The sequence below is a fragment of the Myripristis murdjan genome, chromosome 8 (genome assembly GCF_902150065.1).
Source record: "Myripristis murdjan chromosome 8, fMyrMur1.1, whole genome shotgun sequence".
Lineage (NCBI taxonomy): Eukaryota > Metazoa > Chordata > Actinopteri > Holocentriformes > Holocentridae > Myripristis > Myripristis murdjan.
This window is the reverse complement of record NC_043987.1, coordinates 21,184,503-21,255,326: the sequence shown is the minus strand read 5'-3', so window position 1 is coordinate 21,255,326 and position 70,824 is coordinate 21,184,503. Positions and strand designations below refer to the sequence as shown.

The following is a 70,824-nucleotide window of genomic DNA, read 5'->3' as shown; positions in this document are numbered from 1 at the left end:
GCAAGTGACAGGTGAAATGTGCAACAGGACCGATTCTTTCACTGGAGAATTGAAGGTTCCCAGTGTTTAGGACCCCCATTAGGACTGTAAAAGAGCGTGTGTGTGGGAGGAGGGAAAGAGAGACAACTTATGGTTGCAATTTGAAGATGCTTTTTTTAGTCACTCTTAAATGTGGGAAGTCAAAGTCATTGAGCCCGAGGCGTCTGTGGGAAGGCAAGCTGGGGATCTGGGAGAGAGGGAAGTTTAGATCTCCTGGTGGAATTCACTCACTATCGGCCGAGAGAGGGGGGGTGGGCTTCTTGGTTTTATGGGGGCCATAGGTTTGTTGAAAGTCGAGAATGCTTATTTACATTAGATTGATTCATTCTGTCACAGTAAAGAGCATGAGGCATACAAAGTTAATCTCCAGGAAACGGAACATGCAGCCCACACCACATGCAGCTCTCTGTAATGTGGGAATCCAGAACCGCATGACGCTGTAAAAGCTGGAGAAAGGCCTGGAACAGAACCACAGATTATAGTTTAACCAGGGGGTAAAAGTTAAAAATTGGGAGATATTCGGTGTGATCTTGGTGCGTTTGTGTGTGAAAGAGACAGCGACAGAGAGAGAGAGAGAGACACAGAGAGAGAGAGAGAGACACAGAGAGACAGAGAGAGAGGGAGAAAGAAAAAGAGAGACGGAGAGAGGGCGAGAGAGCAAGCCCATGCATAAGCTTGTGATGGTGTAAAGTGCATCTCAGCCTCTCTCCCTGGTTCCCAGAGTCTGTGCCAGCTGGATGGTAACTGTGGAGTCTTTGCTACACAGCTGCCCTCCAAACTGATTAGAGAAGGCTGGCTCACTTCACCAGCAACCATTGTGTCCTTCTAGCCAATATGAAGCAGTAGAAAATGCGAAGGCCCAGGAAAAATAACTTTGCAGCTATTTGTCATTCGCTCTTGTACTTTGAGAATATCAAGCGCGGCCCGACAAACCGCCCTTGACATACTTGAGTGATTGCCATCTGCAAAGTTAGAATACCATGAGTTTGTAAATAGAGGGGATTAGTGTGAAAAATGATGCAGGGAGAATGAGTTTTGAACTGACAATTTCTTAAAAGCCAACATGAAAAGAATATAGCTGGCAGATGTGACAGTTGACCAATGACATTGCTGAAATATATCCGGCGCGCGCATGGCTCTTTGAAAAGTGTCTGAAATGCAATCTGACCATCTGCACAGAGGCCAGGGAAGCCTGTTTTGGCCAGAACACAGGCCAGTGAAAAATTGCATCAAATCGGCGTGCTAATTCACAGTAAATCCTCTTAAAAGACTTTGTTCCTTCCTGTCACTCACACACATACAGGGGTCGCGACCTCTGAAGTCTACGAATGCAGAAGTTATAAACACCAGAACGAAAATGTCACAGCTCAGCCACAAGCATCAAGCCACAGCTTTAGAAACAGGATACCCACAAAATGGACCTGCTGCAGGGGGAAAAAAAGCATAAGCCTGCGAGGTTTCATATTGTGCGGGGACCCTGAGTTGGACTGATGTACAGGTCAAGCAGGCTTTGTTGTAGGGAGCAAACCTGCGCACAACTGGGCGGCAGCAGGTGGCTAGCGGCTTGGGTTACCTAGAGCATGATTTCAAAGTGCAGTTGGGTGAAACTGTCATTTTCACCGCCAGACAATATTCAGGGATTGAACCGGGTGGAGCCATTGCAATGTAATCATATGTACTGCATAATAATGAATCACTGAGTGTGCCCATATTTAAGCTTTTTAGTACATTTAGTATTAATTTGAATTTTTCCCTATAAACTTTTACTGGTAACACTTTTTACCCCCTATCCCCAGTGAAGCATTTAAACAGTTAAAGGTGCACTATGTGAAACTGTGGGTAAGCTGAGATGAGGATTGCTTAGATTCACCTGACAAAAAACAGACGACTCAAATTTTCCGCTTATTCTATGTTGAATTGAGCTTAAACAGTCCTCTTTTTAATGCAATTTTACAAAGTGTACCTTAAACAAATGCTTTCGGTCACACTGTATGCAGAAAGCACATACAATGTGAGGACAGGATTAACATTTACAAACACTGTATTTTGAAGAGCATGCAAAACACTGCAAAAGCTGTGACTAAAAACAATTTTTTTTTATTTTTATATGTATTTAACGTAATGTTGTGTGCGTTTGTGTGCCTGTGTCAGAAAGCTGTTTACAAACAGTTTATAAATGCTTTGTGTTGGTGTGTGTGTGTGTGTGTGTGTGCGTGTCTGTGTATTAAATAAACTTCATGATTCACAGATCACATGTGTGATGCATAATCTGAACCTTTGTGTTTCACACTGATGCATCTCTGTGTGTTAGCGTTGCCACTATCAGCGTGTGCAGTTGGTTTGAGGTTGGATAATCAGATGCAGTGTTGCTCAGGTTGTCCTATCTGCGCTGCTACGGTCGAGTGCTCCTGTTCCTTCTGTGAGTTTCCATGCAGTCATGAGCCACGAGTGAGAAGGCGCGTCGGCCTCCTGCAGCACTGTGGGAAAGTGCAGCTCCTGCTTCCTCTGCTTATTTGGACCAATCTGGTTATAAATGGACATTCACAGGCAGGCAGCCCTGCGAGGCCAGCCCACAGCCCTCCAGTCACATCAGCCTCTTTTATATTCCCTATCTCAAGAGGCCAGAGCTCTGAGGGAGAGGTGCTGGGGGCCATGCATTTTTCCATTCAAGAGAGGACAAAAAACACTGGCATGTTTTGAGTGGATGTTTAACCCAAGATGTTTACAGTAGTAATTTAGATTGATTTGTCTTAAATATTTAGTCCCCACAGACCTTGTCTGATTTCTGAGTTATGTGTTTTTTTAGACTTCTCATCTCATTATGTGTTATCTCTCTCTCTCTCTGCATATGAGAGAGATAAAGGAAACAAGAAAGGAGGCTGTGATAAAAAGATAACGAACTAGAGCATCAGATGCAGCTTCGGATTTCTGTTTGGACACATGTGCTGGCTGCTGTACAGTCGCCCAGTCTCAAAATGCAGCTCCATAGACTGTTTTGAAACCAAGCAATCTTGTGCAAGCTGCATTCCTGGGACCAGTAGATCACCAAAGGCATATTCCATATCATTAGATTACAGGCCTGCCGAAGTCAGGGCACCCACAGTGGAGCTTCATTGTTATGTGTGGTGTTAGATCAGAGGCCAGTGGGTGGGGACAGAGTGGGTCCTGGCCTCTGTCGCTGGCTGGGGTTCAGATTGGACCCACAGCTGCACAGGCAGGGTCCTACAGAACCAGAGGACTGAGCTGAGCCCTGACAGGTGCTGCATTAAAACTGACCTCAAACCCCTCTCGTGGGCTTAGTGTTGATCCCCTCACGCATACGCCTGCGGAACGGCACTTTACTTGGCATGCTGTTAAACTCAAGGCCGATCTGTAGCCAAAGCCTAGGCCATGCTGCAAAAAAATCACCACCAATCTTAGCAATTCATTTCATCTCATAGTCAGTGTTGAAAATCTTTTTTTTTTCCTTAAACAATCTTAAAATGAGAAAAATCTTCCAGTGGGATGAGATAATCCCACTTATTTCCGATGCATTTTGACTCATTTCAGGATTTTTTTTTTGTTTGTTTGTTTTTGTTTTTGTGAACAAATATGAGTACAAATATGTTGAAACAAGGCAGAATAAAACATCAGCACACTAGTACCAAGAAAATGACACTGAATTCAAGAATTTTTTGAGAACAAGTCGATTAGTTTTGGAAACAAGTGGGATTATCTCATCCCACTGGTGGATTTTTTTTTACTATTAAGGTTTTAATGATAAATAGGACACTAAATGACTTGTTAAGACTTAAGGTTTTTGCAGTGCACCGCAGAATTAGCCCTTCAGGGACATTACAAGAGAGGGAAAGAAGATTCCACCGAAAGAGAGGAATGAAAGGCAGAGTGAAATATTGAGAAGGAAACTGAAGGATGACAGGATAAGCTTTGATCTGAGGATCATCCTCACTCCCTTTTACTTGTCTCATCATTTGGATGACTGGCACTACACCCCCCTTCATTATGATTTATTTCATTTAGTCATCCTATCTCCTCAAACCCACCTTTTTTTCTTCACTTATACTTTTTCTCTCAATTGCTGTCTCGTTCACTCCAGCTTTGACTTGAAAACAACAAAGCAAGAGTAAACCCTTGGAATCTTACAAAAAAAGGAAGAAAGTACAATCCCCTTGTCTTCTTTTGTAGTTTTTTTCCTGTGTGTTCCTAGAATCCCTCCATTAGACATAGTAGCAGCAGCTGTCACTGGCTCTATCTCTCTAGCCTGGCCCAGAAGAGCATTACACTTTTAATGAGTGATTAGTGTCAGATATCTGGCAGTTGCCGCCTGGGCCCCAACTGTGGGAAATAGTCATGCTGGTTGCACCTGATCTAGAGCTCAGTTTAGAGTTTCCTCCAGTCTTAAGAGGAACACTGGGATCTAAAACCTGACTTTGAACAACAGCACAACAAAGAGGAATTTCTTTAAGATAAGCACATTATTCTGACACTCCACTGCAGCCTCTCCAGCTTTCACAAGTTTCCCCAAGTCAATTACAGCCCAGAATGTCCACATCCCATGATCAATATGACAGTTTATCTGGCGCTATCTGTCAGATTAAAGGGGCATGCTGACAAGTATTGTGTGTGTGCTTATGTTGGGGTCACCTGAGGTCTTTAAGTACATTGAATAAAAAGCCTTATTGTGTCTATGCCAGGTTGAATTCTTCGGCCCCGTTCTACAAACTCATAGCTCTTGTTAATGCCCTGCAAAAATAAAATAACTGGAAAACAAAATAAATAAAATTATCGTAGTGTAATATCAGCTCAGTCTGTTGATAATGAGGAACATGGAATGGAACAATCCATACAATCTTGACTTTGTTATGCTTTTTTTTTTTTTTTTTTTTTCAACAAAACAAGTCTGGCAAGTCATCAACAATTTGACCAACATTTTTCAAAATTTGTCTGTTTCCTGTAAAACTTTAGATCAAACACACACACGCACACCAAAAAAAAAAAAAACAGTTCAAAGATTATTGTCTAAAAACACAATGGTAACAATAATCTGGTTCCACTTATCTACATTAGCAAATTTATTGGATTTGGCTTTCTCTGGCTGCTTTGCATATTTCACAAGGATTTGTGAATTCAGCCTCTCCCCAGCAGCAGGCCCACTCAGCCAGGCAGTGATGAGGACCATGTGGACAGGCTCTAGGGAGACATTTCTACCTAATCACCTGTATGATGGTTGGACAGCACCATCATGGGAATGTTTGGAGTGGAGGTGGATCTCGCAAACAAACAGAAACCGAGCAATGAAGTAATGTGCATGCAGGAGGATGCACTGAGTTCTTCATTTTACCCTCTTTCTCTCTCTCTCTCTCTCTCTCTGTCTCTCTGTCTCTCCCTCTCTCTCTTACAATCTCAATCCACTGGCACCACAGCATATGAATGATACCCCTCACCACAGCTAAGAGCAGTGGGTAGATGGCAGTCTGTGTGACGGCTGTGGTGTCCTCTCTTAGACAAAGGGAACTTGGCAGGCTGCTGGGCTGCGGCTGGATCAAACAGGCCTTGTTTATTGGACCTCTCCCTTTTTGCTCCGCTCTCATCACAGAGCTCTATGTGAGAGTGCAGTCTGAAGTGTCTGAGAGAGAGCTGCTCACTCCTCGAAGACGGGAACCGCTCAGACCACACACAGGGGCCTTCAACTGCCACAAAGAAGGACCACAGCATAGGCCTGCACACACACCGCATATGGTCCCGTTCCTCCATTGTCTGGCTGTCTTTATGACTTCTTCTTCTTCTTCTTCTTCTTCAAGTCTCTCGGTTTGTGTCTGTATTGCTTTAAATCTACCTCGACAAAGAGTTTCCTTTTTCTCACTCTTGACCTTTTCTTTGTTTTTACTCCACCCTTATCTTACAGTCTTGATTTTTTTTTCCCTCTCTCAGTCTGACTAACTCCATGCTTTTCTCCCTCTCTCTGTCCTCACTCACTGGAGAACAATGGTCCGCTCCTGTTCGCTTCACTGTCTGTTTTTTCCCATGGTGCTCCCGCTGGAATGTGGGGTTGTTAAAGGTGATATATATTTGCAATTGGGCAAGAGGAGACGGCCTTCATTAGAGCTTGATACACATGGAGAGGAAAGGCAGGGGCTGAACACCGGTTCCCAGAGGTGTTATTCAACAGCCTTCACTCCGGATGACATCTGAGATGCTTACAGTCCTAACTCGCCCAGTGGTAAATTTTACACCGACATGACAGCAACAGGTAGTGGGTTTTGTGCCTCAATGTGTCTAAGACAACACGTTGGTGTTTTTAGAGAGTGAGAGTGAAATGTGGGAAAGATTATGATCAGCTGGATAAGGCTGATAGGAGGATGTTGACGGAAGATCAGGTATAGACAAGTTGCTGTCTTATCATCATATCTGCCTTTCGGTTCCCAGAGGCCCATAGGCAGTCAAGGCAGATGGATGTGCACTTATATAAGTTTGGAGATTTAAGTCATGACTAGAGGGATTAACGCGAGGGATACTCCAAGAGGTGAGGGCGTCTTTCCCATCAGAGCCCCCTTCCCACTAAATGTTATGTGCACTTGACTGACAGAAAGTTCTTATTCTCCCACATCCTCCTATCTCTGCCCTTGATTCCCACGCTAAGTACCAGGGCTGATGGGAAAATTCCTAAACACAGGGACACTCTAAGGTTCCAGGATTCTTGTGGTGTGTACAAATCTGTCACACAGTCTGAAAAAGAGGCAGAAAATGACACACTGCAAAAAAAAAATGTATATTTTCTCATATTTGGATGATTATACTTAGTTTTCTTCTATAAACGAGCAAAAAAATTCCTCCAGTGTCAGTATTTTGAAATCGAGTAGAAATGCCCAGGCTTTTCCACTAAAACGGCGTCTGATCCAAGTGTTATTCTCTTAAAACATGTTGATTCTAGCAACACCTAGAATTTCCTCATGCAAAACATAAGTGTTTCAAAATCATGGTATTCATTTTTTTTGAAAATAAGGGGAAAAAATCTGCTGGAAGGATGAGATAATCCCACTTGTTCCAATGTAATTTCACTTTTTTCAGGAGTTTTTCAGGGAACAAGTGTAAACATGGTGAAATAAGGCAGTTTTCCCAGTGGTATGAGATAATTCCATTTATTTCCAATGCATTTTACTATATTTATATTGTATAGATATGTTCCGACAAGGCAATAAGAGGCAAATAAGAGGGATTAGCAGATTTTTTTCACTTGATTTTTTTCTGTTTGTTTCTGTTTTTTGTTTTTGTTTTTTTTTCACTTTTTTTTTGATTATGTGACTAAATGACTTGTTAAAATGAAGATTTTTTGCAGTGCAGTTAAAATAATGCAGTGTAAATTTGTGTCATATCTATCAAATAAACTACCTAAATAAAAAAAAAAAAACAATTTGTATCAGAAACAATACATTATCTCATTATATTTTAAATTAAGATTTTAAGGTTGAATGTTGGATTCCTTTTTTTTTTCTTTGCAGAATAGAATAGAGAATAGAATAGAATGCCTTTATTGTCACTATACACATGTACAATGAGATTAATAGTGAGCATTTGTTGGCGTGACCTTGCTGCTGTTCATATTATGGTGAACTTATAACATGGGTAGGAAAAGAGGAAGTTCTCACACAGGAAAACGGTTTTCATCCACGCTCAACCAAGGCCACTGAGCGCTCTTATCTCTCCCTCATCGATCCCAAATGTGGAGAGCAGCTTTTCCCACACAGAGTCCCCTCACCCAGGAGCATAAACAAACACACACTGCCCGCCATCTGCGTGTGGAGCAGCCGGCCTCAGATGGGACACGCTGCCCAGAGCTGTGAGCTCTGACGCTGAAACATCAGAACAGCTGGAACCGCTGCATCAGGGGCGACCACACTGGTGGGTAGCGTTCCCTGTGTGGTGTTGGCTGTGATTTCTGACTTCTAAGATGTTTGGCCAGGAAAGAGAAAGTCTCATCAGGGTATAAGAGAAGCAGGGAGGATTTAGGGAGCTGGTACACACTGAGTTGTGGAACACAGTCAGGATTGTTGAGGCGAGGTGGTGCTGGGTGCCAGGCTGAGTCACTTAGGGTCATAAAGCCGGCCATTGGTCCACACAGAGCATGTGTTTCTTTCATCAGGAGGATTGTATGCCCTGGATGCCTGTTTGGATTGAAGTGGCCAGTCACTTTAAGAGCTCTCCCTGCTTTAAACAAGCCAGCCTTCAGAGAAAAGTGCCCATCAGAGGTGAGGTGCAAAAGGTTTTACCCTTGTTAAAGCAAGAGCATAGCTCTTGTATGAGCACCACATGTCTGCAGAGAAAATACAACATCCAAATAAGTCAAAATCCAGAGGGCGTAAAAGTGGAACCCCCACCTGTTCAAAAGTTTCGTTCAACCCAGTCAAGGTCACACCGATCCCCTCCATGTATGCCTTCAATTAAAATCTGACTGCTTTTGGTTTGATTAAGGCTCATACATGACAGAACCATTTTCCCAAATGTTTCACTGCAATGGAAACAAATCTTTTGTCATTCTTTTTTTTTTTTTTTGCATCGTAGAGTAGAAGCCAGAGGTCTGTGATATCTCATCTCAAACAGTCACTCACTATCAACCTCTAAATTCAGCTACCCACTCAGTGCTCCTTAGTCCAAGACATGACTTGATGGAAAATATATTTTGAGGGGGCTGTGCTAAAAAGGAAATCCAGGCATTAGTCATTCGGCCCATTCACTGCTGTCAGAAAAGGGACTTTCTGACTTCAAGTAAATGGAACACTTTATGGAGACTTGCCACCCTTCAGTTCCCTTTGATGTCTCCTTCTCCAGTGTCAGATCTGATCACTATTTACACAGTACCCTGCATTCATTCATTTAGTCTTGATTTCAGCAACCGCAAGGGTGGGCAGTACATTCTTGTGGTGTGTGAAATGTGGTTTGTGTTTTGGGGGAATTGCAAGGGATCTGTAGATCCAGCTCAGGGTTTCTATACAGCATTCTTTTCCTCCTGCTGAGTCTGTACTGTAAGTCTCACTGTCTTGTTCAGGTCACATTGTGGCTGGATCCATTCTACAGAGGGAAGCATTAAAGTTGAGGGCAAAACCAGCACGCTCTGAGGAATAAGATCTTAACCACAGAGTCAGGTTTCAGAGGGACTTCAAACAGTCTGAGCCTGGAGGCCAGCTTGTGTAAAACCACAGACCCCATGCAAAGCACAGAAATTCCCTAATATATGAGGGCGTGGGCTACCCACTTCCATCTTTGCGACCCCCTCACTCCTGTGCCTCAAGTCCCACTGTGATTGCGCTGACCCTCTTCCTGCTTGTGCCCCCAAGGCTTATCTTATTGTAGAAATGCGGGGCTTCAGTGCTTCCTCCTATGTTTGTCCAACAGGAGCCGGGAGAGAGCGAGGAATTGGAACAAGCTGTCGAAACAGCACTTCCATGGGAGACCCCCAAGATCTTATGGCCTTTCTCATACATGTGTTGGGAAATCCAGCTCTGAAGCCCAGTGCTAAGCAGGAAGTAGTTCCATAATCTGTGTCCCATAAGTTTAAAAAAGCTGTGCACCAAGGGACAATGCTGACCTGCATAGACCAGGACTCGATGATATGACTGATGATGGTTAAGTGGGTATTGCGTCTGCTGCATTAATCACATCTGACAAGACTTTACGAAGTTATGTGTTGTGTCAGTGACAGAATACATTCTGTTCTTTGTGCAAAGGTGGTAACAGTAGTGGAGCAGCTATGTGGTTATGTGTGTTTGCTGTGAGTGTGTGTGTGTGTGTGTGTGTGTGTGTGTGTGTGTGTGTGTGTGTGTGTGTGTGTGTGTGTGTGTTGGGGGGTGGGGGGTGGGGGGTGCAAGTGTGAAGGAGAAGAGAGAAAGGAGATAAATCAATCATCAACCACTTGCCCGAATCACATGGCGATTCCCAGTAATTAAGTCCCATAACGGAGCCAATAGTGTAATTAGAGGTTAGTATAGAGAAGAGTGCGGACCACATCTGGGATCCCCAGGCTCTCCTTGTCTCAACATGTTCACCAGAGTGTGAGAACCTCATCCCATAAGCACACCTAAACACACACGGCTGCTTCAGCTACAGCATTACACCGGGCTCTACATGATAAGCCTGCTATCAAATGATGTGATTTGATGAAACACTTCAGCTTGAACCCGGTTCACTCATGCATTTGCCAGCAAGCATTTCATTAGCGCTAAAAAAAATAGGTTGTTTACTCAGGCTTGGCTATATCGGGAGTAAGCCACGGCACTGTGAGAAGCCTCCAGGACTCCGGATCCCATGACACGCAGCACAATCATCACTCTCCGCTATGAGTAAAGCAACATAAATGAATAGAGCAACAGGTGAATCTGGGTCTGTTTTTCCCCTCTGAGCAGCAGGTGCCTTCCTCAGTCTAAACAATCCAGCAGGGGCCTTCAGTTTGCAGTGTGGGAATCACAGTGAAGGGCCCAGCACACAGGAGACCTCCACAGCCCCCCGGAGGCTGCTGAGACTCTCCAGATCTATTCTGACTTAGTTATCAGTAGTGTGCAGGGTGTAGAGGGGCATCTCTGCTATAAAGGACCATCCGTAAAATAGCTACTCTCTTTTTACTGCTGCAGCCTGCAATGACTATCTCCTATCCTGTAATCTAACCTCTGGCCTTACCCTCCACAGGTGTTCTGTTATGGAAGGGACTGTCAGAATCTAGGAAAGTGCGTTAGGGGGTATTAGTGCTCCTCACAGACTCCATATATGCTCTGCGCATACCCCACCCCTAACCTCATTGCGCAGCTTTGATGGTTGAGGGTTTGCATGGCCTGACAGCTGCTCCCAAATTAGAGAGTAGGAAAGGACACGACAGGGCCCAGGAATGCCTGGATTGTCTTCCTCTTCCGCAAAGCCCTGGGAAGATGGCTGGAGAAAAGTGGAAGGTTTGTTAGCATGCTGGATAATGCTGGATAATCTGGTGTGTCTTAAATATGCATCATACATTCCTGATCTAATATTCTAAAGATTCCTTGGGAATTGCCAGCTGGTTTGCACAGTTCGAAAGGGGGTGGGGGGGTTACTGTGCAATGCAGGAGACACCAATTTGAATATTATTCTAAATGAACACAGCGCTGTATGTAAGTGCAACAAAGGGAGATTAATTGAATATGTCAGGTATTTGTGACAGACTGATGGCATGCGCTGCTGTGAGTGCTATGAGAGGTTATAGTGTGTGCCGTGAGCTCAGCGGTCAGGCTGTCCCGAGGTGAGACCTACTATGTCCTGCATTATCGCACTTCCTTCATTAGTTGCCGAGGAGACAGTGACCAGGTCACTGGGGTCAGCGGGGCCAGAGGCATGGTTGTAAAATCAGACAGACAATAAAGTCAGCCTCAATAACGGCGTAGTGGCCATTCAGGAGAGATTAGCACTACACAGCCTTCAGGGATCCACCCAGGAACACGACCTTTACCTAAAGCCACAGGACACCAGGCAAACACTTGGTAAGATAAGCAAAGAGGGAGGGGCACCTCAGGGTTTTCAGACACAAAATCTGTTTGTGATATGGAAGTGAAGGCCTCACATGGGGAGAGCGAACACGATAGCAAGGCCGTGAGATAGCAAAGGATTGATGAAGCAGGGGTGTGAGAGCGAGTGGGACACTAAACGAAGGAAGCAAGATTAAAAGGAGAGGCCTGAGTAGTGATGGCGGGACAGCTGTTTGAACAAGATGGAGGGTAAGAAGGGGGGAGGGAGGAAGGAGAGAGGGCTGTGTGGAAGGGATGAAAGGTTCATGGCCAGTGAATGCAATCTTCCAGATAGCAAGCATGGGGGTGGAGCCGTCATGCTGATTTTCTCCCCCCCCCCCTCGCCACAGACCGGTTTGTTGTTTTTCTTCAATATATTTTAATAAAAGTGGAATTACTGCATGCCCCCCTCTCTCCCCTGCCCCTGGGTGGTGTGGTGTGGAATGTCTGCTGCTGTCAGCCACCCGTTCTTCCACCCGCTCCACCCCACTACCAAGGCTTTCAGAAGAAGGCTGCTTCTAGCTTGTACACTTGACCCATGTGACCCAGATATGTGGAGGAAAATAATTCATCAGAGCTAACTGGACTTACCATTCCCACGGTCCATGGATCTTCATTTCATCTAAACGGAAAAGCGATGAGATGCAGTTGCAATTAGCTCTTGATGCTCTGCACTCTGCTCTTTCTTTACTAATTTATTCATTTTTACTTGTACCATTTTTTAAAAGTTTTTTTTTTATATTCATTGTATATGTTTTAGTTTATGTTTGCAAAGTCCTTAAACTATTATTAAACTGCTGGTGTTGTCTGTATGCATGAATGTTGGGGCAAACATACACAGTACAAATGCTTATTGCATATGATGGTAATGGTAATAAAGAATCCTTGAATCTTGAATCTTAAAACATAAACTTTTTTTTTTTTAACTTTGGAGACAAGTTGAGGAAGCCTTGTCACAGCATATAATCTGATGGAGTAATTTATGCTTGAGTGTGCATTAGTATTCTCTTTTAGAATGAGTCTGGAGACAGAGAGGTTAAAAACCCTTAAAAAATTTCCTTTTTTAAAGCAGGTTAGTAAGCCCTCAGGCACAGAGCACTTGAGCCATATCGACCTGCAGCCACTTCCTCTTGTCCCACCCCTCCTAATTCCATTACTGCCTTCCTTATCACTCAAGTGTGCCTGTAGGCCAGCCGCAGCCTGAGGCTGGAATGTGATGTGCACCTTTGAATCATCACCCAGAAAGCCTGCCATTTCCCAAATTCACCCCTTTTCTCGACTTGATCTTTGCTTTTGCTCCCTGGGCCGACCATAGAACATCTTTTGACATTTTATAATGCAGTGGAACAACTGGCATATTTGCTGTGTGCTAATATCCAACTGGATTTAGTCCTGTTCCTGCCTCCTACAACCCATCCAGCCTGATGAAGAGGAGGAGGAAGACAGTCGTAATAACCACACATGTAATCTTTCACCGCTTCGCTTGGCTTGGACAAAAGAGCCGGGGGCCTCCGTGACAGATTTTGTGATCACAGACAGCTTGGCCGACAGAACAAACAGGCCTGTTGATTTTGGCAGAGGGACAGCCTCATATTGGACAGCCTTGGCAAGATTCACCCCAGTTGCTCTCGCATGGCCGCTGCCTACCTACAAAGCCATGATATCACAAAAAACATACACCGAAAATATAAGTCGATGTGTGGAGCTGGCATAAAAAAGCAGCAAAGAACATATCCCGTACCTGACTCCCTTCCACCTTGGCAGAATGAAACTGCTCCCGGTGACGTCTCTGCTCTAGGTTTCTATGTGTGCGTCTGTGTGTGTACTTGTGTGGTGTATGTGTTTGTGTAGGTGGTTGAGGGGTAGGCAGATACAGGAGAATTATCCCATTCTTGGTCGTTGTAGTTGTAATTATACCTCAGTGGCGCACTAGCATTGTTCCTGACTGGCTTGTTGTTTTGATTGCATGCTTGGCAGGTTTAGTGTTTTTTTCCCTGTTCTTTTCTTAAGGAAGATCCTGGCTCAGGAGGGCTCTGCTGGGACAGGTAGAGGCACAGGTGGGGCTGTGGGTGCAGCCTCTCTCTCTGTGGAGGTGTGGGAACCACTCAGCCGCCACTAGTGCATGAGTAACAAGACCCCTGAGGGAGTGTGTGGCGTAATCTCCTGTGACGCTCAAATCCTCTCTTTCTCTCACTCAGAGGAACACACACGTTCATTCTGATGACTAAGTACACTCGCATTTATTTCAATCAGTATGCATTTGCAAACAGCAATTTTCAAATTAAAGCACACTCTGAAATCTAACACATACAGACATATTTGTATTGTAAATACACTTAAAGCCAGGTAAAAAAAAAAAAAAAATACCTGGGCCTGATTCGTTTGTTGGTCCCAAGCAATTTGCCAAATTGAAATTTGCCAAAGCATCTTGCATACCAAATTTCATGATTAAAATTTCCATCTAGACAAACTGCCAAAATTATAAGCATATTCTGAATTTAGTACAGGTGCAAATGTGTGCTAGTAATAATTCACTTCTAACTATCAATCCAAAAAAGTGGTTTCATCTAAGAAGACAGTGTAAAAACATGTTTTACCAGGTGTAATATTTTTCAAAAGCACATGATCACACCAGTTTTAAACTAGAGTCACTTGGCTCAAGAAAACCATTGAGACAACTTTATTTGTACAAGAAAGTGATATGATCTCTTTCCATAGATATTTTCCCCACTTATTTCATGGAAAAAATAACAATAATAAAAGAGTATGAATGTTGACACTTTAACAAAAAGTCTTGGCTAGCTGTAAGACATTTAATCCATTAATTTACAAGACAACAAATGAAGCACTGATCTTTGTCATGTCCTCATCTTGTCCTGAACATAAGATTGAATGAGTGTAATATTTTTATGTTCCATGTGGATGAAAAGGGATGAGATATGAAAGAATATGGCAATCTATTTAAGTAAAGGGGGTCATTAAGCCTTGTTTTCATCCTATACGATTACAATGTGATCTTCAGCTGTGGGAAGGGAATTGAAATATGGCATCAAAACAAGTAAAACTCAACCACCCACTAAGAGCAAAATTACATAATTGCTAGCCAAGGGCCTGGGCAAAAATGGAATGCTTCCCTAAATGAATAACATTTGCTAAACCAAGTGCTCCAGATAACTACATACAAACACTTTCACACATATTCACCCATGCATACTGTGCGTAAATGAAAGGCATTAACTGTGATGTGTAACGTAGCCATCTCTGTGAAGGAACGCAAAGCAATGACAATAGATGGCTGTGCTAATACAGATTTTATAGTGCTGTGTTGGTGGGGCTGTTGGGGGCAGTGGGCTGGCAGCTGTTGCTGCTGTGCGGGGGCCCACAGGTCTCAGCCTACCCCTAATGGCCAGACCAGCTGTCGGAGTTCTGTCTGTAGGGGCGCGGGGCTGCAGGAGGCGGGGAGGGCATGAGAACTTCCACCCCCCTGTCCTGGGGGGCGGGTCCCCGCCTTGTCTGCCCTCCTCTGAAAGGAGGTGATTGATGGCGCAGGGTTGACACCATGCTTCCACAACAATTGACTCAGGAGGGACAGAGGATGAACAGGGAGCTCAGGACCCCTCCACGTCTTTCTCCTCTGGTTTTCAGAGGCAAATGTGGGATCAATCGCAGTTGTAATTCAGTCATTTTTCTCAATATGTCTTTTTTACTGACATTTTTAGTGGAGCATATGCCACTCAAAACACTTTCCAAAGCACCCCCTTGCAATAATTTTCCAAACATTTTTATTCTCATATTATTTGCCAGATTATACGGATTTGGACATGGTTTTGTCAAATGGCTTAAATGACCCTCCACCTCTCCTTCAGATAAGCTCTCTTGTTGTGGCAGGCCTTCAGTGCCCTCTCCCTCACACCAGTTCAATTAATCCTGACAGCAGACTGCAGAAGTGTGGAGATCCACGGTGCCTCCGGGGAGGACAGCACCCCAGCTTTAAGCGTGTGTTTTGGGTCATTCGTGGGCATCAGCCGAGAGCCTCGGCACCGCGGCCTGCTAACACAGACCTGACCTTTTGCACTAAACCCCAGGATACTCACTACGTCCCTTTCAGCAAGTCGCCAGCACCTCCGTCCTCCTTCAAGATTTACTGCCCCATGGAGGGAGAGAGGAGGTGGAGGGGAGGGGAGAGAGCAGGGGGAAGAGGGGGCACTGTCCGGCAGCTGTTCACAGTGGTCTTAAGTAGCTATTTCACACGGAAACAGAGCCATAGCATTTTGAATTCCTCCAGCTGGCCAGTCTCCAGCTCTGTCTGATATACATTCCTGCACAGAGATGTCTATTGCACTCACTGCCCTCGATTCTTACTGCTCCGTTGTTGCAAATGGGTCTCTGAGATGTCCAGTGTCCCCTCTGTAGATTTATGTCTCAAGCGGAAAGGACTATAATTCTTCTTCTTCATGAGTGACAGTGATCCTGATCCCCATGTGGCCAATATTCAGTCCTGTGCATCACATAGGTTCCATATACAATGCACTGCTATCTCCAGGGGCAGGTGATTTAGGAGACAGCAGAGAGGTTGTAGTTAAAAAGGGTTGAGAAAATAAAAGAAAATATTTAAATCCTAACAGCAAGGAAATCTTTGTTCCTCTCAGTTCACTCTCCGTCTCTCAGAAAAAAGGCATGTGTACACATACAGGACTTAATAGCCATTTAGAGAGTTTGTGTGAAAGTTAAACACTTTTTCCCACAATCCGAGGAAAGATCCATCATTCACATGTGTTTACTTTAGGCAAAAAGCCTTAGTCTCCATCTCACTACGTGCGCCCGCGTGTGTGTGTGAGTGTGTGTGAGTGTGTGTGTGTGAGAGAGTGGGTGGGGAAGTGAGAGCCAGGGTGAAAGAGGATACAGAAAGTATGAGTAATGTCAACGATGCAGACTCCAGGACTAACCTTTGTTCTTCCAGGAGTGCAGCAAAACAAATTCATTACTTCATTTTTCAATGGGCGAACCAGTGTGAGAAAACTCGGATTGACAGAAGTGTGTGATATGGTTCATTCAAAACTTTTTGTACAGTTTAAAAACCTCGGAGAAGGGTGGAATGATTTTATTCAACAACAATAACAGCAACAGAGACTGATTTAAATACAAACCTATTTTTATCAAATGATGGCAGCCAATTAACATCCAAAATATAAAGAGAAACAAAAACCATATAAGAGCAGACACCGTAAGTATTTTTTTCAGTGTTCCCCAGATGTATTTCAACAAAATATTGAAGGAAAAATGAAAATGAAATGTGAGCTAAATAAACATCAGAGGACAGAATCCTGGGAAAAGCAGAGGTGTTCCTTTCTGATTGAAGATCCCAGCTTCCCACAACAGGACAGAAACGGGGGTGGATATCTTATCGTCCTGGGATACGCTGAGTGTGTGTCTGTTGAGCATGTGTGTGTGCATGTGTGTCTGCTTGTACCTGTGTCACAGACAGGGACTATCTCTTCACAGCTCAGTGGCCCACCACACTTCAAGCTGAAGCGTTCACCCGCCAAGCCCTGATGATAAAGAGATCATAAGATTATGAAGCAGCGATAAAGAAGACAAAAAAGGCCGCAAACCTGAATGCTGCGCAGTGATTGGCCTTGACGTCTGTCTGTAGGGGGTCTCAGCTGCTGATTGGCCGTGACGGGTTTTTTAGAGGGGCTTCTAATCCTCTCCACACTCTCCGTGGGTGCTCTTAGGGCTTTTCCCACATAAATCAGTCTGGCCCGGGTGGTAAAGTCATCACGTCCACTGTGTCCACACACACTGCCTGTTAGTCCCCCAGTTTCATGGAGCATGCTAGTTCTGAAAGGCCGCCAAGCATGAAAGGAGAGCACTGGCGGACCACATTGCATGCTGCTCTTACAGGGAGCTTTGTTTGACAGTGCATTGTCCTTCTACCCCATGAAAGAAAACAAAAAACACTGTAAGCCAGATATGAAAGATTCTGCAAAATTACATTACCTACTAAGAGCAGTTGCACCACAGCCTCTGTTGTAGTCTTTGGTGGTGTGAAATCAACCCCAAAAGAGTCGACTACTCAACTCTTTAACTCTCAAGAGACGTTGTTGACTCTTGAGAACCAGCGATTCGAAGATTCGAGGCGAGGTGGAGTGTACTTTGGCGATTGTTTCAGTTGACAGGCACGTCATGCTATTTATTGTATATCTAGCACTGCACAAATACCCATTTTCCAGTGACAAAGAATCAGTTCTGGTCTGGTTCATGCACAAAATTTTGAACAGTTCTTTTCATTTCCACCAAATATGAACTGGTTCCCAAACAGAAAGGCTGGTTCTCAGTTGGAGCCAGGAAATAGTAGTTCTAAAGTGGGTACCAAGTGGGTGTGAATCATTCTTCAAGGAAAGATGAAGACGATTACCAAGTAAACTTTGTGGTCTGGTTAAAAATAGTAATTAAAATGTTTTTGCCACCACTAAACAGACATTTCCACATGCTTGTATACACATCTGCAAGCAAAAACATAACATAAAAAACAAACAAAAATAGAACAAAATAATTTAGTTATTTCGTTCATAATTCTCAATCTGAATCCTATCAGCCTGATTGAATGGTTCCACTCCAAAAACTGGTCAAAATGCAGGCCAAGCCAGTTCCTTAGTTTGCACCTTGGATACAAGAATCATGAACCGAACCAGTTCAAGAACCAGAACTTTTTTGGTGGAAATGGCATTCGGGAAATGATATGATTCCACAGATAAGCAGGGTGGCAAAGCAGCCCTCTAAGTTAGACTAAGGCCCTGTTCAAACCTGGTATTAAATGTGTCTTTGGTGATCCAAACACAAGTGGACAGCTCTCGATCCGTCCATTCACACCTGGCATTAAAGTATTAAAGTATTAAAGTCTCCAAGTGCATCTCACCTGCCCACTTGTGATGGGATCCCACTTTCTCACTCTACATGCAAGTAAACACGTATCATTTCACAGAGAGAGAGAGAGAGAGAGAGAGAGAGAGAGAGAGAGAGAGAGAGCATAAAATGACATTCTTACTTTGCTAGCCCTCCTTCCATGCAAAAATTAAATGAATTTTAAGAACAACTGCCACCTCCAATTTTTATATGGAAGAAAAACCCTGCATATTGTCGATATATATTGTAGAGACCCCCAAAATTTCTTGCATCATGTTTTTAGGGGACCTCATGTCTCATTAAGGGGAGCTGAGCTCCTCCTGGCTCTCCTGTAGTTCCCACCCTGCAGGTAGACAGTTTGTGTTTTTATTCATTAACCAGCTGCTTTATAGATGACCTGCACTTCAGCTTGCTTTTGATCCATCAGCTGACAGTTCAGCTGCACTGGGCAGAGTCAGGTAAGATATTTTCTCTTTTGGAAAAGTGACAGTCTGGGGGTGTTGGGCTGGACAAGACAGAGGACGTTAGGTTAGTAGGCTGTCCTTCAGTGCATCCTGAGACACGTCTGTGTACGCCTCTGCTGCGATGCGAACAAAAACATCTCAGGCCACCTCCGAACACTGACTGAAACTGTTGTGGGCGTGAATAGCCTAATAATAGCTGCAATAGTTGCAGCTAACACTATATCATTCATTGCACTTCAGAACAATTTTGCACTGTAAACTCAAAATGAAATGTCATTTCAAGAGTATCTAACTTCCATTTGGTGAAATATTTCCGAGTGAAACAGGGTATACAGGAGGTACATAAAGTTGGGAGGAATTTGATTTAAACATTGAAAAGTGGGCATGAATCTCTGAGCCGCTAAAAGTAGAAGATTGCCTGATGGGTGGATATCATGACGTTATTGGTTGAACTTGGTTGCCTACATGAACACACATCATGTTTTGTTTTACAAGAAGAAAAAATGATATAAGAAATGATATAAGATATAAGAAACTCCAGACAGAAGTCCAGAGTTTAACATCACCAGTAGTCTGTCATTACTCTTCTACACAGATGCAACTTGCTAGAGAAATCTTGGTCAGTGTTTCTGTTATGTTGGCCTTAGTGACCCCTGCAGTGTATTAACACACTCTCCTGCTGTGTGAGTGCGAAGGGGGGCAGGGTTAAGAAGGACAGTGATAGCATGGGTATGCCGTTTTACTTCTTACCCATGGGTGGTCTGCACTCACGGGCCAGCTTTCACTCTTGACTCTGCAAACGTACGGTATTATTCAGATGTACTGTCGGATGAAAGCAAAGCCTTTCTGTCAGCAGGACTGAATAACAATAGTGCATGTTTGTCAAAGGTATAACTTTTTAAATAGCAAAAATTGCTGTGCAGTTGGTGCAGCTGGGTATACAAAAGCAGAGAGCTGGTGTTGGTTACTGGATTAAATGTGTATCCTAATATACTGTATACATCTATAAACACACACATTGCTGACCATTGTTCAAATAAAGGTTCAAAGGGAGATCTGAGGGAGTGTCACTCTTCCCAACAGTGAGCAGAGTTATAAATCCTGCCTGCTGTCACCTTCTTGTTTGTCTGATTTGAGATTCCCCCTGAGTCCCGTGCGAGAACTCTGTCACCAGGCCTTCCACTCTCACACTTCCTCTCTAATACAAACAAAAAATTCCCTCATTTCTTCAGTGTGTGTGTGTGTGTGTGCGTGTGTGTGTGATCAAGAGAAAGAGAAGCTGAGAGACTGAGAGAGAAAAGGGAGGAGGGGGGACAAAGCAAGACAAAACATCCATTAAATTTAGAATTCACTGACTGTAGTACAAAAATGTCTCACAAAGAAACCAGAGGCTGTTTTACCCCGTCATTCACTCGAGATCTAGTCTTCTGTTCTCTTTTATTTCTGAAACAATCAGGGAGAGGTCATATTTCCACAGGGAAGGCCTGGAACAGCCACTTCCACTAATGAGATCAGAGAGAAAGAAGACGAACTGGAATTTTCTGATTGCCTCTCTCTTTCCTAGAGTCAAGAGGCGCTGATTGTAATTCTCTCCAACGAAGATTTCTCAGCTGTGAGGGTCTCTGAGTGAAGAAAAGTCCTAGCCTTGTGGATCTTTCAACACCACTGTTTCAAAGTTTTGCTGCAGCCAACTCCGGTTACACACGGGGATTCAAGAATTCCTAACAGCAGAATGAAGCATTGCTGAAATACCTGGCACCAGTCACAAGGAATAAGAATCGAAGAACAACATATTCAAAATTCAGTCTGAGCAGACTTTAAAAATTCTCTGGTCATCTGGGTGTCTGTTTTCCTGTAGTTGCACATGGTAGCTACAGTGATTCTGTATGGTGCGGTCCTCAAAGAACAATATAACTCAGGTCAATTGTGAAGATCATAATGTGATCAAAATGTGATATTTCATACATTCTCCTCTGACTTAAGTTGCTACAATAATGTGATAATTGATAACATCCTCCTGCCATGAAAGAATTGCCACACAAAATCACTAACAATCACTACTGGAACAACACTGTGTGCCTTTCATAATCAAAGAGTGATTCGAACAAAATCAAATATGCACAAATATGTATCACAGTATTTGTAGCAGTTTGATAGCAGCTGTAATAGTGGCATGAGCAAGGCCTTCAGTCCTCCAGAGAAGGATGAGGTAGTTATAGACTTAAGGTGCCTGGATAGCAAAGGATACTGTAGAGACAACTCTTTCTCTCAACACACTGAGAAATCCCTCCCTGGGAACTACTCCAACTGGAAGCCACTCAAAATACTGCCAACGCCCGCCAGAATTTGCTTAGAGAGTGTCTACCGCAACCCTGGGAGGTATAAGATGTATTTCATGGCCAGATGAAACACAAAAACTCACCATATTGCACCTGCGTGTAATACACGTAAACAAACCCTATTTTTCACAAACCTAGAAAAACAATCTGAAATATCTCAGATACATGTCTCCATGAAGCTGGCACATTTTTCTTTAGAAGCAGTAATATTCAAGTGCTGATGTAGTATACCAAAGTAAGTAATGGTGTCATTGTGTGTACAATGCTAAACCCAGCTATTGAAAACATTGCATTCCACAACTTTTATCACACGGTGCCAAATGAAGCAGGTGTCCGTAAGGCCTAACAAGCTCTTTTCACTGACCCCTATAGATGACGTCACAAGCACTAACGAACTTCACTCCAAACCAGCCTGCTACATTCATGGCCTTACCCATGCCTGTAATTTATTCAAGGCCAGGACCAGAAATTGTGGGATGGAGAGGGGGAGACGGTGGTGTGTGTGTGGAGGGGGGGGTGTCAGTGGTGTGCTTGAATATTAGTGTGCTGCCCTCCCCTGCAGAGAGAAACTGTGTCATAATGCCGGACTCCTTTTATTATTCAAATCAAGGCTATTGTCTCTGTAAGCGACCGGCTCCGCTCTGTGCCGCAGAACAACCAAGGCACTATTACACCGGCTGCAGAAAATGAGTCCAGCACCACCGGCTGAGGAGGCGCAGGCTGAAAGAGCAGGGCTGCAACGCTGACTGTGCCTGGGCCACGGGGATAACAGGAATGCCTGCTCCCACTCCCACCATGTAAACATGATTCACTCTCTTATCAGCAATGCATCAAGTGTAAACACCCAAACAAACAAAGTTAGTATGCTCAAACACACTGCAGTCTACATGACATGAGGTCTGCTGCCAGAACACAAGCTGTTTCCACTTCTAGGTAAACATTTTGTTACTTTTTTAAAGCGATAAATTATGGGCTCTCTTTCCAGACACTTGGAAAAAATTATAAAGAAGGTCTATTTTTATTCACACATTGGAATGCGGGATCACATTGAAAATACATTTTCAGAAATGTAGTTTTTGTGCATTTCATCTTGATATTAAAAACACCACTGAGGTCATCTTAGTTTAGTTAACATTAATGCTGGAATTTAAACAAAAAAATAACCACTGTAATAAATTTCACCCTGATCCAAGAGTCATTAATTGGTCACATATATTCATATTAAACTGGTATTCTGGGATGTTTGGGTTTTTTCTGACAAATCAGTTTTAGCAATGGCAGGCCAAAAGTAGCTTTACTTATATTAAGAGAAAAATTTCTGGGGGGTATGAGAAGTCTTTAGGTATTTATGAGGTTTTGGAGACAAACTGTTGCTACTTGAAAACTGCAGTTTTAAGGAATTGCTATGTTTAACACAAGTGTGACACACAAGGCTGACATAGAGCCTGATGAAAATATTCAAAGTTTTTTCATTATGTCAAATGTAGGGCAAATTTGGCCCATCCCATTTTTTTTTTTTTTTTTTCATTAACATAATGAGTGAGTCAAAGCATATTTGGGATTGCTCCTTTTAATTTTTGCTCCTGTGAATCAAATTCTGTTAGAAGTGAAGCTTTTCATCAGGGTTTCCAACCTTAGATCATGTACCCCCTTTTTTGAAAGATTTTGCCCCATCTGAGGAGATTTCTGTCTGTGCGTTTATATTATTTACAGGCTTGCACAACTGTCTGTACTGAAGATGGGAAGGGTCTTATCATGATAGTCATCCTCATACACATCTCTCATTGGGCGAGTCTTCAGGGAGTGAAATAAAGGGGGTGAGGGTCCCTGCAGGCCCCGCTTTAGGGAAACTCTGCACTTTACACAGCAGTCACCAACCAGGGAGTACTGGACTATTTGTCTTGTGGGGCGGAGGAGTAGCTGGAGAGAGAGAGAGAGAGAGAGAGAGAGAGAGAGAGAGAGAGAGAGAGAGAGAGAGAGAGAGAGAGAGAGAGAGAGGCGGAGGCGGAGTAATACACCTCGGACCAGGGGCTGAGGCTGGGGGAAAGAAAAGTTTTCCAAAAGTTTCGGGAGGTTTACGGAGACACACAGCAGCCGTGGCCGAGCTGCGAGGGATAATACGGGATTGGGACTTTACGCTACACTTTCCGGCTGTCTGTTTTTTGACTGGAGTTTTGTCATAAACAAACTTTATGAAAGTTTCCCCATCGATCTTGGAACTTTTGTCTTTATCCGAACTTCTAAAGGATGTATTTCTGCTAATAACATCTTGAAGCGCTGGAAAGTTTTCCACCGAAATGGAAGGGAATATTCCATGGATAATCTTTTCATTTTTATTGTTTATTCATAATTGTGAAGGTGAGTCCAATTTATCAATTAACTTTGGTGGCGCACAATTGCTGTTTTTACCAGATTGGACTTGTCCGGACAGTGCACCAATATCAAGTAACGTTGTTGCCATCCTTGATTACTTACCGGTGCGCATGTTGACACGCTCGTCTGCGAAAAAACGGATTCTGTTTTTGTCACCTCTGTTTTTGTTTTATTTTCATGCGTTCGAGCTACTTATCTTCATTTCACCTGTTGATATCAAAGTACAGTCCACAGAACATTAACAAATCCGACTGAAATAACTTTGAGCCGCAGATGGTAGTGGGAACAGACGCTGAAGAAGTTTGAATGCCTTCATGCCTCACGTGCTAGTATATTGCATACAGGTTTTGCATTGAATTAAAGTGCGTAAGGGAAAATAGAGCTTGCTTTGCAGACTGCATCTCATCTGCGATATTTGGGATTCCTCTGTGGGTGGACTTCTCAAAGGCTGATAGCACCGTGGGAGTGCTGCTGTACCTCCAACTTAACAAAACCAAGCGCACAGAAAAAAAAAAAAAAAAAAAAAAACACTTTTGTTTTTACTCCCAATTACAACTGCAGGCCTGTTCTCAGAAAAGCATCTGCATAACCGAAATGTATGTTTGTGGAGGACATTTTGGCCTTAAAATCCTCTGTAATGTCCCTCAGTGATATGTGGGGAGAGGGTGCGAACTAGTGTAAAGTGATGAAGGGGGTGATGAGCCAGGGGTTGCTCCTCATTTCGAGAACAAAGAGCTTTAATCAACTGATTTCTCCCCCCTAGAAGTAGACGGGCTAGTTAGTGTCGGAATATTTGCAAACTACTTTATTTGCAAACTTACATACCACACAAGTTCTTCATGTTTTCAGTGTTTTTCAAAATATATCAGCATAGCAGCGCACATTAAAGGAAGTGTTTTTAAATTTGTCTCGCCAAAAAAAAACCAAATCTTGTTAAATTTTATAAATAGGCTATACATGCGGGTGTGTCTGCAAGATACCATCTGCCAAATACGTGGCTGAAATCAGAGGATAAAATATGTTGGAATCACTATTCCTACATGGGCTTGCAGCGTGTCAGTGGTGCTCAGTAGTGAGTTTGGGGGGACTTTATTCTGTTTTCTATCCTTTTTTGTATCCCTGTGATATTCCTTGAGGTGGTTAATATGGCTACAGTTAAGAGAGTTACTGTGATCGTTCATTATGTGCTCTTTTTCGCTGCGTTACACTGGACGACATCAGGTAAGATGGCAATTAAAGTTAACTTCTGGTTTACCCTAATTGATTTCTCCAACTTCCACAGGATTCCGTTGCGTGGATAAATACAGACCTTGTGAAAATGGAGGAACATGCATAGATTCATCATCCCGATGCATGTAAGTGGATTGTGTGAAGATGTCTACAAATAACGCCTGTGGCTTTCCCCTGTCTTGATTCTTCATAAACACAATGCAGGAAATACATTCATATCAAGACCTGAAGGCGTAGCACTTGTATGCAAATCGATTGACACAAGCTGTTTTTTTTTCTCCCTTCAAAACAGGGTAGGGTAGATGGGTTTTCAGAGAAATACTCATTTATGACAACAAAGCCAATAGGTCTATGCCTTATATCCTATTGCTAATTTACAGTGTAGTCACTCACAAGTGTTGAAAGATGGGACCAATTGATTAGGCCCTCACAAATAAGCACCAGCCAGCCTCAACATGTTTGGCTGCAGCTCTCATCTCCTGCACCTGTTGAAGAGCTTTGTCAGACATAAATCACAGTATTAAGCTGCTCATAGCATGACTAAAGCTTTTCCCGCTGTGTACAACTTTTTTTTCCTGTGTTGCCACCCGAACGTTTCCAAGATTTGATATAAGTCCTGGCTCTAGAACATACTTTTGTTTTTCCAAGGAAAGACAATACATTTATCTTTAGTTTTTAAAAATCAGGCATCTTAGTTTCCCGCTTGCTTTAGGCATTTCTGAAGCTCTCACATCTTTTCAAAGTGATAAGGTCTTTGTTTTTCAAATTGGGGAGGGGGAGGGTGTGTGTGTGTGTGTGTGTGTCATGAGGGGATGAATACAATAGTCAAGCTAAATAGCCTACAGTGGGTTGCCTGAGGGTCATTTGTCCTTTTTAAACCCTTTTGCCAGAAAACATGCTTGAGTGTTTCAGATGGAGGAGTTACAGTCATTGATAGAACAATAACTGGTTGTTTGCCAGCTGCTTCCCTCCAAAATTGTAAATTTATTGCTTTATTGGAGTTTGTTAACTCTACTGCAGAGGTCATAGTTGGGCCAATACTATGAATGCACTGGGAACAAGTACATTTTGAAATTTTTTAAATTTTGGCAGTGTAGTTATAGTTATTTTACAGCACTTTTTACACACACACACACACATATATATATCTTGTCTGAACAAAGTAGCTGCGCAGTGCTGTAAAATATAAACAACTATACTGCCAATACACTAGCCAATGTGTAACTCGACCGCATGTGGAACTAGTAACTACCACCCACAATTCCCTATATTCTTCAATCATTAGCTGGAGCCAAAACCAGCAAGTGTCATTAACTGAGTAAATGTATAATTTTATGGCTTAAGGCCATATTTTTTTAGCCACTTCCTCAACTGCATTTTCCTGAGCAAACCATTTAGTATCACAGAACCACACTCTCCTTAAACAGTTGTGATTATATCAGGGAACATTGAAACAAAAAAAAAAAACTCTTGAACATGAATAGAACATGTGAATTGATCTCCAGATTTAATGTTGTCATGTCACTGAGTTAGTGTTTGCCTTTGGGAAAAATTGTTTGTGTTCCTCTGCATTGTATACATGTATGTTGGGGGTGTGCGAGCTATGCATGTGTAAACATTGCTGGTTCAATGTCCAGAACAAGCACTAAAGTGCGAAAGGAAAGTATTTCCAAAGGAAAGAGGATACCAAATGTCATACCACACACTGTGGAAACAGTACCATGGCAGGGCAGGGCAGTGGAGCGGAGCGTGGCCACATGAGAGTGGTCAGACCAGTCCTAGACAGAGGTGAGTGGTGGAGCCACCCCGCCCCTTCCCCTGGGAGCCGAGGGAAACAGGAGATCCAAAACAGCAGAAAAGATCCTTTCTTCCACCAGATACCTGGATGTAACCTGGCACCATCAGGACAGGGCGTAGAGGGACAAAGAAGAAAGGGCACAGCAAAGTGAGGCTGATATGGAGTGGAAAGAGCAAAACAAAATGTAGATATCGATGCAGGTATTGGCATTGGAAGAGAATTTGCAAAACAAGTGGAATACTTGATATTTTACTTGAAAAATCACTGTTTATATTAGTCAGTGAGAGAGAGAGTGTTCCTGTGTCTCTAATTTGAAATTGTGCAACCAGGATGTTATTTTATTTTTCTTGCGGCAGTAGACTCTCAGATGACAGTAATATTATGTGTATGGCAGTAGTCATTGTCTCTGTCCCAGATACCAATGTATCCTCTGTCTTGTGGGCAAACATGAAAATAATACTATGCTATACCTTGAGCATGGCAAAGCTTGCCAAAAATGTTGTCTTTGTCTGTGTCACATCTGGCCCCTCCATTGTGTTTATGGGTCTCTGATTCTAGCTGAGTAGAGGTCCCATGCCAGAGTATCTGATAGGGGATTACAGGAGTAATCGTCAGTAATAACCTGTTGCACCGAACAACACAGGACAGAAGAGTGTTATGAGGGTGACACACAGGTGAAATGTCCGGTGAACAGACAAGTGCTTTTCATAACCTTGTGAAATCCTGTTACTTGTTACAGTGGCCATGGATGCAGCTGTCCAAGGCAAAGTGTGAATATTGATGCTTTAGCTCCTGAATATGGCGTGAAGCCATGATACTTACACTTCTCCTGAATTCAAGGTTTCAACCTCATTTTTGCTGCTCTCTCATAAAATACAATTCTGAATTTTTAACAAGTTGTCGTCTGTCAGATTTTTTTTCTCTCCCACTGTGTCACAGACTATTAAAGGCCAGTGGCAGAGCTTTGCACTTGACAGTGAAGGGCTGAGAGTACTGTCCTCTAGGTGAGCAGTCAGGAAGTCCAGTTGAAGAGCCATGGGCCCCTCAGCTCCGCCCTGAGTGTGGAATGTGCCGCCCTGGAGAGGGCCACAGTGACGAGGCCAGAGGGGAGATAATTAGGCAGATTGAGAGGGTGTCATTCAGAGACGATCCAGCTGGAAGGATCGGGTTGGGGATGGGGAAGGGGTAGAAAGGGGCCGGGCGGGAGGAAGGGGGGTCGTTGCGTAGAGGACAGCTGGTGGATGTTGTGATGGTAATCCAGTGAAGTCAGATCTTGACAAAGGGGAAGCGTAGGGCCAGGTGCTGCCATTGAGCAGTCTGCTGCCCCCATGCTGCGAGAGACAAGCTCGTGGAGGAATGGAGTCAGTAGCTCTCAGTCCCCCCAGCACATGTTCCCTCTCTCACAGTGCAGCAGCGACCGAGACTGCTCTTTGTCTCTGTGTGTCGTCCGGCTCTGGCGGCTCATCCTCTGCCTCTATCTCTCCAACACAGTGGCAGATCACAGATTACGACTGGCTCTTCCTCTCAGATCCTCTATGCTGAATGGAAATGAATGCAAGGCTTCTCCACTGTGTGAGGCCTGTGGATGGATACAGTGGTCCTCTGTATATTATTAATGTCTTGGCCTTGACCCCAGTAGCGGAGTTGGCACATAAATCATGACTGTTGTGTTTTAATGACCCCATGGTAACTCCCAGCCTCTTATGACATGATGAAGGAGGATTGCTTTGAGTTTGATAGGGAGCAGACACTTCAGCCAAAGTAAAGTGTTGTCCCTTAGTGAAGGGTTAGTGTTTGTGTCTGCTTCCATCATTTCACCATTGGAAAATAGCAAGACCTGTGAATGTATTTCGGGAAGAGGAGATATATTTGTGTTTGTCTTTTTTTTTTCTCTCCTGAACACCAGAGATGAGGAAGAGTTCAGTTATCTTATCAGAGGGAGAAAAGTTTCCTAATGGAAAAGGCAGCAGCACCTACAATTGAATTTACTCTTTTATCAAAGACACATGAAAATGTGCTCCAGTGCATCGCTGAGGAATACGCTTCACCTCAGACTGAGAAAAAAACATGCATTCCAAGGCACATATTTACTGACAGACCATAGCAAAGAGACATAGATTATAATGTTGGCTTGGCTCAGAGCACCTCAGGGATAGTGTTTTCTTTGGCATCTTTATGGTGGATAAGGAAGGAATGCTTAGTAAGATTCCTCCTGTCCCTCTGTTGCTTTCAGGTTATTGTCCTCACCTCCTATCCATTCACCCAGGCAGCCCTCTCAGGAATGCTTCAAACAATGCCGTCAGCCTAAACTCATTGAAAGTGGGATGCTTGGAATGACTTGTTTGATTTACAATTAGTTACTTTGCCATTTTGTGAGGCAACATCTAACCCTTATCACTCATGCTGTCCTGACAGGCAGATGGAGCAATCTGTCAAGTCACTATCCAGAAGGAAAACTGATGTATTGTTAATGCTGTAAGTTCAAATTCATTTTTGTGAAGGGGGGGTGGACTTTTGATGAGATGAACACTATCTGACGAGAGGCTTAAACTATCATAGGGAGGAGGAGGAGGAGGTTTGTTGTCCCCTCTTCTCCCTGGGTCATGACTGGAGACTGGGTGCTATGGTTCCCAGGCCCTAGCACAGGAAGTGGTGCCTTCTGACCTCCCTGCGACGCACATCCTGTCTGTGTAGCTTAAGAAGCTTACTCAGTGCACCAGGTGGTCTACGTGCTTCTCAATATTCTCATGCTTTGCCTCACTTTATTTCCTCTTCCGTTTCTGACCACATGGCTATATTGCTACTGTGATTCAGTTGCCCTCATCATTTATTACTTTAGCATTCATATTTCATCAAAAGTCTGTGTGGAAGTGCATGCGTGCTTGTGCACTCACACACACACCCAACCTTGTTAACTAATGGATGATTTTCCATTATTGTGTTCCCGGCAGAGGAAGGCCCAACTGTGATTTGTGTATTATTAGTTTTTTGGAGTCTATGAATGTCTGAACCACAAGCTTATGTAAGGATAAGCCTGCCTCTGAAGTCTCATCCCCTGGCAGTTTCTCCTCATCCGGGAGGAGATGACTTCTAAAGAGACATGCACACAGACCTAATTAGAATAACGGAGGTCGGCCCCCACAACGCCGCAAAATATACCTCATCTCTCCCTCCCTTTAGAAGAGGACGGGATTGGTTCATCTCTGCTGTAGGAAAATACGTGCATTTTTTTCCGCCAAGCATACTGTCTGCAAATGGGTTGATTTCAACCAGGCAATATTTTGCCAGCCTTCACCACCTTCTACTGTGATATTTAGTGAAGGCACTGAGATGGGAAATAACACTTTGTCACATGGAAAAAAACACTAAATTCCCATATTGGGCCTATTTGTTTTGGTGTTTTTAAAATGTTTGAGCAGATATGAGAGGGCCGCACCCTTCATCTTAAACTTCTCCAGTACTTTACGGGTGACAGTGGTTGAGATAATGGACATTCTCTGGCAGTTTTCCTAGCTTTCTCCTTAGCTTATCTCTGTGGAACAGTGCCAGTGCCCTGTAAACAAACCTCATTCTTTCAGGACTGTGGACTCACATGAGAGTTTGTGCTGGCCTCAGAGTCAATCTGTGTGACAATTTCTGTCAACATTATTAAAGTTGTGAGTTTGGTATTTCAGATGTAGCTCCAGTTCCACTCACTCTGCGTTCATTGTGTAGTCAGTGTTAAGTGCAAAAAAACCCTCGGATGTCTGCTGTCAAATCAGTGTAATTGTTTTGCTATTGCAGAAAGGCTTTGGAGTGGAAGTTTCATGTTTGGGAAAAAGGCCCTTCTTTTCAATTTAGATTTCAAAGTTTTCCAAAAGTCTGGTTCAGTTTAGGTGGTGGGGTGGGGTTTTTGTGGTTGAGTTCAGTGAAGAATGCTTTGAAAGACCTCGACCCTGGGATTCATGCAGTGTGGTTATGGGCAAATGCATTGCTATTGCAAAAATGTCAGGGAGTATTTTTCCATATATCTAACATTTTAGGAACATTTGTTCAGATAATGTGTGAAGTGAAAAATGTGAAACCTGTAAGCTGTTGTTTAGCTACTTTTCACTGAAGTATTCCTTCATTGTGTGCTTAGCTGTCTGACTTTTTCTCATCTAGGTGCAACAATTCTGTACCATCCTCATAGCCAGGGAAATGCTAGCATTTGTTGTGCAGAGTTATTCCTACAGAGCAGTATTCAGGCTTTTGAAGGCAAAAAGGCACGCTGACGATCTTCGTGGCCTTTTAGTCAGATTCATATCTGGCTTTCTTTAAGAGAAGGTTAACTGTCTTGATGTTCACATGTTTAATATTCATGCACTGGGATTTTGGGGGGGTTGCACTAGAAACCTCCCTCTGGAGATTTCAATACCTCCATTGTGTGCCTAAGCACCATTGTTGAATTAAACTTTGGACTTTAAACTGTGAAACACGCATCCTTTTAGAAGTGATCATACTCAATTATCAGATTGAATTAGTCCCACACTGTGCCCAGTGCTACCTGCATATGTAGGGGATCAGTCCTCTGAAGTGTTCCAACTGTCCTCATGGAACCCTGTCTCCCAGCACCCCCCTCTCCTCTTTCTCTCGCTCTCTCTCACTCACCATGGGTTACTGTTGCCAGGCTACAGCCCAGGCCTGTTGGTCCGTATAAGCCCAGGCCTGAAAGACTGGCTGTTTGGGTCACTGCTCCCTCCCCCCCACCTTCACACAAAGGGGTTCTGACTACTTTAGCTCTTTTATTTGGGCCACAAAACGCTCCCCAACCCCCAATCTGGCTCTTCGCTGAGAAAGGGGAGAGCCAAGATGAGGAGAGGAGAGCAGAGCAGAAGAGAGGCTGTTGGGGGTTTGGGGGTGGGGATGGGCTCTTGTTGGCAGTGTGGTGTCAGTATGGACTCTCACAAAAGATTAGAGCTGGTTCCTGCTTGCTGGTGGAGGAGGAGGAGGGGTAGGAAGGAAGCTGTGCTGTGAGCAAGAGACACTCTGCCTCAGAGAAACAGTCTCGTCAGTTTCCCAAACCTTTCAGCATTTCTTCTTAGCACCCCCAGGATCAAAACAATCCATCAAACTTCCATTAGCTCTTTTCTTGATATGCAGGGTTTGAATTCTCATTCTGAATCAGAGGATGGTAGATGTTTGTCTTGCTGTGTTGTTGTTTCTTTTCTTTATTTGTCTGGGAAGTGGCCCTCAGTGCTGAGGGATTGGGAAGCCCTCTGAGAAAGGAGGACTCCTCAATACTGTTTTGTGGACCATGACTGTGTGTATGAACCGTGTCAGAGATTACAGCCTCTTTGTTCACAGGTGAGCTGCCCTCTGACCTCTGGCAGAGTAGCTGCCATTGTGTAGAGAGGATGAGCTCAGGTTACCTGCCACAATGACCCGGAGAATAAGAAAAGTGGCATTGTGTTACACAAGCATAGGTGCCAGGACTCACTCACATAAATCAAAAAGTTTTTTTTTTTTCAGGAGCAGATCACACTTCATACAAAATATGATAAATACCAGAATAGCATTTACTTGGTATAACAAACAAGGTTTATGAGGTAAAACTGTTCTTCACTAAATGTTTAGTATTGCACTCTCATTCTCCATTGTTTTACAATTTCCTCAGTGGATCCCCACCTCTTTAATGGGTTCACAGTACTGTTCTACACTACTGTTCCCCAGAAGCTAAGGCTGGTTGTAAGTTTTCTACTTGTGTTTGGGCGTGTAGTGATTTCTGCATGTGTTTGCTTTGCCTTGTTGCTGTGGTGCTTTTGCTTAACACTTTAGAGTGTGTGTAAAGAATAACTCTCAATGCATGTGTTTGAGAAGGATGTCCACAGCTCTTGAGTGTGTTTAATGGCCCATGTGTAGTGTGTGTTGGTGTCTCCTAGTCCCATGGGCAGAATAGCGCAGTTGTTCTTGCTTATAGTCTGGCAGAGCAGGCGAATGCCAGACAGCCAGAGTTGCGTTGACAGATGTGGACAGATGCATGGTGCCGGAGCTGCAGCTGGTGCGAGCCCTCATACGTGTTGTGACGTGAAGAGATTACCCGCTGTAGCCATCCCTCCGCTGCACTCACAGACCTCTGCCTCATCTGGCGCACTCTCTTCCTAAAAGGTCAGAAGTCAACTTTTACTGAATGTGACTCAGGGGTCCGTTGCACAACAACAGCCTGCACCTGCCCTTCTCGTTCACCACAAATAAGGCTGGGCCCAAGCGAAGGTACGGTTTCTGCTCCGCCATTCCCAGAAGTAGTGGAATCCACAAGGTTGTAAAGAGGCTGATAAGGCAGCGCTGAGGTGCACCAGGACAAAGTTGCGCGTCTCTCACAATCTCCCCACTGATAGCTCTCCGACTTTTGTGTTATGGGAGTAGGATGTTGGCAGTGACTCAGGTCTAGACAAAAGAATGTGTGTTTTGGCTGCACAACTCAGTGTGCATTTGTAAAGGAGGACAAATAATTTCTCCAGCATTCCTACTACGGCCGTTCTCACACACCCACACATTAACACACACACACACACAAAACACCAACACATTTAATTGTCACAGTTCAATCACACTTTTTCCATTTACCTGAGTTCGTATTCCTGAATTGTCAATGGAACTTTATTTAATATTACTGTTTTAGATTCATTTAGTCTTTTTCACTTCAGCTCTAACACTTGCTTATGAACACACAACGCTTTCCTAGAAGGACCTGTATTCTCTGCCTCCTTGGATGAGAACAGCACGCTGTAAAGATTATAGCTCTTTGGGCTTTCTTCACCAGTCAAATGCCCACAGTACAGAATGGCTGCAGAAGAGTGTGACTGTCAGTATGCACTGTATTTTTCAGCCTTCCAAGCAACTTTCTTCCCCAGTCCCTCCAAAGCACTCTTTGTGCCACAACTCTGTGTTTCATTTTTTTTAGTGACACCCTAGATTCCAGACATAGTTAATTTGCCTCTAAATAAACCCAGCCAAGCCATGACAAATAGCCAAGGGGACCAACGGTGGGGGGAAGTGATTGGTAGGGTGTCAGGCTTGCTCGTTCGTCTGTGAGGTTGCCAGGGCAACAGGGATCGGGGATTCGGAGTGAGTGCAGTGTTTTCAGAGCAGGAGACGAGGGATTACAGGAAATATGACATGACATTCTCTCTGCACCAGACCACTCCCTCCTCCTCTTCCTCCTTCTCCATCGGCCCCACCCTCCAAAGACATTCTCTCTCCAACACACCACCCCCTCCTCTCTCTCTGCACCCTGACTGACATTATCATCACAATCAGACGGGGGACCTCTGACATATGACCTCTCAGCATGTGTGTGTGGGGGGGGGGGCTGGCGGAGGAGGAGTGGGGGGGGGCAGCCATACTTTAAAGGGGGCTTTAGGAGACTGAAGAGTAGCTGTAGTAACTCAGCCAACGCTCTCAATATGTGTACACCAGTGCTGCCTCATTTTATCATTGATACCAAGCCTCAGTGTACTGTACTACTGTAACATACACCATGGGAAAATTAGCACCTATAGTGGTGTCCTTTTGAAAATCTAATACTAATGCTTGGTTATATTTACACACAAATTTGTTTGGAGACATTTGCCTATTTTTTTTCTGGATTTAGTTTCCATGAGTGTGCCTGCAAATTTTTGTGGCTATGCCTGTGTGTCTGGCTCTTCAATGCTGAGCCCTGTGGCTCCTCTATTTCTCCATTGTCTTTTGTAAGGCTGAAAAAAGGAAAAGAAATCTGAATGGTCTCCAGTTTTTCTGAACCAGAGCAGAGCAGCCAACAATAAAGCAAGCGATCAGTGCTGAGCCAGATCTGGATCAGGGCATCCTGCTGCTCAGTCCCTACCTGGGGTAGCCTCAGCCTCCACTATTTTAATTTTTATTTTTATTTCACCTAAACACAATAAAATATGAGCTTACACCAGTGTTATGTTGGTGCTTCCGTAAAAGAGTTTGAGGAAAACCCATTGTCGATCTTGTCCAGGGGCTCCTCTACGGTGAAAGAGAGGACAGAGCCTAAGGGCGGGCCGAAACCCGCCATCACTGCCCTGTCATCAGCATCAAACAGCCTGTTTGAAGAGGGGACCTGTCCCCAGGCAGGGGCTCCCAGTGTAGGTGTAGGGTTACCAGTTCATACTAGCCACCTTAACAGCCCCTGATCCAAAATATGGCTAAGCTCTCCAAGGATGTTTTTGGAGAGAGCTGTAGGAAACTTTGTTAATGTGTTTATTACTCATGTGTCTCAAAACAGGAGCACTTTTAGGTCAGGCTCAGTGTTTCAACAGGATAATGAAGTGCACAATCAGAATACAATGACCAGGAGAAGGAAATGCCTTATTAGGTCTCACCCAGTGTTTACTCTGTACCACAGCTGCTTCTGCCATGGGTTAATGTGTGCTGTTTGCAGTCCCCATTTTTCTCATAGACTGCTAATTCAGACATTGTTGGCAATTGTAAGATTTCCATTCCACTGTTGCTGGGTGTGTTCCTTTTAATACATATGGACAGAAATAAGAGCTGAAGTGCAGAAAAACTGTAATAGTGGAGGAATGTTAGCTGACATGGAGTGAGTGAGGCTTTCCAGCTGGAAATGACACAAGGAGAAGGAAATACAGTGAATGTCTTGTGCAACCTGCAACACAAAGAGATATTGCCCCCATCTGTCTGCAAATAATGAAAGTTTGTGTGTGCGTGTGTGTGTGTGTGTGTGTGTGTGTGTGTCTTATTCCATGGACAAACCTATTGCATTAATGGTATTTATGAGGGAACTGAGGTTAACGCGAACCCACCCAGGCCTTAGTCCTGCCAGGCTGTGAGTCAGGCAGCAGGCCTTGCCAAGGTGTCATGGAGCACTGGTTGCCAAAACCCAGAACATGAAGGAAAATGGTGGGAATGGGGCTACACTGGCTTTTGAGTTTCACAACTCTGTCCCAAATGCCTCAGCTTGTCATCCTGTGGTCTGTGTTAATCTATAGGCCAAAGACACACACTAATCTTAAAATATATATGTACACATGTATGCATATACATATTCATACTTCTGTGTGTGTGTGTGTGTGTGTGTGTGTGTGTGTGTGTGTGTGTGTGTGTGTGTGTGTGTGTGTGTGTGTGGTGTGTGTGTGTGTGTGTGTGTGTGTGTGTGCACGCTCATGGGTGTGTGTCCACATGTGTGTGCCTGTGTTTACATGTATTTTATTTTTTTATTTTAGATGCCGACCAGGTTACATTGGTCCTCTCTGTCAGCACCTGGATCCCTGTCATCGGTCTCCATGTCTGAATGGAGCAGCATGCAAGAGCCAGGTGGTCAGTGGCATCCCACAATACACCTGTGTGTGCCAGAGAGGATTCCGAGGTACAGCTATGTGAATTTGTCTGAAAGAACTGTTGTGTAAAGCGAGGATAAAAAGCTTCCAGTTTAACTAAATACAATTCACTATTAAATCTCCAGGCCAAGACTGCTCACTCATTGATGCCTGTGCCACAAGTCCTTGTGCCAATGGTGCCCGCTGTGCCAATTGGAACAACCACTACAACTGCTCCTGCCCACCTGGCTTCCAGGGAAAGAACTGCCGCAATGACATTGATGAGTGCCGCAAGCCTGGCGTGTGCCTCAACGGCGGTCTTTGCATGAACACCCATGGGTCCTTCCGCTGCCAGTGCCAACCTGGGTACAGTGGGCGCACCTGCGAGGTGTCCACCCTGCCATGTGCCCCGTCCCAGTGCCTTAACGGGGGCACCTGTCGACAGACCAGTGACCACTCCTACGAGTGTGCTTGTCTGCCAGGTAAAATGAATACGATTTCACAAACACATACACGGACACACACAGCAAAACCAGTCCAGTCAGTGTGCAGCCCCACTGTGTCCCAGTTCCTTTGCTGCGAGCTTCAGGATTTTCCCAGGCTGATGACGTAGCTGTCAGTGCTGCTGCTAGGATTTACTCCCCTGTCCCAAGTGCGCTTCCTGTCTGCTATTAATAGCTAGTGATGGGAGTTGGGATGGTGGGAGTATTAGAAGAGGCAACCCGCCTGTGCTCTACCCCACTCTGCTCTGTTCACTAAAGGAGGAATTTACTTTATTGGCCTTCTGGTTTCCCTCTGGGGAGTGAACAGGAAATGTCTCTTGCCAGAGAGGAAGTCATTGAAACTGTGAGAGATTATAAAACAAGCAAACACTGCAGGGAGCACGGACCTCTGAAGCGCGGGGGGGTCACGCCTGGTGCTGGCATGGTGTGGGAACTGCCATGAGAAGATGTAAACACTCAGACACCCACTGAACCTTTTTACTGCCCACTCTGTCCCACACCTAAATCACTGTGGGAAATGCAAGTTGAGGTTATGAGTAGTAGTGCTTAGTGGATGGAAGTGGGGGGTAGTAGTGATGGAAGTGGGGGCACTGGATGTTTAATAAACTGTCAGATCTGTATCTGAATGTGCCTGTGTCATTGCTGTGTGCCATAACTATTTTCTCTCCATCTCTCAGGGTTTGAGGGACACAATTGTGAGAATAATGTGGATGACTGTCCAGGCCACAAGTGCATGAATGGAGGGATATGTGTGGATGGAGTAAACACATACAACTGCCAGTGCCCTCCAGAGTGGACAGGTACAGTACTATTTCTGCATGCTGTAAATACAAATTTCATAAATAGCATTGATGAGTATGTTACAACCAGTGTGATACCTCACCTCATTAGGGCAATACTGTGCTGAGGATGTCAACGAATGTCTCATGCAACCAAATGCCTGCCATAACGGTGGCACCTGCTTCAACACCATCGGTGGCCACACCTGCGTCTGTGTGAATGGTTGGACTGGAGACGACTGCAGCGAGAACATTGACGACTGTGCTATCGCTGTGTGCTTCAACGGTGCAACCTGCCATGACCGTGTAGCATCCTTCTTCTGCGAATGCCCCGTTGGAAAGACTGGTGAGTGTGTTTAACAAATATCTCTGTGCCCCTCCTAACCCAAGAAACTAATTTATGGATTACTGACAATCGTGCTTCTGTCCCCTCAGGTCTGCTGTGCCACCTTGATGATGCATGTGTGAGCAACCCCTGCAATGAGGGGGCTGTATGTGACACCAACCCGCTCAATGGCCGCGCCATTTGCACCTGTCCTGCTGGCTTTGTAGGCGGAGCTTGCAACCAGGATATGGATGAATGTTCAATCGGTAAGTCCAGTCACAGTCAGAACTGTGGTTATGTGCGCTCTTCTCACTCTCTGTATGTTTCCTATACTGATTCTGGTTATTGTACCTCAAGGTGCCAACCCATGTGAACACTTTGGGAAGTGTGTGAACACGGAGGGTTCCTTCCAGTGTCAGTGTGGCCGTGGATATGCTGGGCCTCGTTGTGAGATCGACATCAATGAATGCCTGTCTATGCCCTGCCAGAACGATGCCACCTGCCTCGACCGCATTGGAGAGTTCACCTGCATCTGCATGCCAGGTATGCTTACCTGCACTGGGTTACACTGGAATGCAGCACGACCAATGAAACAAAACAAAACATCTCATTTCAGCTTGCTGTAATCTATGAGTAACAGCTCAGAACCAACAAAGGTGCAGAAAAGCTGATTGTTTAAACTTGTTCTTCTGAGGAAATAATATCTACAGCCCAGCTACGCTAACTGCCAGTGTAGACTGTTATGTAATACATTCCCATTGATGTTGGACTCCCTCACTCTCAGTACACTGTATAAGTAGACAGGGTATTAGTTAAGGACCAAGTGATAGTCTGGACACTCACTGACAAAAAAACGCAGCAAAACTCTCACGCACAGTCCTACATGCATCCTGGGGTTTCGGGACTATACAAATTAGAGCTGGGAGTTGGGTCTATAGGACTGGATGGGAGCGAGGGTGAGCGGCTAGGGGGAGGAGTGTGCTGTGAATACTAATGAGCTGTGGAGTGGTGGGAATGGAGCGGAACAATAGGGCCCCTCTGTGCTCCACTTTGCACCCCTCATACACAGAGAGAGGGAAAGAGGCCTTTTCCCAGAGCCTCCCCCCTCCCCCTCCATTTCCACAGACAGGCTCTTCCTCTCCACCCTCCTCATCATCAGCCAGCCTGGCAAAGCTCATGCAGAGCTGCTGATTATTTCTGATTCCACGCTAGCCTCTCCCCAGGAGTAGCAGCGCTGTGCTCCACACTCTGTTTCACCTCAATGGAGGAGCCCTCCATAGTGTGCTACTGCAGAATGTATAACATGCATCTGGTGAATGGGACTCTGACCCAGGGAGTGGTAAAGCTCCATGGACAGTAGGGTGTGGTGATTCAGGTCAGTGCCGGGGAACGCTACTTGTAATAGGGATCATTTACCATGCTGTGGTTCAGCAGAGAACACTGATTGAAAACCCTCTGAGGCCTCCCATGTCATGGAGAGAAATTTCCCACAACACACACACACCCCCCAGCCAACACGCTAGTACACAACCAGCTGAACATACTGCCTAATGAATCTGCTGGAACTGTACTTGTCTGGACTCAATGTGAATTTCTCTCTTCCAGGCTACATGGGGACTTATTGTGAAGTTGATGTGGATGACTGTGAGAGCAACCCATGCGTGAATGATGGCATCTGCCGGGACATGGTCAACGGCTTCACATGCACCTGCCAGCCAGGTACGGCTCTTATCTGACTATTTCTATTCCTTGCGTTTATTCCCAGTGCTGTTCACATTTCCAGTTTGGTGACAGTAGCGGTGAGAATAGGGAGCCAGAGTTTAAATGTCCCCTGAACCAGTGGAGGGAGGGCCAGCCTTGCCACTTCTGCCTGCTGGTGTTTAGAGCCACCACTCATAAAAAAGGCAGGCTATCCTCTTGCCTGAACAAAGACACTATTGTGACCCCCGCTCCCCTCCTCTCTGGTGGAATGTGGAAAGGACAGCAGTCTCCCTCTCCCTCCCCTGGTGGTGGGGGGGAACAGCAGTCCTGCTAATGAGATTCTTTTCCAGGTCCGCAATTTACATCTGGGACAGACATCCCCCCCTCCACCCCCCATCTAGCTATTGAGCCTGTGGAGCTGATGCAGGAAAGGGAGGGGGAGAAAACAATCCCACCGTCTCCTCTACCCCTCTCCCTCCCCCCCAAGCACCAACACAGCCCATCCTCACACTGTTAATCAACAGAGCAGTTTCTACCAATGCACCAATTCACCCCTGTCTGGGCACTATGCCCACTGATTTCAAGCCTTCTCAGTTTTCTCAGTTTCTCAAGCTTGTTCTCACAAATAGATTTTACTCTGCCGAGATAGTCCTGCAAGAATTACTACTACAGTTTTCTTATTATTATTATTATTAGTAGTAGTAGTAGTAGTAGTAGTAGTAGTATGCCAATAAATAACACACATACCTTATACTATGGATCTACTCGGTAGCCATGGTCAAGTTGATGTATGAAATTCATCACATTCCTCTACACATTCCACATTATTTCATCTTAGCCCTCAGAGTCCTGACATTCCACGAACCAGCATAGTGCATACACTGAAATGAACCATAATATGAAAGGAGTCATGAAGCTGACATTGTAAGCATTAGCTGCATTTTATTGTCAAGGTAATCCATGTCACCTGATAGCCATTGCATGTCAAGGCCCCCTTTTATGAACCAGATTATAATTCCATCTTCAAAAACATCGTCAAGGTCACAGGCTTTCTGTTGCATTTGGTAGTGGTGATCTGAGCTTTGGTCCAAGTACACAGATGACATGTCCTTAACCAGTCGCGACGCTCTCAAACCCAACCTCGGCCAGACGTCACTAACCTAGCCAGAGACCTCTGCCCTCCTAAGAAGAGACAGAGCTGCCCTCTGACCTGAGTGTGGACCCCTCCACTGGACCTTTTCTCTGACCCCTCACCTCTGTGTTTGCCTGTCCCAGGGTTTACTGGCACCATGTGTCAGATCGACATAGATGAGTGCGCCAGCACACCCTGCCAGAACGGAGCAAAATGCTATGACCGGCCCAATGGGTACGAGTGCCGCTGTGCTGAAGGTAAGGGCTTCTCATAAGTTGTCTCTGTAGTGGTGGTGGATAGCAGTTAATAGACAGTAGTCTTCAAGATGTCTCTCCAGGCAGATGAGCTGTACCCACCTGTAGCAGTGTGGTGTCTGCAAAATGTTCAGTTTTTTGTAGTCAGCTGGTTCCCTGGATGTCTGCCGGCCAGACTGATTTGAGGCCCCTAATCCCCCTCTTTTCCCCATTGGTCCTCAGGATCACAGGGTCACTGAGGGCCAGCAGCTGCTGGCAAGGGAGCTCTGGTCATCACCCCGACATCTGTTCATCTGTACCCCACTATTCAAACCCCCACTCACCACCTTATGCCACAACTTAACCTTCATTCCTTCACGTTCACTCTCCTCCATGTATGACACATAAAATGTCCAGACACAGTGAGCTACAGCAAGTCTTGTTTGCCAAAAAAGGCTGTTATATGAATTCCCTGTGTATGTATACATTGATATTTAACATGTTTGTTTGGGCCTTATGCCTGTGAGGGAGCCAGCTTCATTGTTTCAGTGGCCAGCTGCTTGGTATTCCCTGTGTTTGTGGGCCCCCTCTGTTGAGTGAAGTGGCCCTGTTTGACGTGGCGCGGCCTATTGTTCCTTCCGCCGCCGAGAACAAAAGCAGGACCGGGAGGCCCGTGTAGGGCCCTTCTCTACTGCTTTGCACAGCTCAGCACTGCACGACACACATGCTGTAGAAACCAACACTTACTTCTCTCTCTCACACACACACTGTTGGCATGGAAACCCCAAGGACTAGACTCAAAAACTGCAGAAGCTTTTATAAAGACAGAGGGGGAAATAGACAGAGGAAGTTGAAAAAGAAAAGAAGGAAGTGGGAAAAGGAGAAAAATGAAAAGAAATAGATTTAAAGGTAGACTCAAAACAAAGCATATTAGGATGAAAACAAAAGGATTTTGAAGAGATTTTGAAGAGATTGTTTGTAGTAGTTTCTGACAGAGCAAAGAAAGCCAATACCACAGGCTCTCACGCACTGAACTGCATTAACTGAACAGATAAATGTGCTAACATCAGTCTCCCTTATCCCTGTGCCCTCTGTAGGTTATGAAGGTACTCTCTGTGAGAGTAACATCAACAACTGCCAGCCCGATCCATGCCACCATGGCACTTGTGTAGATGGTATTGCCAGCTACACCTGTAACTGTGATCCTGGCTACACTGGCTATCGCTGTGAGAACCAGCTCAATGAGTGCCACAGCAATCCCTGCCAGAATGGAGGAAAGTGTGTGGATCTGGTGAACAAGTACATCTGCCAGTGCCAACATGGCACATCAGGTAAGAAGATAAACATATCAAACACCAACAGTTGGACCGTGTTTATTCAAACTTTTGAAATCTCTTAGAGAATTTAAATTGAGTCAACACTGAAATATTTTGAAACTGTAGGGCAAAGCATATGATGTGCACACATGTAAAAAGTGCTACTCATGGTGTTACTTCTCAATTTAAATAATTTTAGTTGCTTGTATTGGAAAGTTAAATATGTGTTTTGTCATAGCTAAATTGTTTGCTTATTATGTTTGTTTTACAGACAAGTCTGGTTGAACTTGATAGACCATGGCGGTATGTCTTTACTGCTACAGACTGATTTTAATAACTGCACTTTGTCCACACAGGCACCAACTGTGAGATAAACTTTGATGACTGTGCCAGTAACCCATGTGACTATGGCATCTGTAAAGATGGCATCAATCGCTATGATTGCGTTTGCAAACCTGGCTTTACTGGTAAGGCCTTCTGAAGATGAGAATTCACACATATTTTGAGATTAACATACTTAATGGACATGTTTGATTAGAGCACATTGACTCTAGCTTGTGTCTCTCCTGTCAGGTCTCAAGTGTAATGTGGAGATAGATGAGTGTGCATCAAGCCCCTGTCGGAATGGAGGGACATGCGTGGATGAGGAGAATGGATTCCACTGCCAGTGTCCTGAGGGCTTTAAGCCCCCATACTGTTATTCCCAGGTGGATGAGTGCGGCAGCAGTCCTTGTGTCCATGGCTCATGCAGGGATGACATTAATGGGTATGAGATGTTGCATCCTTTTTTTTTTTTTTTTTTTTTTTTAAAGTCCCTCACATGGCTCTACAGTATCAAAGGGAAACTTGGTATGACCCGCTGATGTCTCTTTTACTAATAATTGTATATATTTCAATCTGTAGTTTACACCGCAATTCTACTTGTTAGGTCATTTAATTTCATTTTTGTAACTACATCCATTTAGACTGACTATATCCCATCCTGTCTGCAGGTACCGCTGTGACTGTGAACCTGGGTGGGTGGGCAAGAACTGCGACCTGGACAGAAATGACTGTTTGCCCAGTCCCTGCCAGAACGCTGGAACGTGCATCGACCAGCTCAATGGCTTCACCTGCAAGTGTCGCCAGGGCTTCAGAGGTGAGAGGGCTCCTGCATGTGACTTCAGTCCTGCGCCAGAAAAATGTGTTACATTTTGCATGAAAGTGTTGTAGTTTTGATACTTAAAGTTTCTTTTGGATTGTCCAAAACACCCCTCTTGCCTCACAGTGGGAGGAATACAACTGACTTGCTTCAGTTGAAGCCCTCTATTTGACGGAGCAATGTGGTTCTCAAGTTATCCTCATACCTCCCCCTAGTGGAGAATTTGAGAACTGTAGAGACATTCACCACTGAATAAGACTGTCAGTCTCAGGCTCTTTGAAGTTGGATACCACAGCATGTTTTAATCTAAGTTTGTTTGTTTGTCTGCCCCTCCAACAGGTAATCTCTGCCAGGTGAACATCAATGAGTGTGCGTCCAGCCCATGTCTTAACAAGGGCACCTGTGTGGATGGTGTGGCCAGTTTCACCTGTATGTGTGAGCTTCCTTACAGTGGACCCACATGTGCTGAGGTCCTCACGCCCTGCTCCCCTAACCCCTGTGCTAACCATGCTGTCTGCACCCACACACCAGACTACTTGGGCTACCAGTGTAACTGCCAGCCAGGGTGGCAAGGTGAATAAAATTTCTTCTTCTTATAATCTTGATGGCCCATTTTCTTTCTTTTGTGGTAACTACATAATATGACAGTATGTATAAGAGTGGATGCAAGTCACATATGCATATATAATTTTGAATTATACCTTATGCATCTTTTTTCTGATTCTCCAGGTCAGTTGTGTAACATTGATGTGAATGAATGCATCTCCAACCCCTGTAAGAACCGCGGGACCTGCACCAACACACTTGGAGGCTTTGTGTGTTCCTGTAGAGCTGGATACACTGGGCTGACCTGTGAGACGGACATTAATGACTGCACCCCAAGTGAGTGGCCGCTGAGGCTAATGCATTAAAGTACTACTGCTGTAATACAAAGTCTCATACCACGCCAGGTATGCACCAGGTTCCATATGATTCACCATTCTTTTGTTTTTGTTTTTTTGTCGCTTTCCGTGTCTTCAGACCCATGCCTGAGTGGAGGCTCCTGTACAGATGGTGTGAACTCTTTCCACTGTAGCTGCCTGCCAGGCTTCACTGGGCCCCGCTGTGCTATAGAGATCAACGAATGCCAGAGTTCCCCCTGCAAGAATGGTGGCACCTGTACAGACTATGTTAACTCCTACACCTGCACCTGTAGACCTGGTTTTACTGGCATCCACTGTGAAACCAACATCCCTGACTGCACTGAAAGGTGAGTAGGAGAGTGTGTGTGTGTGTGTGTGTGTGTTTGGATGTCTGTTTGGGTGTTTTTGTTTGCTCTGTGGTGTACTGTGGATCATTTCAATCCAGTCTAACAAACAGTTTATCATGTTTCCACAGCTCCTGCTTTAATGGAGGGACATGCACAGATAAAATCAATGGCTATTCCTGCACTTGTCGCCCCGGCTTCACTGGCTCCCACTGTCAGTATGAGGTCAATGAGTGTGACTCCCAGCCTTGCCTCAACGGAGGTTTCTGTCAAGATGCACTGGGGTTATTCCGCTGCTCCTGCCCCAAGGGCTACACTGGCACCCGTTGCCAGGTACACACACACACACACACACACACACACACAGTGACAGATACTTCAGAAAATTCCGGTTAAAGTCATTCGCCTTCATATATTCATGTGCTTTGAATGATAAATATTGACTGTTTTCCGTCTGTGTCTTGTCTACGCAGACGCCAATGGACTGGTGCAGACGCTCTTCACCCTGCCAAAATGGAGGGCGCTGTCGTCAGAAGGATGCTTCCTTCACTTGTGAATGTCCTGGCGGCTGGTCTGGCCGCTACTGTGACATTCCCAGGGTCTCCTGTGAGACGGCTGCTCGCCAGAGAGGTATGCTTTGCACTCAAACTTGTGACATGCTCTGTTCATATCTTATTGTGTACATGTTTGGGGACATTTTAATACCCATTCTATATTGTAATTGCATCACCACTCCTGAGCAACTTCAGACTGATTGTTCTTCTATATTTTTCTAACTAGGTCTCCAGACAGATGAGCTGTGTCACCATGGTGGTCACTGTGTCAACACTGGGAACACACACTACTGTAAATGTCCTGCTGATTACACCGGGAGCTACTGTGAAAGCCAGGTGGACCACTGTGAAGACAAACCCTGTCGCAATGGCGCCACTTGCAGGGGATATGTCGGAGGGTACCAGTGTGATGTGAGTTCAGTGCATTGCCAAGATTACCAAATTCAGTATCAGGTTTCAGCACAACCTCAGTGTTACAGGGATCATCTAACTGTCGTCTGCATGTCATTATAGTGTATGCCAGGCTATACAGGAGAGAACTGCGAGATGGAGATCAACGAGTGCCAGTCTCACCCTTGCCAGAACGGAGGCACCTGCATTGATCTGGTGGGCCATTACATCTGCTCCTGCCCCCCTGGCACACTGGGTATGTAAACACATGTTCAGCAAATTATGATTTTTGAGTCTCAACTTTGTGTCAAATAGGTTGAATGGTCGCCATTAATCAATTAATCTTCTTCCCCAAAGGTGTATTGTGTGAGATCAATGAAGATGACTGTGCTCCGCCCCTGAGGCTGCGCAGCGCTCCCCCTAAATGCCTGAACAACGGTACCTGTGTGGATAGAGTGGGTGGCTACCGGTGCAACTGTCCCCCTGGCTTCACTGGAGAGAGGTGCGAGGGAGACATCAATGAGTGTCTCTCCAGCCCCTGCAGTCCAGCCAACAGTCTTGACTGCATCCAGTTGCCCAATGACTACCAGTGTGTTTGCAAGCCTGGCTTCACAGGTTAGTGTGTGTGTGTATTCCTTGGCAGCTCTTTATTGTGAATGTGACTGTAAATGTGAAGCAGGCATTTCTGGAACTGGAAAAGATTATGCATGCTATGTCGTAATACCATTAATATGTTTTTGTTAGGTCGGAGGTGTCAGAGCCGGTTCAGCGTGTGTGAGTCTCAGCCTTGTCAGAATGGTGGAGCTTGTTCTGTGTCCAGTAGCTCAGCGCTGGGATACACCTGCACCTGTCAACTGGTAAGTGCACATTCTCAGACAGGGTTTTGATACAAAATGTATTTTTATTGTTATTTTGTGTCTTACAGCTTTGTATTAACTGTTAATGTTGCGTATTTTCAGGGCTATGCTGGGTCAAATTGTGAAAGGAGCATGTCATGTCGGGAGTTGTCCTGTTATAATGGAGGCAGCTGTGCACTTACCACACGTGGTGCCCGCTGCACCTGCCTGCCAGGTTATGCAGGTCCTCAGTGTCAGCACCGCAGTAATGAAGGTTGTTCCTCCCAGCCCTGCCGCAATGGAGGGCTGTGCATCGAAGACAACAATTTTCCATTCTTCCACTGCCAGTGTCCCAGTGGCAGGACAGGGAAACGCTGCGAGCAGGGCAGCGGACAGCTCACAGAGCCCCCTCCACCTTCCTGCCCTCTGGCAGACTGCCACGGCAAAGCCAACGATGGCGTGTGCGACAAGGAATGCAACACTTTCCCCTGCCGCTGGGATGGCGGTGACTGCTCTTTGGCAGTAAACCCCTGGGCTCGTTGCACAGACCCCCGCTGCTGGCGAGTCTTCAACAACAGCCAATGTGATGAGTCCTGCAAAAATGCTGATTGTCTCTATGATAACTTTGACTGCAGGAGCAAGGAAAAAGTTTGCAAGTGAGTAATCCAGTCATGTACTGTAGTTGAACTGTTTCTGTCGCATCTTCCACTATCACAAAAAATCCTTTTGCTGATCCTTCTGCATGTTTGTCCTCTCCAGCCCTATCTATGAAACCTACTGTATTGACCACTACGCTGATGGACGCTGTGACCAGGGCTGCAACACAGAGGAGTGTGGCTGGGACGGCTTGGACTGCGCAGGGAAGGTTCCAGAAGACCTTGCAGATGGTGTCCTGGTCCTAGTTGTCCTGCTGCCTCCAGAGGAGCTTCTCCGCACCAGCACGGCATTCCTGCAGAAGTTAAGCGCCATCCTGCGCACCACATTGCGTTTTCGCCTGGACCAGAATGGAGAAGCCATGATCCGACCCTACACCCGCCGAGAGGCACGCCTCAAACGAGAGCTCCAGCCTCAACAGGAAGTCATCGGGTCTGTCAGGCACACCAAGGACTTAAAAATTCAAGCACTGAGTGTAAATTGTACTGAATACTAAACACCGTCCCTCCATCGTTCCTGTAGGTCCATTGTGTACTTGGAAATAGACAACCGTCTGTGCTCCCAGGGCTCTGAGGAGTGTTTCCCTACTGCCGATAGTGCTGCAGACTACCTAGGAGCCCTGTCAGCTGTGGAGATGCTCCGCTTCCCTTACCCCATCAAAGAAGCCCGTGGTGAGTACAGATACTATCAGAACACAAACACAATTTTTCAGTAAAAGTTACTGAATAAATGTTACTGTTGCACACTAGGCCTGCCTTCCCAGAGGCATTTGATTAATTATTTATTTTTCTTTTCTCTACAGGTGAGAGGATAAATGGACCTGAAGTGTCTGATTGGGGAAAGTTGATGTTGGTGGGCATAGCCTCCCTTTTACTATTGGTCATCCTGGTCGTGGGCATGTTGATTGCCCGTAGAAAGAGAGAACACAGCACCCTGTGGTTCCCTGAAGGCTTCTTCCTGAAGAAGGAACCTAGCAGCAACAAGAACCGCAGGGAACCTGTGGGCCAGGATGCTTTGGGCATGAAGTGAGTTTATTGTGTGCAAATGCATACACTGAAAATGTTGCTGGGACTGACTAGTTTTGGAATACTGTTTTTAGATGCACATAAAGCACTTGAAATTGATTTCACTTCCTTGCATTGGCATTATTTAACTTTGACTTCTGTTAACAGACACATGCCAAAAACTGTGGAGGAATCTCTTCTAGGAGACCATAGTGATCAGTGGATGGACACAGATTGCCCGGAGGCAAAAAGGCTGAAGGTCAGTTATGCAACATTCACACATTGTCCAGCATCTGTTGTATTTACACAACATTTACACATGCTTATCTTAAGATAAGATCAGACAACTTCATTAATCCCCAAAGGGGAAACTGTTGAACCACCAATACAGCCAACAACCAGCATGCACATAGTAAACAAATACACATCACAACAACAATGATTTCAACACAAGGCCACTGAGACATGATTAAAAACCATAAATCTTATTCCTTTGGTGTTCAGGTTGAGGAGCCCAGTATGCTTTCAGACAGTGAGGATGCAGTGGACAGCAGGCAGTGGACACAGCATCACCTTGCAGCTGCAGACATTCGTGTGCCTCCTACCATGGCCCTGACCCCACCTCAAGGAGAGTTTGAAAGTGACTGTATGGATGTCAATGTCCGAGGCCCAGGTTGGTGAATAGTTTTGAGATATAAGTTGTGATTTGCACATGCAAATATTTGTTATTATTTTTTAATTTTTATATGATCTATCACATTGTTTGTATTGACTTACAAGCTAATTCATGCCTGTTTCACCTCCTGCCAGATGGTTTTACTCCTCTGATGCTGGCATCATTCTGTGGAGGTGGACTAGAGCCTGAGGTAGCAGAGGAGGAAGAATCTGAGGAATGCTCAGCCAACATCATCTCTGACCTCATCTACCAGGGCGCCTCCCTGGCTGCTCAGACAGATCGTACTGGAGAGACGGCACTCCATTTAGCTGCTCGCTATGCCCGCGCTGATGCTGCCAAGAGGCTGCTGGATGCCGGGGCAGATGCTAATGCTCAGGACAACACAGGACGGACTCCGTTACATGCCGCAGTGGCTGCAGACGCACAGGGTGTTTTCCAGGTAACAGGCAACACTGAAATATTTTCAACATCCTTCATCATATGCAGGTGTCATTTTCTTCATCACTAACTTTGCTTATTCCAACTTCCCAGATATTGATCCGCACTCGGGCTACAGATCTGGACTCTCGAATGTATGATGGCTCCACTGCGCTGATCCTGGCCGCACGGTTGGCAGTGGAGGGAATGGTGGAGGAGCTCATCACTTGCCACGCTGATGTGAATGCAGTGGATGAATTGGGTAAGTGTGTGCTACTTGTCAATCAGTTGATCACTCTGAGAACTGCTGCTGTATTGTGGTTACATTCATCTTTGAGAACACAGATGTGTAAGTTCAGTGCTTGTCTTCTCTTGTAGGTAAATCTGCCTTGCACTGGGCTGCTGCTGTAAATAATGTGGATGCCACTGTTGCCCTGCTTAAGAACGGTGCAAATAAGGATATGCAAGACCTCAAGGTATGGTACCAACACGTTCTTCTTCAAGCACTGTTTTGATTTACAAATGGAATGATCATCTTTTGCATATTCCTGTCTTTCACAGAGATTGACATAGGTGTTTTTCCTAATTCTCTGCTTTTTTGCTTTTTTTTTCCAGGAAGAAACACCTCTCTTCCTTGCAGCCCGTGAGGGCAGCTGCGAGGCTGTCAAGGTGTTGCTGGCTCACTTTGCAAACAGAGAGATCACAGACCATATGGACAGGTTGCCCAGAGACATTGCTCAGGAGCGTATGCACCACGATATTGTCCAGCTCCTAGATGAATACAACACAGTAAGGAGTCCCCAGGGCCACGGAGGGGCTGGACATCATCTTGCCGGGGGACACACACTGTCCCCTCTCATGTGCCCGCCCAGTGCCTTCCTGCCCAGTCTGAAGAACACCCCCCAGAGCAAGAAGAACCGTCGGCCTGGGGCCAAGGGCTCTAGCCTGGGAGGCCAACATGCTGCCAGTCTAAAGGAATCAGTCAAGGCCCGCAATAAGAAGCTGACCTTGGACATGCAGAGCGCCCTACTGGAGAGCTCAGTCACCCTGTCCCCAGTCGACTCACTGGACTCCCCCCGAGGCGGAGCTAGCAATGCTGGCTATGTCACCAACCCCACATCCCCTGTGGCCATGCCCTCTCCAGGGCTTTTCCATTCCTCCATGTCTGTCCCAAGTACTCCCATGGTACACAGCAGCATGCTGGAGGGAGGGGGCCCCTTTGCTGTGTCTTTAGCCCAGCTCAATGATCTGGGAGATGGAGGAATGGCCTTGCAGGGACGTGTCTCCATGGCTTCGGGAGTCAGTCATGGCTATGTGCTCAATTCTGGCCAGATGGGGCTTAACATGGGCATGGTCAGTCCGGTCAGTGTGCCCTTCGACTGGCACAACCGGATGCCCCCCTCCTCCCAGTGCAGTCAGCAGGTAGTGAACCTGGCACAAAGTAGCCAGGCAGGCATGCACCCCCAGAGCCCAGCCATGCAGCAACAGAACATGCTGATGCACCAGCAGCAAATGTACCGTAACCCCATGCTGCAGCCCACACCCGTCACCTCTACACCCTCCATCAGTCCCGTCAAGCTGCCCTCCATCGCCGAACAGCAACAACAGCAGCAGCTCATCAGCCACACCATGACCAGTCAGCAGAGCATGGCCCGCATGGGCACCTCCACCCCACCCACACCCCAGACCTCACAACCACCACCAGCCTTCTTCCAGCAGCAGCAGCAGCAGGTGCCTCAGCAGCCCGCACAGCCCCAGCCTGCAGCACAGCCACCACAGGCTGCCACACCAGCAGCCCAGCCCGCTCAGGCCCCACCCTCCCAAGCGAGCAGCAGCACAGCAGGCCTGGAGGATTACCCTACCCCTCCCTCCCAACATAGCTACTCCTCTGCGCTAGATGCCACCCCCAAGCATTACCTCCATCTGCCAAGTGAGCACCCCTACCTGACCCCCTCTCCAGAGTCGCCTGAGCCCTGGTCCAGCCCTTCCCCACACTGTGTGTCTGATTGGTCAGACTCTACGCCCAGCCCAGCAGTTGCTGGCCCCACCCAGACCCAAATCCCCCATGTGCCAGAGGCCAACAATAAGATGCAAGTGTTTGCCTGAGGATCCCAAGACCTCAGCTTGAAAAGGGACCTGGGGTAAAGAATATGTGGACTGGCTCTTGGGCCTGTCTGTGTTTTTATGTGTCAGCCTGTTTCCAAGATTTTCATTGGATTTGGATTGACTGTGTTTTATCAAGAGGACCATCTGCTAGTGATTTCTGCAGAGAAAGAGTAAAGGGAAATGTGTGTTGTCTGTAAAAAGAGCAGACAATTTAATGAAGTAAGACTTATTCTGTCACAGATGGACTTGTTTTTTATTATTAAAAAAGTATATGAAGAATACCAAGTCTTTCATTTCAAAGACTTAGGGGATACTCTCCTGAAAACTAACAAACATTTTAAAAAAGTAGATAAGAGAAAAAATTAAAATGTTGAAGGGAATTCCTTTATTTTTATTTATTGTTTTACGTTTCTCCAAACTGCCTTGTCAGGTGTTTTCTCCCTCTTTCTGTCCTGGCCTCTCACATGATGCCCCTCCTCACACCCCTTCACATTTTACATGGACCGCCTACATTTCTACTTCACCAGCACGTGATGGTACACAGAAGAGATTTTATTCCCTGTCCATCCATTGCGTTGCTGGTAGTTTACATTGCTAATGACATTTCAGCTGAGTTAACAGACAGAAAGAGGAAGTCTCACCTCTCTTTATTGATATTTATTTAGGCCAACAACAGCTGGGAAAAATTATAAAGTGGTTCTGGCATATATATGTATGCTTTACATATATAGTAAACAGTAGTGATATATTCTGATTTGATTTGATTGATTTGTGATAAATGATTACATTCCATAGAAGTATTATCAATAAGAATGTAGAAGGGTGTCTCTGAAGCACTTCAAGGGGCAAGCCTTAAAGGGCAATAGTGGGTCAGATACAGTGCCACCAGAAAGTATTTAAAAATGTAAAAAAAAAAAAAAAAAAATGTACCCTTTATGTTTAAATGTTTACATTTTTAATAAATTTACAAAAATGTCTGAAAACATGTTTTCAGTTTGTCATTATGGGCTATTTACTGTAGATTTTTTAAAAGAACTATCCTCAAATCGGTTTTAGAATAAGTCTGTAATGTAACAAAATGTGGAAAAACTGAAGGGGTGTGAATACTTTCTGGTGACACTGTACATCATTTAACAACTATGGACATTTATAATACATGGGGGCATTCTATCCATGGTTGTTTACCCAGTGTTCATTAAAAAATGAGGACAGAAAATGATTAAATGACTGTTTGAGTAACAGTCAGTGATTGATTACTGGTTGTCATGCTCCCTTCCCCACCTCGATGTTCCTTCTGCACTCTTTGTCTTGCTGACTCTACATGAGTCTACCTCCAGTTCTAATGCCAGCCTCAAATAACTTCAATGTTGGAGCTTATTTTCATTCACTTTAAGGAATTATTTAGAACTATAAAATCAGCTTGTCACTGCCCTTTTATAGTCTTATTTGAATTTTTTTTTTTCACATTTGTTTTATACTCTGTATATTTTTTGAAACCATGGATACCTGTTTAACATCACCTTTGATGTGCTAAGCTATGTTTACTGGCTGCTATTATATGTCACCCTCCCGACCCCCACCTGCAACATTCCTGCATGCTGCCTGTCTTGGCAAGCTTGGCGCTGTGCTGTACTGTACTGCTGGCTGAAGTCCTCTCAACTCTCGTTTCAGCAGCATCCACCTCAGATCAGAGCATGATCAGAAGACTGACTGATAGTTTTATTCTTTGAGCCCTGGTCATGTGCATGACTGAACTAAAGGGAAACATTCCTGAAGGATCTGTGGTAGATGAGGTCATGTAGTTTCTCTCGCCTCAGTCTCATCTCTGGTAGCGTGTGTAGTGTGTTAGTGGTCAGTATGAGGGTGTGGCTGCTGGCCTGTGACTGCTTATGCCCTGTCACTCCTTAGGGAGGTGTTTTATGGCATGCAGCGGGATGGTTCCTCTGCATCTATAGTAGCTGCCAGCCCAGGAGCCACGGAGTTGGCATCTTAAGATGACTTGTGAGAAGACATTGAAGGAGAGAACACTACTATGTAGTGCTGCACCCTTTAACTTTTTTCAGTACTTCAGGATGACTCTCCCAGTGATCCAGCTAACCCTTGTGTATTGTCTGACCAGTTCTTTTTCTGCATGTGAACTGAGACAGTAGGATAGGGCTCATCCTTTCCTTAACATGCCGTGGCCATTTCACCATAAACTCATTTGATAATAGTAGAATTTTAAGCAAGTAACTTCTGCATTTGTATCTTGCAGTGCGTGACATTATGAGCAGAAACAAATAGTTCACCGCTTTGAGCTACTGCTCTTGTGGTGACTTAACATCCCCCTGCTGGTAGTTGTATCATCAGACTCAGTACATCTTTCATTGAACCTGTTCGCTATAGACTCAGCTACTGTTCTGTTAGAGTCGAGTTGTTCAGAGGTTACCACAACAGAAACTTCTTTTTTTTTTTTCATCTGGTCTTTTCAGTTCTCTCCAACGCCGCTCTACTAAATGTTTTATACATTTCAAGTTCCCAACTTCTGCCTGTAAATATTTTGTCCTGGGTTAGATCTATTTGTTTGAGAAGTCTTATGTTTCTAAAATGATTGTCATGTACTAAAAAGGACAAAAATAAAATGTACTTCCTTTTAGCATTATTTGAAGCTGAGGATGTGACTGATATTTTATTGGTCTTGTATTATTAGAACAGTCATAGATATTTTCTATCATTATTATTAATTTCTATACTTGTTTAAAAGTAGTTTAAAATCATTGTACATAAAACCTTTCCACAATTTCTCTTTCTACAGTCAAAAGTTGTAAAATAAGTTACTTATAATAAAAACTGTAGGGAACTACATTTTTGTGTCCTTGTGTTTTATAGGCTGTTTTATTATTATTGTTATTATTATTACAGGGTAAATTTATCATTCATTAAAGTCATCTTCATATACAGAGAAATAAATAATAAAATTCATCTAGTCACTGTACTCAATGTATTCCATATTCCAGAAGCTCACAAAAGTTATGCATTTTGACTGCAGGGTTTTTTTTTTTTTTTTTTTTTGGTAAGCTCTCTCGTATATTCACCATACTAGTCATCTATGTATCTATATTTTAATCTATCTAAAATCAATAAATTGAAATTTTCACATTTTAAATACCATATTTTCTAAACATTATCATTGGCCATTACTTTCAATGCTACATGCACCCATCTAGTCTCACTCTGTCCAGTCTACTCTGTTAAATCAACACTTCAAACACACCATGGTACATTCTTCTTTTTTTTTTATGATCAACAGTTTGTGCTCTTTAAAGAATAATTGTCATCTGTTTTACCAGTGTTTCCCTAGATACCATTTGAGTTGAGCTAAAAGACACATGACATCTTGTTTTCCACAACTTAGATACCACATTTATAACCAACCAAAACAAATCTTCTTGCACTGATAAATTTCCTTGAAAAATGTCATATCTACATGTCTTCTTATTAATATCAATCAAGATTCATTACCTTCATTTTAACCATACATCCACAGACCCATAGCATTGAAACAGAAAATGGTGCAAGGTCTCATCTTCACTATAAATAGGGGTTTGGGCATTACATTACATTCATTATCGAACGACCGGGTGCACTGCTAATCTATTATATGCTATGAGAACAGCTTTATCCTTTCCATTTACTGTTAAGCCCATTTGAAAATAAATCTTTAATGCACATCTGACTCTCCATCAATTTTAATTTACCATTTTTTCCCTCATCTATTTGCAAATCTTATTTGGGGTCCCCTCTCAACCGATATTCACCCCATCGTATTTTTTAATATAGCTTCTACATGTAAATTTAAGGGATGGCATGTCATTACGAGCCACATCTATCTGTTTTTGTTTGTTTTTCTAACCATGGGGCTGCTCTCTGTATTTCATTCCATATTGCAGCCGGAAACAGCTGACAGATCATGACATTAATGATCACTACCACACCTGGTTCATTCACAGGCACTCACAAAAACATGGGCAGTAATAGAAAGATGGATTGTATGCTTGAGAAATACTGCATAATATATTGTGCGTTTTTACAGTACATGAAGACGTACTTTATCTCTCACATTTTGTGCCAAAAATTGACTAAATGCTAAGGAGTTCAGTCATTACAGTCACATTGGTCTCAACAACTCTCATCTATAGAGTTACAGCTACCAGAATGAATCACCCACTGCTGTGCTTCCCTCTCTTTCCAAACTGCAGCAGACTGAAGGTTTGCCGTCAGAATAACCTGTCGATCACATCTTTAACTCTTCCCAGCCCTCTTCTGCAGCATGCGCAGCAGCCCAAGTGTAGCATTGAACACACTGTCATGTTTGAATATCATCTTGTAGAAGGTGTCCAGAGGCAGACGCCCAGTGGGATCTGCATGTTTCAGTGCAGTCAAGGGCATGTAGAGGCGGTTGGTCTGGTGGCGGAGAGGAGGCGCCTTGGCTGTGATCACTTTTAGCGTTTGCTGTATGACGGTATGAGAAGAATCAGTCAAACTCCAGACGCTGTTCCCTCACTATTCATTTTTGCTTTCAACATCCTATATTCTCTAAAAAATCAAATGAATGACAGCATAATTGTGAGGACTTGCCTCGGCCACTTCCTCGGGTGTCTGGCCTAATGAGGTGAAGACCTTTCTGGAGTACGGCAGATAAATCTCGTGGAAGATTCTGGCAGTCTCCGCATCCGTCCCTGATAGGTCCATCTTCGCAGCACTCTCATAAACTTTATTTTCAAACTCTGTCACCACAGGGCCAGGTTCCACTAGAGTCATCCTGAAGAGAGGATACAGATACAGAGAAGCATGTAGGACCCCTGATCAATTACCATCAATAAGCACTCACGTGGTGGCTATGTTAACATATTATGACGGTTAATATTTTTTTTTTTTTTTTTTTTTTTCAGGACATGCACTCACTTGATGTTAAACTTCATTGCTTGTACTGCCAGACTTTCACAAAATCCTTCCACAGCGAATTTGGAAGCAGAGTAGGCATCATTGAACAGAAGCCCTGTATAAAAGCAACAGGAGGAAACCAGATAGACGTAAGACTTTTAAATTCAATTTTTAAATTCTCAATTTCTTAATTTCCAGAACATGTAAACAAACACACCCTGTATGCCCATGACACTGCTCATCACCACAATATGGCCACTCTGCCGCCGCTTCATGTCCGGCAGCACTTCTTTCACCAGCCGTGCCAGGCCAAAGAAGTTAGTGTCGAACAGCTCCTGCATGGCAGCTATACTCTGGCACTCCAGCGGCCCAATCATGCCCACGCCCGCATTGTTCACTACGACAGAGGGACGGCACTGTGTCATTAGCAGAGAGCAGTCAACTGTGTCAAAAGCCTTTGTTAAATCAATAAAGAGAGCAGTACAGTGTTTTTTGTTATGCAAAGCTGAGACTATGTTATTAATAACTAAAGAAGCAGCAGAATTTGTGCCATGGTTAGGCCTAAATCCATAATAAGGAATAAGTGGACAAAAATGATTTCAACCCCTCATTAATAAGAGCATTTTTGCAAAACAAGATAGATTTAGATTTGATAATTGTTTAATTCAGATTTAAATGTGGTAGCAAATCTGAATGTTGTCAGTTCCACTTTTTGTCAGTTGCACTTTTACTTTTTAGCATTCTTAATTTGACCTTATTTTCAATTAATTTAGCCTTTTTTTTTTTTTTTTTTTTTTTTTTGCTTTTTGATTTTACTTATGTCATGTATTGTATGTATCTCAGCAACACTGAAAATGAGGTATCTCCCTCAATGTGTTTTCTGGGGTTTTAATAAATAAAATGACGATGATGATGTAATCACACTCTTATGGTTCTAACATTGTAATGTACAAAGAAGGGTGTTTGAAAAGAATGTGAGACCGCGAGGCCTGACCGAGTACATCAACCCGTCTGTCTGGCAGGCTGTTGACACACTCTCTGATGGAGTCCTCACTGCAGGCGTCCAGCTGTTTGATCTCCAGGGTTTTGTTGAGGGAGTCGCCTGCTGCTTTCTCCAAGCGCTCCCGTTTGTCCAGGTCCCTCATGGTGGCCACCACTGACTCAAATAAACAACAAACATGCCACCTGTTAACAGCTGAGGTTACTTTTAGCATATCTGATTTACGATCACCTGACATGTCAGAGGTGAGGGAGTGGCTGACCTTTGAAGCGTTTCAGCTCGTCCTTGGCCAGCCGGACAGCCACTGCCAGGCCAATGCCGGAGGAGCACCCGGTCACCAGCACCCTCCTGGTCCCCATGGATCTCTGACCTCAGGGCTGCAGCAGGTGATCCAGGCTACCCTGCTAAACAATGCTGCGAACAAAGATATAAGACTAAAGGAAAATCCCATCCTTGAAGACTGTTACACTGTCATGTGTCATTAATCTTTGATGTTTAGTGTATTTAAGTTGTTCATTTGCAATGAAATGTTGTGATTCAGTGTTTTGGTAAACATAATTGCCACCAAGCCGCCTTTGGTGCTTTTATTTTTTAAAGTGCCATTTATTTAAAAAAAAAAAAAAAAAAAAGAAAGAAAGAAAGAAAAAAAAGACTGCAGGTTGGAGCTGGTTACTTATCAGATGGAACAAAAACACAAAATACATGGGCCATAGCTCCTTTTTAACAGTGCCATAGTGTAAGGGTGCTTTGTTTCTGCCTTTTTTTTAGCAGGTAATGTAGTTCATTACAATGTATTATGTGAATACATAACACTAAACACAAATAAAACACAAATTAAGAAGAAAAACGCCATATCCTGGTTCTCCCCTACTGTCAAGCAGATGCATGACATGAATCCTCAACCCAACACACACACACACACACACACACACACACACACACACACACACACACACACACACACACACGCACACTCTATAGCTTGATCATAGCTGAGACCATGAGACCAACCTGCCCATGAGATCTGAGAGTAATTTTGTCAAAAAAGATTGTGAAAAGATTAAATGTCAAGATAATATCAGCTCCAGTCCACCAAATTTCCCCTCAGGGATCAGTAAAGTATTTCTGATTCTGATTCTGACTTAGTGTATCCTGAGAATCCTGGACTCTTCACAGCAGACTTTTAGTCCAATTTTTTAACTTGACCCAAAAAGTTTAAATATTTGCCCCTCAGCCCTACTTTAGATATGTGGAGTCACACTATTGATAAGCAAGGAATTTCATTTTCAAGATGCACAACACAGTAGTAATAGGTGTAGTAATACTATTGTTGTTGTTGTTGTTGTTTATCATAGTAAGACTCTGGTCCAATGCCAAGTTTTAAAGCTGAGGCAATAGTGATGCACCAGAGTATATGTGCTCATGTGATAGTATTCTACATGGTATTAACACAATGTTGACAAATCCTTTTAACCCACTCTATGGTTTGAACTGCTGAATATGATCTCCATACAGTCATAACACTGTCCAGCACAGCAATGACTTTTTATGAATACATTTATGTAGTCATTGTGGATACTACAGCTTTTGGGTGTATACTGTAAGACTCATTTGTCCAACACGTGTACAAGAGCATCTGTGTCACTGACAACCCTACAACAAATGTATCACACATGTTAGAAAGGTACTAATCAGATATCAGGCGAGTCCCAGTGGGAATAAACTGAAGGAATGATAGTGTAAGAAGAAATCTAAGGTACCACTAGGCCTCAACTCATTGTGGAGTTCAGCAGCCACACTACAGATTCCTATAGGACCAGTAAGCCACAGACTAATGACCGCCCCCGGGCCTGGAGCCTCTGAGCCTGGCTGTCCTGTAGCCTATAGGTGGTGTTGTGGTCTACCAACCTGGAGCGCAAACAGCGCGTCCTCAGCAGCGGCAGATACGCAGATTATAGTGCGCAAAACAGCTGCGGCCCGATCCAATATTACTGGATCATTCAAAGACGCAGGACACCGCACAAAGTCACACTGCGACGTGCGGCTACATAAAGCCAGCGATTACCTAAATGGGTCACAGTGGCGCACTCACAGGCTGCGGGCCATGGGAGTTGTAGTTCTTTATCGTGATGCCGGAAAAACTTCAACACAGTCGCCGCGTTTTAGAGGGACACCGTGCAAACATCAAGGCAAAACCAAAGCGAGATAAGGATATCACAACAATACCATAAAGTGCACAAAGGTCACTAAAATTTTACTATGTGATACCAAAGAAGCACTTTATATTGTTTCAGTAATATAATAGGAATAGCCTCATAGAGTGACTATAATAAATACCAATAATCAATCAGTCAATCAATAAAGTAAGTAAGTAAGTGACTAAGTATGATAAGACCAATATGAATATTATAATGGTTTTTATTTGAAGACGAGAAGTGCTGTCACCCTGTCACACAGATAGAAACTAATTTAACGATTTCATAGGGGATTGCATTATAGGTCGGACCCCCTCAAGACAGAGATAACTTGTTCTTTGCAACTGCAAAAATTTCTAAATGCTAAATTTTTAAAATTCTTAAAATGTGCGCGTGCATCAGAATTAGAAGATGTGATGGCTTATTAACAAATAATAATAATAATAATAAATTATTAACCAATAAGCTATCACGCGGTTTGCCGTTTACAATCTTTAGCGGTCATTAGTGATGATTACCTTTAATAATTCCCCCTTTGCAGAGGCACCATATTTTAAGGACATGTTTCAATTTACCACAGGTTTTTGAATAGATAAGATTATGCATTATGATCTATATTAAATACACTTAAAACTTTTACTCATGTCGTGCTGGCCACAGCGTCAATATTCTCTTATGGAAATAGGATCACCTTTCATGCAGTGCACACAGCACAATCATGCCATATCACAATTATTCAGTGTTCTTGTGCTCAGGTCTGAAACCTGCCACCAGGGGGCAGCATGGTACTTGTAATAGCAGCAGAGAGGACTGCACCGACCAGACAGAACCTCATTATCCCCTTTGAGGAAACTGGTTTTGCAGCATCAACATATAGCACGTAAAAATATCCCAAAGGACACGTATAAAAACACATAAGAATATCATTACACAGCAGGCTTCATAATTAGTTAAAGTGCAGTGAGTGAAAAACTGTTGAGCAACATCATGGGGCACCAAAGTGCTCATCCCTTAAGGGAGGGGAGTAAACTCTGTGTATGTGCGTGGGTTTCACTCAAATAAATCCTGCCTTTCTCACTAGTCTTTGGGTAAAACGTCTGGATAGGCTAGACTGGGGTGCCCCACTGAGTTTCTACTCACATTTAGAGTCCTTGAAAATGTATTAATATTATTGGACATACACTCAGTGTCCACTTTATTAGGTCCACCTGTACAATCTAATGCAGTTCAGCGCAACAGCTCTGCCATAAATTCTACCTTTCAACAAAGTTTATGATGTTCATTTTTTGTTTGCATTGCTGAGAATGTGTAAAATTAATTCTATGTTTATTATTGAGTTGTAGTTTGCAGAGGTCTTGTACTGGACTACATTATCCTGAGTGGTGTTTCTAGTTTTTTGTCCTCCCTATTTATATACATGAAAGGGGGCAGAATAGTGGAAACACCCCTCAATAAAATGCAGTCCAGTACAACAGCACCACTAACTATGAGCTTAATGCCAAACACAGAATTGAATGAACACCTCTATTACTGTGACAAAAAGAAAAGCTGTGCATTATAGGCATCATAAAAGGAAAGTTTATGGCAGAACAGGGCATTTATTAGATTGTACAGCTGGACCTAATAAAGTGGACGCTGAGTGTATATTCCCAATGTAAATGCATGTGCGTTGAGTGTAACAGGTCTCTGATGTTTTACACATGTAACAGGATCATATTCCGCTTGAATAATAAATATGACAGACCTGACTCCATAACATAAAACTCTTGCTTAAGGCAGAGTCTATACATTGTGTGCCAATCAACCATCTAACCCACATGCCAATTATCAATAATTTGGAGCGAGGGAGGGTTTCCCTTAAATCTTAGTCAGATAAGAAAAGAGACTAAATCCTTTAAACACACAGAACTCAAAGCTGCTGCTCTCAGTTTACATCAAGTCCATTCAGTGTTCATTCAAAACAAACCGGTAATTAAGTCTTTGAGAGTTAAATGAGAGTTAAAATTTTGTTTTTAAAACCACCAGCTTAAAGCTCTTCCGTCTGACATTGTGTGAGGTTGTTGAAGATGAAGCAGTGCAGATTGATGCACTAATGATATTGTTGAATTTCAGGCACAGCCCATGTAACTTTAGCTAGTTAAATTTGTATTGTGCAAAAAGTACAGAGGTGTTACAGAATGTACACAGACCCTTTTCTATATACCTTTTCTTGCATGCCTTTACTTTGCACTTTTCAATCTAACGTTATGTAAAATGGGTTGTGTATTGTGAGGGGTTGATAAGCTTTTAATAGATGGCTATTGCAGGAAGTTTGAGAAGGGTAATTTTAAAATTTGTGCAGATTGTTCGCTACCTGCTTAAACTGCACTGTATCAAAGTTTCATCAAAAGAACTTATACAAAAAATACAGTTTACCCTAACCTGTTTGGTTGCCAAGTTGAAATGACTTAGAACAGCCAAATCAAGTTTAAATCAAATTTAGTTTTCAGTTCCAGTATTCTTTATGTTTTTGTTTGTTTATTTGTTTTAATCAAGGTGATGCATATTGTTGCTGTTACCGGAAATCTATAATTTGAATGATATTTGGAGGTATAACTATGATTTTCCTATCTGTATGGGGTTTTTTGCGATTTTTTTCCCTCCATTTTAATTTCTACAAACCATTACTTTGATTAATGGACCAATTTTGAAAATGAAAGAATGCCAACATACCAGTAACATCAATAAAAATTATATGTCCTGTAACCCTGTATAAACAGAATGTGTGTGTGTGTGTGTGTGTGTGTGTGAAGAGATTGGTGATATTAGTCAATGAGTCTAAACTTTACCAGATTTATCTGCCAATGAACTGCTAGATCAACAGACCAGGTTACTGTAACTTGTGAAACTGTGCATACGACTTTAGGTAGGGTAGTGGTCAGTGCCAGCTTTTGCATGTATTTATTAAACAAGTTGTACATGAAAAATAATGGCATGTCCTCCTGGTTCAATATTTTATGCTGTAGTTTAACTGAAATATATGCAATGACTTGAGTGTTATTCACCATATTTTCTTGTTTGTAATCATCTGTGTTTTTTAGTTATTTGAATCTGAATTACTTTGCCATCAAAACTTCTAATGAAGTTTTTTTTTTTCTGTTCTGATGACTGGAATAGTAAATAGCGTTACTATTATACTATTATATTATACTTACAATCTTCTTCAACAAAAATATCACCAATATGTCAGGGATAATGAACAGGTGGCTGTGTGTTAAATGGTTTTAAGGCACAACATGACGGCAAAGAGCCATATTGGGTGGTTCTTATCCCTTACATAAGCAACTTTTACAAAACATCACTGCAAACCTCACGTGTAAAGTGTTATTCCCTGAGATCGGACACCTGCAAGGTGTTCAAGACCAAACATTATGTTTGGAGGGAATGAAAGGATGTTGGGTTTACCCTCCAAAGCTCCTTAGACCTTAGGCATGTTATACCGATGGGTGTAACGTGACCTTTTGTCTCATGGTGGAACACATCTCTGAGGGATCCCACTATTTGAAATGGGAACACTCCTCTACAGGCTGTAAAGCGGGTATCATGTGGCCGGAGCTAACACTGTCTTACAAAGCAAGACCTCTCCCTTGACATTATTGTTAACATGGTAAAGCAGCATTTCTTCTGTAGCTATGTCTTTGTTCCTCACAGGCTGGGGACATCTAGCCTAAGAAAGCCAGAACGGTCACTTAAGCCAAAGTCACAATCAATACAATCTGGTGACAACTAATATTGTATGGGAACTAGGTGTTTCCCTCATGCGCTGTGGGTGAAAACACAAGCATGACGTTTTACCCCTGTATGAGAGCTCTAACGTTACAGGTATGCAATTTAGGAAGCACAGCTGTTGAAAAATAGCAGAATTTAATGTTCAAGCAAACTGTGTTAAAAGCAAAAAGACAAGAAGAAACCGTTCAAATGGGGTCACCACAGAAAGGCTGTGACAATTGCCTGAAACAAAAAACTTGTGTAATCGTATTCAGTTATTAGTTCATGATGTGCTCTTGATGTGTTCTCATTTTTCCTGCTTTTGCTTGTGTTTCTCATTGGTTACCTGGCCTTGTGATCAGCCCACCGCCTGGTTTGTGTTCAGGGTTCAGGGAGTGGCCAGCATTCCTTTCATAACCCCTGTTGGAATAAATAGGTGATCTGCATGAGGCAGTGAAACCCACTCTGGAGAACGTGGAACCCAACTCTCTTCGTTACCATGTAAGTACAGTCTCTCTCTCGGGGCTGTCTTGGCATCGAACAGAAACCTGTCAGCATCCAAGGCATCTGGTTTTGGTTTGAGAGAGCCTTGACAAATAGAGTGTGATTGCTGTGCAAAAACCATCTTCTCGGTAGATGCATAAAAACCGCTTGTTTTTATTTAACTGCTGCGACTATTATGTTGTTAAGCCCAAACTGTCTGTATGTGTGTGTCAGGATTTACATTTCAGGGTTCGTTGGTTTTCTGCTGGTGCTGACATCTGAGGCCAAAGTTGGGTAAGAAACTTGATCTCAGTCCATGCAAAACAACTTGTTTGTATTGCACTGCTGCATTTGACCAAACTAATGGTTTAACCAATCAATTGTTTTGTCATTGCATGGTCAAAAAATTGAAATTAATAGAAAAACACACAAATCACCCTCACCCTAACCATTTTTGGCAGACCTAGTGCCTAATGTAGTTAGTCATTCAATATCAGGATTATTATATATCAGTTCATCCGTAGTAATGCCAGTTCATACATGGATATCTCTTTATTTCTGTGTGCATTTTTATATCATCAGAATTTCCCCTCTATTTGCACAGACCCTCCTCTGAGTCAAACCTCTGCACTGAAACAGAAGAGTGCCTGCTGTATGATCTAGTTTGTGAAAATGAAAATTATGAGGTGAGTGCACCTGAGAAGGACATTCTCAGATTAAAGAAATTTTCGCAGCTGCAAGCCCACTCTACAAGGTTTTTGTGCATTGCGTTCAGGTGCGTCACTACAGCTCAGTGAAATGGGTGTCGACAGATGAGGAAGCCTTCTTCATGGACACTGCCATCATGACAGCCTTCAGAAGATTGTTCAAGTACATCACTGGCTCAAACAAGAACGGTGAGTGTGTACTGAACATGCATGTGTGTACATACTGTACATGTGATGTATGCATGTATATGCACACTATTCAGTATTGTGTAGCAGAACAACAATGTGCTTTTTCTGATGCTGACTTATGATTTGCTTATAGGTGAAAAGATTGAGATGACAGCACCTGTTGTTATCAAAATAGATGACAGCAAGAAGCAATTTTGGCAATCCAAAGTCTACACAATGAGTTTCCTGCTTCCATCTGAGCATCAGGAGAATCCACCCCAACCTACTGATGACAAGGTTGGCTCCTCTGAGAGAGATGGCAGGAGACAGACTCATTAACCCACATTCATCATTTGTTGAATTTATGGTGCATCGCTGTCTCATGTCTACCTTAATGCCTGGCAAATGATGAAACATTATTCTCACTTGCAGGTGTACTTCCAAACTATGCCAGAAATGAAGATGTATGTAAAGAGCTATGGAGGTTGGATGATGTCCCTTACAGACAAGATCAACGCTGATCGTCTGACCAATCAGCTTGACGCAGTGGGAGCTCAGTACAAACAAGACCACCACTACGCCGTGGGATATAACAGGTCAGAGAAACCACTGGTGTTCTGTCAGTGTCAGCAGTAACCCAAATAAAAGTTCTCATGTTGACTGATGATGATTTTATCCATACCATGCATTAAACTAACACAAAATACGTGTGCATGTATGTATGTCTGTGTGTTTGTATATTTATTTGTTGCAGTCCCATGGCACTACGCAAACACAATGAGGTGTGGTTTGTTGTTGAGGGTGAGCCGCTGTGCCAGCCAGTGATGAGTGACGGGCCTCTTGTTCCTTGAACATCGTGAAATGCCAACCCAGCAACTCCACACAACTTAGGAGAGATTTGGGAATGTATTATTGTTGAAAAATGGCAACAATTTGTAGGCTACTGTGGCACATAAATGACGTGTCAGTGAGAAAATGTATTGTTAGGATCAAAAGGAATTCACCATTTGAATTGAATATGCCATGGACTGCTTTTTTTCTAATTAAATAAAGGATTATGTTTACTCTGAATGAATGGATGAATTTTATTTATATAGCACCTTTCGTGCACCGAATTCAATATAGGAAAGATATGCAACATACAGCATTTAGCAATGCTGTACATGTACAATATATCACTAAGACAGTTCATGTCATCTAGTGTCATGCTGTGACACTATGACAGGTCATACATTCATACACAATCATACACAATCTCTCTTATCTGATTGTAGTTATGAAATTTCCTCTTAGCCCTATTTAAGGCCTGTTAGGGACAAACAAGGCATCAACAGTGGCTGACTAATGAGAGTAGAAGCAGCCCCACTGACATTCAGCACTTTTTTTTTTTTTTTTTTTTTTTTTATTTTAGCTTTAGTACACCACTAGATGGCACCATCTACAAGACCAATATTTCTCACATTTCACTGCTACAGAACTAAGCACCACAGTGACTTCCACTGTACTGACAAAAGTATTGGGCAACCTACATATTACTCCTAAAGGAGCTCTACAGGAGCATTAACATGGAGTTGGTCCACCTTTTGCAGCTAGAACAGCTTCCACTCTTCTCTACAAGATTTTGGAGTCTGTCTGTGGGAATTTTTGCCTGTTCATCCAGAGGAGCATTTGTGAGGTCAGACACTGATGTTGGACCAGAGGGCCCGGTTCACAGTCTCCATTCTAGTTCATCCCAAAGGTATTGGATGGGGTTGAGGTCAGGTCTCTGTGCGGGCCAGTCAAGTTCTTCCACACCAAACTCAGCCAGCCATGCCTTTATGGAGCTGCTTTGTGCACTGGGGCTCAGTCATTCTGGAACAGAGAAGGACCTTATCCAAACTGTTCCCACAAAGCTGGAAGCACAGAATTGTCCAAAATGTCTTGGTAAGCTGAAGCATTAAGATTTTCCTTCACTGGAACTAAGAGGCTGAGGCTGACCCCAGAAAAACAAGCCCATAGCATTATCCCTCCACCACCAAACTTTACAGTCGGCACAATGCAGTCAGGCAGGGAACGTTCTCCTGGCATTCACCAAATTCAGACTCATCCATCAGACCATCAGATAGAGAAGCGTGATTGGTTGCACTATGCGCCTCAGCACTCAGCGACCCCACTCTGTAACTTTACATGGTCTGCCACTTGGTGGCTGAGTTGCTGTGGTTCCTAAACACTTCCACTTTGCAACAATACCACTTACAGCTGATGGTGGAATATCTGGGAGGGACGAAATTTCACAAACTGACTGCTTGCAGCAGTGGCATCCTACTACATTACTATTACCATACCACGCTGGAATTCGGTGAGCTCTCTAGATTGAGCCACTCTTTCACAAACATTTGTAAAGGCAGACCACATGTCTAGGTCCTTGATTTTATACACCTGTGACAGTGGGACTAAATGAAACACCTGAGTTGAATGATTAAGATGTGTGTCCCAATACTCTTGTCCATATAGTGTATTTGTAGAGACCAAATTGCTGAAGTGATGCTGAATTCTTTCAGTTTATTTTTAGTTTTTTTTTTTTTTTTTTTTTTTTTTGGTGCTCTCTGAGAGTGATAGAAAAGACATAGGACTCTGCCTTTGTATTCAATGTTGGAACAAAAAAAAACAGGACTGTAAAAAAAGGACACAGATTACTTCATTGTTAAATGTCATAATCGACAGGCTAATGAACAAGAGTAATAACCAACCACCCTTGAACTGTCCTATCTCTTTGACGTCACCATGCCATATAGCCCAAGTTGGCTGGCATGTCCTTATCACCTGTCACATAAGAGCACCGGCTGTTAATGTGGGGTTGCTGTAAAATCACTGGTTTCTGATAAGGCTGCAGTTATTATCTTGAATAAAACCATGCCTTCCGATTCTCATGGCCATTTCCTTAGCTGCATCCTAAATGTTTGAACAACTAATGCAGCAATGCTTAGTTTCTTGGCCTTTCTAACCTTTTGAGATGCATAAATTGTGGTGGTAAACAAAAACAAAACAATGTCACAGTAATAGCACTGGGGTTACTGTAATTATAATCCAGGAGTTAATGTGTTCAATCTGAGTGGCTGCTGTTGGGATAGTGATGGACTGCACTCCTCGGTGGACTCTTATCTTATCAGCGGTGCTCTGCGATGGCTGGTTGTTGCTTTAGTGATTTCACAGCCTGTCTCTCTCAGCATTCCAGCAGGTGATTATTTGACTGTCTCAGGATGGACTGGTTGGCTGGTTGGCTGGCTGGCTGGGTAGGAGTGCCAGTCAGGAGAGGTTTTATGACACTCACCATGGATCAAAGTTCACTTGTGGGCCTCAAACAAGCATCAGTCTGACAGGGCTGCCTGCCTGCCTTTCTCTGTCTCTCTCCTCTGTCTCTGTCTGGGCTCCTGCTCCCTGCAACTATGAGGATCAACCTGGACTGACTCTGGTCCCCATGTCCCACCAGCCAGAATGGACCTAACTGGTTATCACCCTGAGCAGCATCAGCCTCAGGCCCACCACCATGATAACTACTCCCAGGACATAGTGACTGTAGAGGGATCATCAACATGTAAGTAATGGGCTCGGGTGCGCTGTGGGTTAGTGGTGCCTCACTGAGAAGGTGACTGTGTCAGAAATTATAGCTTGCAAGAGGGTGTGAATATTTTAAAATGTCAGGAAATAGGACAGGTATTGTCAGATGAAATCTAAATAACATCTACTCATAGTGTCTTCATGTTCTTTGTGTATTGTATATTCTGCCAATAACACTAATGTGAACCATATCAATCTGCACAGCTATGAAAATCAAGCTGTAAAAGCCATACTTCAATGTCCTATGATTCTCCATTTTTTGAGACTGGCACCGTCATGGAGATCATGGAGATCATGTAAATCATGAAAATCATGGAGAATTATGTAATGATCGTATCTGAGACTGGAGTTAAGCAAATCAAGCTGAGTGATAAGATACTGTAGGCGGCAGAGGGATGGTACTGCACTGCTTGCTATTCTCATCAGTTAAGCAATAAACCTCACATGACCCATTTAATGACAGCGCAGCGCTTCATTCTCTCTAACCACTTGGTCTTAAAATGCATGTCACTGTTACAGTTAGTTATCATATCACTGTACTGTAGCACCCATCTGACCATTATGTCCTGACCTATTTTCACTGAACTTATATTTGATTCCCAAACTGGTGCCATCTTGTGTAATGGTATAGTATTATGAATATGAGGTCGCCTTACAGAATACAGTTATCCTGTAATTATTCCGAATAAAACAAATACAATAAAGTGGCCAGTCCGGATGCATTTGAAATTCTTACATTTTATTTGGAGTGCGAGAAACCGAAGAGAGGAGTTAGAGTTAGAAAATCCTTGCTTTACATCATCCTTGGCCAATAGGGGCACATATGTGGTTCATGGAAATGGGTACTTAATCACATGACCATCACTGGACACATGGTGTTACTTTTAATCATAATAGTGGCTGTACTTTCACTTCACAACAAGATCAGGTATACTAAAGAATTGCATTAGTTTAACCTACCCTAGTAGTGTGTTACATTACCTTTTCCCATGTGGACCATCTTCAGTAAGTGATTTGGTGAAAGCGAGAGCAACATTGGTAACACTTTACAATAACAGTACAACAATTAATGTTAGTTAATGCCGTAATAAACATTACGTGACAGGTAATAAACATTAAGTAACAGTTAACTAATCGTTAACTAATGCGTCTAACAATCATGTACTAATGCTGTTCATGCTGAGGTATTAATTTATATGTTATTTAAGGGTTATTGTAGATATTATTAACATTAAATAATTAATATTAATTAATAAATTAATATTATAAACAGTAAATGCCATAATAATCATAAACTAACAGTTAATTAACCATTACGGCATTAACTAACATAAACTAACGTTAATTGTTGTACTGTTATTGTGAAGTGTTACTGTAAGTGCTGGTGATCTTAGCCCTGGATTAGCCTGTATTGTCTTGTCAGCCTTTGTCTTTGTGTAATCATACCCCTCTGTGTGTCTATGTGTTATTGGTGTCCTTCTGTGTTTGAAACTTTTTTATGCTGCCATTTTGACCAGGACTCCCTGGAAGAAGAGACATTGTGTCTAAATGGGATCTTCCTGGTAAAATAACGGATAAATAAATAAATAAAAAGTAACATTTCTTATGTTATACTGCATGTTTAACATTAGCCCCATTGTGGTAATGTTCCCCAGCTCAGGAGCTGAAGACAGAGCCAGAGGGTAGACCTGAGCCAGAGGAGAGCTGTCCTGTCTGTGGGGACAGAGTGTCTGGATATCACTATGGACTGCTTACCTGTGAGAGCTGCAAGGTAAACTCTGTCGAGCACACACATGCCAGCTATAGCTCAGTGGGTAGAATGTGGCTCTAACTTTGATTGATTTCTGCTGGGGCTGTCCAAGCTAGATATGTATGCTTACATGGTACTGGGAGGTGCTTTGAGTGTTCACCAGATGGCACATATTAGAAGGTGGTGAGGCAAATTTGACTCTGTCAGGTGGGACTGAATTTGCAATGAATAAGAACAACAAATTCTCTCTCTCTCTGTAGGGTTTCTTTAAACGCTCAGTGCAAAATAACAAGCATTACACCTGTGTAGAAATGCAGAGCTGCCCCATGAACCCTTTGCAGAGGAAACGCTGTCCTTACTGCCGTTTCCAAAAGTGCTTGGCAGTGGGCATGAAAAGAGAAGGTACATCAAATGCGTGCATCCACAAACACACACACACACACACACACACACACACACACACACACACACACACACACACACACACACACACACACACATTATCTTGGAGGACAAACAGATCTCTATCTTGGTTGAGGATAATTTATAGGAAGCAGTCAAGGTGAGCTTCATTGAGCTATGCTAAATGATTTAAAGCAAACAAAGGCCAGACAAGGTATCGCTAACTTAAAGCTTACCACTACACTACCACACGGCAGCCAAACTGCCTTGGCTATATTGCAACATACCCTATGTTGCGCTGACATTTCTTTTTTTTTTTTTTTTTTTTGGCACATATGACTTATCTGAGAAGTCATAAACCATCGCTAGTACTGGCTGTAATGACCCAGATTAAACTTTGTATTGTGGACTTAATCTGACCTCTGAAGCACAGTAGACACATCATCAATCTTGTTCCTTTGCAGTGAACAAATTCTAAACTAAATCATCTGGCAACCGGTTGCCCAAACCCTGACATTTTTGAAATTTTTTGATTAATAATGTTGCAGTTTCATTTTTGACTGTGTGGTGTACTAACAATCTGTCTTGGATCTGTCACCAGCGGTAAGAGCAGACCGTATGAGAGGTGGCAGGAACAAGTTTGGACCTCTCTACCGTCGGGACAGGCAGATGAAAGAGCAAAAGGTTTACCACCAGACAACCACCACTCCCTGTAGGATAAAGATGGAAACAACACAAGCACTCCAGCCCACAGCTCCAAGTGACCTCCACCTCATGACCGGTCACACAAATGTCCCATTGTCTTCTGACCCTTTTCATCAGTGCCAAGTTTATCCCTCTGGCATGGGCCAGTTGGGTGCCCCCATGCCTCT

General features: G+C 43.7%; 4 protein-coding genes across 5 annotated transcripts in view; 3 read left to right on the top strand and 1 right to left on the bottom strand.

Moving 5' to 3' along the window:
• The first annotated feature begins 23,326 nt into the window (after window positions 1–23,326).
• On the top strand, window positions 23,327–53,621 carry notch3 (notch receptor 3). Its single transcript, XM_030057413.1, has 33 exons — window positions 23,327–23,625; window positions 24,923–24,995; window positions 35,875–36,017; window positions 36,114–36,449; window positions 37,148–37,270; window positions 37,362–37,595; window positions 37,685–37,840; window positions 37,932–38,117; window positions 39,180–39,293; window positions 40,551–40,664; window positions 41,738–41,971; window positions 42,313–42,423; window positions 42,530–42,722; window positions 42,949–43,094; window positions 43,437–43,670; window positions 43,827–43,979; window positions 44,118–44,346; window positions 44,475–44,676; window positions 44,817–44,973; window positions 45,124–45,308; window positions 45,411–45,543; window positions 45,645–45,902; window positions 46,032–46,144; window positions 46,247–46,779; window positions 46,883–47,209; window positions 47,300–47,448; window positions 47,580–47,802; window positions 47,950–48,040; window positions 48,286–48,454; window positions 48,592–48,896; window positions 48,989–49,136; window positions 49,253–49,350; window positions 49,490–53,621. The coding sequence occupies exons 1-33, from the start codon at window positions 23,565–23,567 to the stop codon at window positions 50,978–50,980; spliced, it is 7,422 nt and encodes a 2,473-aa protein (XP_029913273.1). The 5' UTR covers window positions 23,327–23,564; the 3' UTR covers window positions 50,981–53,621.
• A 331-nt stretch (window positions 53,622–53,952) lies between these two features.
• On the bottom strand, window positions 53,953–58,947 carry LOC115363330 (retinol dehydrogenase 8). Of its 2 annotated transcripts, XM_030057464.1 has the most exons (7): window positions 58,812–58,947; window positions 57,166–57,317; window positions 56,898–57,059; window positions 56,121–56,300; window positions 55,925–56,018; window positions 55,598–55,781; window positions 53,953–55,471 (listed from the first exon to the last, which is right to left on the bottom strand). In XM_030057464.1, exons 2-7 carry the CDS (start codon window positions 57,260–57,262, stop codon window positions 55,262–55,264), a joined length of 927 nt encoding a protein of 308 aa, XP_029913324.1. In that variant the 5' UTR covers window positions 57,263–57,317; window positions 58,812–58,947; the 3' UTR covers window positions 53,953–55,261. The 2 variants fall into 2 exon arrangements, with proteins under 2 accessions (XP_029913324.1, XP_029913325.1); XM_030057465.1 differs by lacking the exon at window positions 58,812–58,947 and having other exon boundaries at window positions 57,166–57,479.
• Window positions 58,948–63,268: 4,321 nt separating this feature from the next.
• Window positions 63,269–65,054, top strand: soul5 (heme-binding protein soul5). The gene is made up of 7 exons (XM_030057469.1): window positions 63,269–63,346; window positions 63,563–63,622; window positions 63,933–64,014; window positions 64,104–64,224; window positions 64,358–64,500; window positions 64,636–64,799; window positions 64,958–65,054. Coding segments are annotated over exons 1-7 (669 nt in total). The 5' UTR covers window positions 63,269–63,344.
• A 2,623-nt stretch (window positions 65,055–67,677) lies between these two features.
• The window catches only part of nr5a5 (nuclear receptor subfamily 5, group A, member 5), a 4,898-nt gene continuing 1,751 nt past the window's right edge, over window positions 67,678–70,824 (top strand). The window contains exons 1-4 of the mRNA XM_030057439.1: window positions 67,678–67,777; window positions 69,456–69,571; window positions 69,811–69,952; window positions 70,554–70,824. The exon at window positions 70,554–70,824 is cut by the window's right edge and continues 487 nt beyond it. Coding sequence (XP_029913299.1) covers window positions 67,678–67,777; window positions 69,456–69,571; window positions 69,811–69,952; window positions 70,554–70,824 — 629 coding nt within the window. The remainder of the gene's footprint in view (window positions 67,778–69,455; window positions 69,572–69,810; window positions 69,953–70,553) is intronic.

What these genes read in the sequence shown, in the direction of transcription:
- notch3 (XM_030057413.1), top strand. Translation starts at nt 23,565, where the DNA reads ATGGAAGGGAATATTCCATGGATAATCTTTTCATTTTTATTGTTTATT. An exon ending in TTGCAAACCTGGCTTTACTG is followed by an intron (nt 42,424 to 42,529) that starts GTAAGGCCTTCT and finishes CTCTCCTGTCAG; the next exon opens with GTCTCAAGTGTAATGTGGAG. An exon ending in CCTCAACAGGAAGTCATCGG is followed by an intron (nt 47,210 to 47,299) that starts GTCTGTCAGGCA and finishes TCGTTCCTGTAG; the next exon opens with GTCCATTGTGTACTTGGAAA.
- LOC115363330 (XM_030057464.1), bottom strand. Translation starts at nt 57,262, where the DNA reads ATGGGGACCAGGAGGGTGCTGGTGACCGGGTGCTCCTCCGGCATTGGC. An exon ending in CAGACGGGTTGATGTACTCG is followed by an intron (nt 56,301 to 56,897) that starts GTCAGGCCTCGC and finishes CCTCTGTCGTAG; the next exon opens with TGAACAATGCGGGCGTGGGC. An exon ending in CACCCGAGGAAGTGGCCGAG is followed by an intron (nt 55,472 to 55,597) that starts GCAAGTCCTCAC and finishes ACCGTCATACAG; the next exon opens with CAAACGCTAAAAGTGATCAC.
- soul5 (XM_030057469.1), top strand. An exon ending in CCCAACCTACTGATGACAAG is followed by an intron (nt 64,501 to 64,635) that starts GTTGGCTCCTCT and finishes TCTCACTTGCAG; the next exon opens with GTGTACTTCCAAACTATGCC. An exon ending in TACGCCGTGGGATATAACAG is followed by an intron (nt 64,800 to 64,957) that starts GTCAGAGAAACC and finishes TATTTGTTGCAG; the next exon opens with TCCCATGGCACTACGCAAAC.